At 38.9% G+C, this 72,089-nt stretch overlaps 2 protein-coding genes across 2 annotated transcripts; both read left to right on the forward strand.

The window, feature by feature from the left end:
* Positions 1-30,835: 30,835 nt before the first annotated feature.
* On the forward strand, positions 30,836-33,258 carry LOC117302498 (octopamine receptor 1-like). The gene has a single exon (XM_033786458.1). The coding sequence runs from the start codon at positions 30,884-30,886 to the stop codon at positions 31,985-31,987; it is 1,104 nt and encodes a 367-aa protein (XP_033642349.1). The 5' UTR covers positions 30,836-30,883; the 3' UTR covers positions 31,988-33,258.
* A 4,189-nt stretch (positions 33,259-37,447) lies between these two features.
* Positions 37,448-40,240, forward strand: LOC117302432 (octopamine receptor Oamb-like). The gene has a single exon (XM_033786380.1). It carries the CDS (start codon positions 38,315-38,317, stop codon positions 39,497-39,499), a length of 1,185 nt encoding a protein of 394 aa, XP_033642271.1. The 5' UTR covers positions 37,448-38,314; the 3' UTR covers positions 39,500-40,240.
* The last annotated feature ends 31,849 nt before the right edge of the window (positions 40,241-72,089 follow it).

The following is a 72,089-nucleotide window of genomic DNA, read 5'->3' on the forward strand; positions in this document are numbered from 1 at the left end:
ACAACAAAATAAATACCAAAAAACATTGATATTATACATTTTGTTTGCATAGTGCCTGGTGATGCATTTTCGTATGTTATTTTAAGAGGAATACAAATTCCTACTTCGGTTGCCCGAGTTATTTTCAATCTTAATTGTTTTGTTTTGTTGCCCAGTACAAAAAAGTGGCATTTAGCCTAGTTTGATGCAAATTTGCACAAGTCAAACACACAATAAGGAAATAACACATATGTGTTTAAACCTTCACAAAATGACATGGTAGGGAGTCGAACCCAAATTTCTATAATGCAGCTCAAACACACCACATAAAGACAACAATATTTCGCAACACTCTCTGAGCTCGAATCACGGCCCTAGCATTCTAAACAGCTCTCATCCATTACTTTCTCAACACCTTTCCCAAAATTGTTCATCTGCAAACACCTCTATTCTCAATTTGGCGATAAAACATTTGCTGCTGTTAGCAAATAGGACGTGCAACCCAAGTCCACGGCGGTATTTACAAAAGTGTTGGGTGCTTTTCAACTAGTGTTTTGAATCAAAACAAGAAGACCAATTAAGACCTCAGATTCAGCGTTGATTTTGTTCTCAGAACACGTCCATGTCAACTTCAGAAGACAATTCAAAGTAACAGCGCTGACACACGCATTAAAGTCGAGACAACCAGTTGTCGCGAATTAATACACGCAACATTAGACAGGGCGGATCCTCAACTGGCTGTGCTTAAATTACTGCCAACTCACATGACCAAGAAGGTGCGGGTTATTTTTATAGTCGGTTTTGCGTTTCACCGTTTATACCGTGTCCAGGGCCTGAGGGTCCCACGGGCGCAACGCACCGCCGAGCCCCACGGATTGATGAAGGAGATACCACGGTCTCGTCATATCGTCTTGCGAGGGGATCCGACCCGACAGAAACGCTTCCCGTTAATACCTCGCTATTAGTTATTTGGTTCAACCGGTATTCCCCGTAGGTATGACATGTTTCTGATGATGTCTCTTAAACATAATGTCTTGCCGTCCACATCTTGAGATTTTTTTTTTAAATAGTTCTCACCTTCGGTTGTTGTGGTGACAGCCATCGTTAACTGTGCACGCCTGAACCTTTTAAATCCAGTGTAACAGTATAGAGAATTGCCATTTTGAAAAAGCCTAGAAATGTAACCATTCGTAGCAGATGCAGTGACTGCATATGAAACATATTTCAAAACTTGGACTGGTTTCCATAACATTATGTTTATACTTGAAACACATACAGAAACATTATTTGGTTTTACTTCAAGTTTCGTATACTTTTTAAACTAATGACTTTTTGTATATATCATAATGTTTCAAACGTTATGGCTTTATTTTTTCAGACAGAAACGTAATAAATGGCCTGCAGGCCTGACGTTGTGACCCTTTTGCAGAGTTTTTTTTTCTCGAAGCTAAAAGACAACACAACATAAACCGGTATACAAGTGTAACAGAAGAAGTTAAAATATAATAGATGTTAAATTTGCATCGGGGATAAAGAATATTAATTTTGGTTTTTACCCATACACCGATGTGTGTTAGCACTGTATACTCAGTACTTTCCCGAGTCCTGTGAAAGAAGAAGTTAAGTGGAAATAAATGAATAAAAAGAGAGAAAGAGACAGAAAGAGGGGGGGGGGGCAGAAAGAAAACAGAAAATGCAAGGCTTTCAATTTTTAGGCATGAAAAACAAATTCTGCATTACATTGTCCGGGTTAACATGTGTGGGAAAGAATCCAACCTTCATGTTACCAGTAAAAGCAAACCAAACTCAGTATTCTAAATATTGAGCCGTCTTTGCTTCTGTATTCTAAATATGTTTCCGTACAGTGCTGCTATTGTTGGTTATGTTTTCCCGTTTTTAGGTATTGATACAACGTAAGGGCAAACACTTTCCTGACAGCTTTACACACTGTCCCTCAGGGGGAAACACTAATCTAATCACAGCGACACACTTGCACAACTCTCTACAGCGATATGGCATTATACTCTGAACATCTTCAAACGGTTTTCCTCCTGCTAATGCCCTTTTCGAAAATACAGTTTTTGATTCGGCTTCAGGCTTTGTCGTCTCGTCTGAAGCCCTGAGGACGTACGCCAAAGCACACGCAATGTTGTCAAAACAGCCAAGCAAGCCCGAGCCGAATCCAAAGTAGTCGTTGTTTCGAAAAGGGTCTTATAGATCCACCACCACAAAGTGTTTTTCAGTGGGGGTAAAATCTCTATTGGGGTAGGAGAGCAGGGAACGGTGTCTGAACCTTGTAGCTTGCTGGAAGTACACGACTTCTAAACGAAAGCTCAGCACCCGACAACTATCTGCCCGGATTACACACAAACCCGTAGGGGATGTTGAAGATGAAATTTCGTATAACTTGATTACTTCCCTGGCATCAACATTCATGAAATGTAACGTAACTGAAGTGGGAAGCTAAAAAAAAAAAATACCAGATCTCGTTTCCATTGCAGAGTTTGGACAAAAATACTTCAGCAGTATAGACGGACGCGAACATTTTTCCAATGGCAATTTCACTAACAATACTCTGCCTGGTTGAAGGATGACTTACATAAATCATATCATACGCCGAAGCGTGAATATTTTGGACATTGTATTTGAATTTGTCTTTCTTCTTTTCAAACAATTCCCTTACTTTGCTAAGGTGGTTGGTGAAAGGCGAGATTGTAAAGCGAGTCCTAAAAATAAAAATCGTTGAATCTTGTAGCATATCATTTTCCTTTGGACAGTTATAGAAAACGTGGTTCCCTTCTTGATTTGTGAAGCTATGCAATGATAGTCGCCCAAGGGAAGATGTGAGGGCGTCTGAAGAAAAGTGGTGACATTAAGAGCAGTTTAATCTAGGGTAGTAGTGTTTGTGTTTGGTGGTCGTATTCAAGTGGTATGCCTTACTTGTGGCGTCACAGGGTTAGAGTACATGTACAGCTACATGGTGGATTTGGTGGCAGCGGTGGGATGTGAGGTTTGGTTTAGTATTACTACTCTATGGTATTACCAACTTCACCATGTGTGCCTTAAGTATTGTCACAGCAGCTATGAAGACAGTCTACCTTTAAGTAACACAGTCCCAGCTCATACAGATTTGATGGTTTGAAATTACTGTACTTTGGCAAGAACGAATGGTTTACCTTTACCGAATAATAATTGATGGATAAAATATTCCCGGTGAAGCATTATTCTACCTTGGTACATACGATATGCTGAATATAAACCACTGACGTCTTGAGGTCTCCAGTAGTAAGACTTTAGACTTGGTTTTAAATGGAAATTGCAGCAGTAGATTCGTCCCTAAGCCTTGTGCAGCCCCTGTACTTGAAGTCATCAATCCATCGAAAACACTATACCGCGATTGATTAAAATTGCAGAAGAGGGTTCTTTTGAAAATTGAATCTTGGATGTTGAAGAGGATCACCGTGGGCAGAAATTGCATTTTTTTTTTTTTTTTTAAAGGTTAGATTTTACGGCAGTTTCTGTTGTGTTTGATGTTTACTGCGCCATAGCGGTGTCCCATCACTCTCGAACGGGAATAATGAGCATCAGGGTGTGGGCTTTGAGTAGTTACTAAATCAAAAACAGAGCGATTAGAGAAATACATGTTTTCATTTCTAAAGGCGGTAGCGATTCTTGAGCCATTGCCGAACATCTAGAGCAAAGTCCATGGAGGAAAATAATAACAGGCAATTTAAAATACACAATGGTGAAATTCTAAATCTGAGGTCTCGAAATCAATTTCGTTGAAAATTACTTCTTTCTCGAAAAATACATTACTTCAGAGGGAGCCATTTCTCACAATGTTTTATACTACCAACCTCTCCCCATTACTGGTTACCAAGTGAGGTTTTATGCTGATAATTATTTTAAGTATTTACCAATAGTGTCCACTACCTTTAATGTCGGTTATAAAGCCTCTATCGGATCATGCAACTACACATGAAGCCCCCTTCAACTCATAACCTCTCTCGTTTTGCCAATCATCTTGAAATCACTATAATGGTCATCCTTGGTCATTGACCGTTAGTTCATCGGGTTACAGCCCAAAGCAATGTAAAATTAATTAGGTGAACACCTTTAGCCTAGCATTCTATTTAATTTCTTGCCAAAGGTGGAAACCTGCGTCTATTTAGTTAAATCCTCTGTCAATTAATAAAATGCCTGGATTTGAAAGCCCTTTCACTGTATTTAAGAAATGAAAACATTTTGGCAGGGTAACTTTATAAAAAAAAACTACACAAATATGAAATTCAGAAATTTTATAATTAAAATCTTTAAGAAATGCCTGGATTGAAGACCCTTATTCTACTGTATTAAGAACAGAAAAAAAATGTTTCTTATGGGCTAAAAAGAAGATATTATCGCAGCTTATTTCTTTGAGGCTGATGTTTGATAAATTTAACAAATAAGTTGCATCAACTTCTCAAAAACAGCGTGGATTGGATAGCCTGTTTCCACTGTATTTTAAAGACACTTGACACTATTAGTAATTGTCAAAGGCCATTCTGCTCAACATAATTTTGCACAAAATGACAAACATGTGAAAATGTTTAGCTCAATTGGTCTTCGAACACCCTTGTCTCACGAAGTTGTGTGCTTTAAAATGGTCTGGGTATTTTTTTTTTTTTTTTTATTTTTTTTTTAAACAAAAAACCACACTGTCTATAGCTTTACATTAACTCGAACAAAGTGAACGCAGTACAGCTGGGTGTGTGCGATGAATATTTGGGGAAGTGAGGACCTTCGAACAAAATAGGTCCACACAGTTCAGATAGGTCCACACAGTTAAGATAGAAACACTATGACACGTCCATACAGTGTTTCTGGCAGTGTTGAAGAATATGATTTTTCTTAGGAGTGTACGCATTCCAGCTGAGTTTGTGCGAGATGCAATGGGTGTTCTTGCAGTCACAGAGCTGTGGTGGCTTCTTCACAGTTATTGAACAGAGGTCCACACAGCGTTTTCTGTGTTTAACTAATGGGAGACTTTTGGGACGCTTGGTGGCAGCAGATTTACCAGGTAAAATTCATTGTTCTCGGTAATGTGCGCATGCTCAGAACTACGTAAACAAAGGAAATTTACCTGGTAAGTCTGCTGCCACCTAGCGTTCCAAAAGTCTTCCATTGGCCAGAAATGGGAATAAAAGAACAGCAATACCAAAGTTCTCACAACTGTGTGCGCATATGGACAGATTGTGTGAACTGTGTATAGATTCCTCGCACATACGAGCTTCACAAGTGCTGTGAAAATAATGTTTATGGACGCGAATTTGCCGGCAAGCTTTTCACACCTTGGAAAGTAAACATTCACACACAGCTGCACTACTACTAACGAGATAGGTTTCCGCGTGTTACTCAGCGGTTCAAATTAACTCTCAAGGCTGCCTGTGATCTGATTGTGTTTTTAACTTTGGTGACTGCGTGTGTAAAGATGCGTTTAATTTGTGTAGCCTACAATTATTTCCTGACCTCGACCACATTACATTAGCAACACTATCACATGAACACCCACACACATTCTAGTTGTATTTTTACATTCCTTGTTTGTTCGTTTATCTCTTTACTAAACATCCTCCAAATAGATTGAAAGGACACTGCTCTAGAATTGCAAGAGTCGTGGGTTCGAATCCCACCCGAGTAATATGCCTGTGTGTTTATCCATAGATCTCGGGTAAGTACTGAGTGTACAATGCTTACACGCATCGGTGTAAGGTTATATAGGCCTTGTGTTTACATTAGGCAACTTTTACAGGCAATTTGGAGGCAACCAACGGTTGCAGTGCATGCTACAGGACCAGTTTGGTAGCACGTTTATCTCTTTACTAAACATCCTCCAAATAGATTGAAAGGACACTGCTCTAGAATTGCAAGAGTCGTGGGTTCGAATCCCACCCGAGTAATATGCCTGTGTGTTTATCCATAGATCTCGGGTAAGTACTGAGTGTACAATGCTTACACGCATCGGTGTAAGGTTATATAGGCCTTGTGTTTACATTAGGCAACTTTTACAGGCAATTTGGAGGCAACCAACGGTTGCAGTGCATGCTACAGGACCAGTTTGGTAGCACACAAATAATTGTCTTGTGATTCCCAGGAAAAATAGATGAATGTTCAAATGTGAATACCCTTTCTTCTTGGAGATTGCCTGGAACTAGTTGCCTGTGAATTGTCTCATGTGACAAGGCCCTACAAAAAAAATTAATATCCTTCATATAATTTTGTGCAATAAGTATTTAGTGAAGCTGCCCACAGTCCTTGGAATCTGCTCCTATTATTTCCATTTGAAGACAAATGTGAGAAGTTTAAACTGGATAAGTTTCAACATTCATGGTTCACTGAGCAAAGTGTAATGGTATTCACATTTATTGACCTGGAAACAAAGACTCCTCCCCCACAAGATGACATTTCCATCAGATAATTTGTATTAGCTGCATTGAAAAGTTAACTTCATTACCAAAGAGAGCAAAACAAGCCGTCCACACGACAGCAATTTAACTGGGGTCCCTTGCTTAATTTTAGCATGATGCTAAAATGTAGCAATATTTGAAGATTTTACAAGAGAACTTGGACAGTAGAAACAATTGTTGTCCTTTCACACGAGGTACATTTTGGAAAATGTTACAACCGAGCTACAATTTAGCAAGGGACCCTTGCTAAATTGCTCTCGTGTGAAAGGGGGCTTTAGTCAACAAGGACAAACATCTTAGATGACCACTGATGGTATTGGAAGTGCAACAAAGATCTGGAGACGGCCTGGCTGAACAAATAAAGAAGATGTCGATATTATAAGAAAGGATAGGGGACAAGGACGGATAGACCTTAAGACCAAGGATTCCGACTTTTGAAAAAGAAAATTGTTTGATTAAGGTTACACCAGGAAGACATACACAAGAAAATAGAATCAAAGGGATGGTCAGCAAGATGATTGTTTTCTCCCGTTTACCCCCAAAGGAAAACTAAAAGACGGAGATTAGAAATCTCAGAGTAACCCAAACAATTCAAAGCCTTCTCCCTCCACAAATCGTTTTGACACTAACACAACCTAATCAACTATAATGCATTCGAGGAAATTGACTTATACAAATGTTTACTTCCAAATTCACGCGACGTTTCGCCACCAACAGAACCTAATCAACTATTAACGCATTTTAGAAAATAGACTTATACAAATGTGTCTTCTCAATTTCAGACGACGTTTCGCCACCAACATAACCTAATAAACCAATTATTGCATTCGAGAAATTCATTTCTTCCCAAATACAATCAAAACGTTACGGCTCCAACTCATGCTAATCAACCATACTGCATTTTAGAAAACAAACGTACACTAAAGACCCTTCCCAATTCGTGCGACATTACGACACCACCAACATAACATAATCAACCGTTATGCATTTTAGAAAACTTACTTCTGAATATAAATGTTTTCCTCCCATTTCACAAAACCTTTCGACACTAACAGAACCTAATAAAAACCACAATGCATTTTAGAATTGAACTTATACAGACGTTGATTTCTATCCCACAAGGCGACTTCATAGTTCGAAAGCCAGTTTGGATTAGTAGCAGCCCGAGCCGACATCAACCTTGTCATTTACAAACATTCACCACAAAAGCAAAAATTTGGAACCAGAGACATCAAAAGAGGACGAATTTGTAACGTTAAAGGCAGTGGACACTATTGTTAATTACTCCAAATAATTATTAGCATAAAACCTTACTTGATTATGAGTAATGGGGAGAGGTTAATAGTATAAAACATTGTGAGAAACAGCTCCCTCTGAAGTAATGTAGTTTTCGAGAAAGCAGTAATTTTCCACGATTTGATTTCGAGACCTCAGATTTAGAATTTGAGGTCTCGAAATCAAGCATCTGAAAGCACACAGCTTCGTGCGACAAGGGTGTTTTTTTTATCTTTCATGATTATCTCGCAACTTCGACGACTAAGATCCAATTTTCACAGGTTTGTTATTTTATGCATATGTTGAGATACAGCGAGCGAGAAGACTGGCCTTTGACAATTAAATAGTGTCCAGTGTCTTTAAGGTAGTTTGCTTTACAATGCCATTTCACATATCATTATGTCCTTTACACGACCTTTTTTAAAAGGTTTTCTTCTTTCATTATTAGTGTCCTCGATTTAAGAAGAAGAAAATCACAAAAAGAAGAAATGGCTTAATGCACGGAGATAACAAAAATAATCTGAGGTCTGCTTTTGATGGCTGCTTGCCATCGAAAGAGACTATTTTTAGGAGTCCATTACTAACGTCTGCGGTGCCGAGTGATGTAAACACACGTACATCACTGACTGTACGAGGGCGTCTCTGATGTCATAGAAAGATAGAGTGATGAGATTTGATGAGAAACACTTAAAGACACTGAACAGTATTGGTAATTGTCAAAGACCAGTCTTCTCACTTGGTGTGTATTATCTCAACATATGCATAAAATAACAAACCTGTGAAAATTTGAACTCATTTGGTCGTCGAAGTTGCGAGATAGGAGTGGAAGAAAAAAAAAACACTTGTCACACGAAGCTATGTGCTTTCAGATGCTTGAATTCAAGACCTCAAAATATCTGAGATCTCGAAATTAAATTCAAATAATTATTTAGGTGGAAAATAACTTCTTCCTCGAAAACTACGTTACTTCAGAGGGAGACGTTTCTCACAATGTGTTATACTATTAACAGCTCTCAATTGCTCGTTACCAATTAAGTAGTCATGCTAACATTTATTTTGAGTGACTTCCAATAGTGTCCAGTGCCTTTAACACTAAAAAAAAAAAAAAAAAAAAAAAAATCCCCGCTAAACAGGGTCATCAAATTGATGGCGTGCACAGATCAGATTGATGTGTTGTTACGGTTACTTAACTAATCCAATCAAAGTGTGTTGATGTCTTAATGTTTAGATGTTTTAGCCGACTCTGGGCTCCAACGAACCAACCGACTCATATTAACTAACTACGGTGCGTTTTCCTGAAGACACTGGACACTACTGGTTATTGACAAAGAACAGTTCTCACTTGGTTTATACAAACATACTGCATTCTCCAGAAGACGACCAGAGCATACTGATCAAAACGTCGAGCGAGTTGAAACAAACGGTTCTTTTCAGAACCACCCCAACTCTTAGTTATTACATGTTGTTACCTCAAACCTTTCTATAAACATATATGGATTGCATGAACAAAAACTGTGAACATTTTGACTCAATTTGATCATCTAAGCTGCAAGAGACTAATGAAGGAAAACAAAACCTTTGTTGCATTACTTTGTGTGCTTCAAGAGTCCTCATATATGGCTTAGTTTGCTTGCAGATGCCTCATAAAAGTCATAGGATGGAAGTAGTTAAATTTTTAAGTGAGGAATTACCCCTTTCTCAAAAACTACGTTACTTTGGCGAGAGGCCGTTTCTCAAAATTTGTGTACTATCAATAGCTCTCTGTTGCTCGTTACCAATGAAATTTTGATGCTTACATTTATTTTTATGTTTATTATCACTAACATCTAGTCCATTTAACTCAAGCAACTACTTGATTTTTTTTTTTTTTAAGATTTTTAGCCGACTTCGTGCTCCAATAAACCGGCTCACATTAATTAACCATGCTGGTTGATGGTCTGTCTCTTTAAATGAGACCGAACGCATAAATGCTTGCTCTGCGAGGCAGGGACTGATTCAACAGAGCTGGTAAAGCAGGAAAGAATTGCTTAACAACTATCTGCTTAGCAATAATGAGCAGGATACCAGTCACGAAGTACACACTTCATGGAGGTTCGGCTGGTAACCTTATTCTGTTATATACAACATATTATTTGATGTCCTAAGGTACTTTTTGTGTTTAAACAGCTCTATAAAATTGGACCTTGATTTTTTATAATTTCATTTTTATGTTGTCTCTTTTTCATTCCCGTCATGAGTTTACACAAGGTGTTCATTTACCGTCCCTCTTTACAGTTCCGTTTATACACATCGTGCCAAATTGTCTCGGGATTTGTGGAAGTGTCGGTTAAAGTGGGTCAAACGATAACTCCAGCTCGAGTAGGAAACGGGGACTATCCTCTGGGACATTAAACATATGAAATATTAGCACTTGATCGGGAGGAACGAAGCAAAGAGAATGTTAATTCCCATCTGAAGGGTCGCACTAGTTTGTTTTTTTCTTCTTTTTTTCTTACCCTTTTATTTATAGTCAGCAGACCGGTCAAAACAAATATTAGTTTACCCTAGATGGAAAAGTCGAACACGGGACTTTTTTTATTGCAGAGTGTGACCTACTTTGGGAGTTGTCTAAATCAATAAAGCTGAAAATTACTGGTGTTTTGAGAGTGCGTGGCTCGTGTTTGGAAAGGCTGACCGGCCACTTTCGCTATGGGAGCCTCGCCGGGTGTGGAATCGACATGTCGACCCCAGTGCCGTGTGTTGTGACCTAGTGCGTGCATTTAGTTCAAATGGTGAAATCACAGTTAATTAGATAGGTGTTTAGCCGGTCAGCCTTTTGCTGCGCGAGGTATCTTTCTCCCCCCTCAAAAAAAATGTTTCACTATTTTGATTATCTGCATTGTTTCAGGTAGCTCATTTTATGTGTTATAATAATATGTGAGGCTAATCATCCTTTACTCGCATCTAAGAGATGAACTGAAGGACGCGGCTACAATAAATAGTGTCCACTGCCTTCAAGGTATGCTGGACATTACTGGTGCACTAAAATGGTATCCATGGTGAATTGTCATTCACAAGCCATCAAAACTCCCATTAACATGTTGTGATATTCACTGTATGCATTGTGGACACTGGGGCACTAACTGGCATCCATGGTGGATTTGCATTCATTTGCAATCAAAACTCTCCATTTGGTTTTTTGGGGGGATACTAATGGAAAACCAAGCGCTATCTGTGATTACGAGAGCCATTTCGCCCCCATATTCTGGCACTCATATCTGACAGCTATTGCCTTTATTGCCACAGTGTTGAGTAGCGATACGGGAAAACTGAAGTGTAAAGTCAACACTTTCAAGTTTGTCTAGTAGAGATTCTATTTTAAGTAACAGTCTAAGCAAACGAGTGTGATAAAATACTTATTCAAGAACATACTTCGGTATTTGTTATTGCGGTTTTTATTTTGTCTTTGTTTTAACAGGTTGGCTTTATTAATAACTGTAGATAACGCTCTTCAGTAATGAGGATTCTGGCGAAGCTACTATACTGGCTCTGCAAATTGTATTGCATTGCGTCGACTGGTATGCATGTATTCTTTGAATCAGAGTTTACCAGTGGTTTGCTGTAACTTTGAATCAAGATAATGTACAACAGTTACATAATGTAAACGCGGTCGTATCTTCAGTTTTACTCAATAAAGAAAACGGCTAAGTTAAAAACATCGTTTGCATCCGACAACTCACACCTGTTATCTCCATGTAATTCCTTTTCCGACTAGTGGATTAAATTGAATTATGCACAAACCAATGGGCTATTAACCGCCAGGGCACAAACCATTTTGGGCTACTGACTCCCGGGCACAAACCATTTAGGCTACTGACTGCCCGGGCAGATTATTTTTGTGCTCATCCAATGACCAGTCATACGTCACGAAAACTTGTACCGTTTGGTTTTACTTTGAATCGAGATAAATTACAGCACTGGCAATGTTAACCTAAATGATGCAACTGGTATGTTTTCTATAAGTCAAATTTAAGAAACCATTACCTTCTCTGAATCAAGATAATGTCCAGCTCCAGAATGGAGCAATATGGTTACTCCATTTTGAATAAATCGAGTTACTTATTCACCACTTCGTTGTACACTATTTTCGAGTAAAATGAGTTTCTTATTCACCACTTCGTGAACACATTTGCGAGTAAAATGGGTTACTAATAAAACAAGATACTTATTCACCACTTCGTTGTAAACTGTTTTTCAACCTGTGCCATATAAATGTCACAACCGGTTACCGGAACGTACTGAAATACTTCACCATTTTGGCAATCCCAAATCTGTGATTTTAATTGACAATTTAATTATCAATAAACAATGTGGGTTTCTAATTTCCAATACCGGCCACCCCCCCCCCCCGGAAATGTACTTAATACATGTGTTTGAACCTAATTTATTCATTGTCTGCGATCGAATTTTATTGCATCATTTTTCACACTTCACAGTTTAAGTCAACACTCATCATCGCACGCCTGGCTCTCGGGAAAAATTTAATTAAACCTCGTTTGATAATTAACAAACGTATGTGTGTGTATACAGTTTAGAAGAAAACAAAAAAGGGGGTTATGAAAAAGAAAAGAAAAAAAATCCGGGTTTACCCTTGCCACTAACGCCTCGAGTGTGTGTGTAGTTCATCGTACTGAGTGCGCGTGGAAAGCAAACAGAACAACGTGCTAAACAAGCCAGTCAGTGGGAATTAATAAAAGGGAATGTGTGTTGAGTACACATGTCGAAAAGGCACTTCTACTATAGACCCTCACAGTCGGTGTCATGCATACTTTCTAAAGATTTATTTAGGTAAGTAGATGCCCAAAACATTATTAAAGGCAGTGGACACTATTGGTATTTACTCAAAATAATTATTAGAATAAAACCTTTCTTGGTGACAAGTAATGGGGAGAGGTTGGGGGTATAAAACATTGTGAGAAACAGCTCCCTCTGAAGAGTCATAGTTTTGGAGATAGAAGTAATTTTCCACGAATTTGATTTCGAGACCTCAGATTTAGAACTTGAGGTCTCGAAATCAACCATCTAAACGCACACAACTTCGTGTGACAAGGGTGTTTTCTTGTTTCATTATTATCTCGCAACTTTGATGACCGATTGAGCTCAAATTGTCACAGGTTTGTTATTTTATGCATATGTTGAGATACACTAACTGTGAAGGCTAGTCTTTGACAATTACCAATAGTGTCCACTGACTTTAAGCTAAATATAGCATTAAACCGAGTAGTCCTGAAGATGTTGATAGTCTCATTTAATTAAAACACTGACATGTCTAGCCTTTTCTTCGTCCAAAAGGCAATTCTACGCTCCTATTTAGTTTTTTCCACCCTTTGTAATGTTTAGATGAATAGATGCACAAAACATTACAACGTAAAGATAAAGATAGCATAATCCATGTAGTCCTCTAAAGTTATTGATAGTCTAATTGAATTAAAACACTGTCTATTTTGTTCCTCCGCCTTCGTTCACTTCGTCATAATACAAGTGAAAGGTGTCTTGTGTATACACATGTCAAAATGGCACTCTTTTGGCTACATGCATACTTTGTATAATGTTTTGTTTAGGTAGCTAGGTTGATGCGCATAAGCATTACAAGCAAAGATAAACATTATAGCAGTAAACCATGCAGTCCTCGTAAGTTTATAGTAGTCTAATTTCAACTTGGATTCAAATGCAATGGAGCATGTGGTTGTATTGATGTAATAACTCAATTAAAGTTAACCATTAATTGGTGAATGTATCACTCAAATAATGTGTTGGCGATTAAAATAATATAGTCGGCGCCGACATTTCGATGTTGGCTAGCAAATCGTTTCCTTGGTATGAAAACTGCTTGCCTAATATGCTACTTGAATTTTTTTTGAATTTGATGGAACTAAAATACACTTCCATCTCAGATGAACAAATACAGGTCTCTGTATACCTCCAAGAGATGTTTAGGGGTTAATCTCATCAGCCTGTCTGGTTTAATTTATCCCCCCCCTTACCCCCCCCTTACACCCCCCCTTACACCCCCACCCCCTTACACCCCGAGCGCAGTAATGTTTAACAACTCCCCGTACATGGACTTCGTTCAGTCACAATCAATTCATTAATCAGTAGACTCATCCATCCACAAATATAGGGCGATACTACGAGACCTACTGACAAGGATGGATGGTGTTTTCCCAGCATAGCTCGATTGCCAAAGATCTTTCTCAGAGAAATGACATCTTTCCCAACAAAAAAACGTTACTTCAGAGGGAGCTGTTTCTCACAGTTGTGTATACTCCCAACAGCTTTCCGTCCCATTGCTCGTAAAGATGTAGGCTAACAATAGTTTTGTGTAGTTACCAATATTGTGTCCATCCCAGTGCATTTAAAATTACCCAGTCAGTTTCCCCTCTGGACAACACCTTTAAAATGTACATGTCTCACGGGTAGAACACTGCAACTTTAATTGCTTCAATTTAGAGTTGATCTCAGTTCTTTGCCGATAGGTTTTTGTTTTCCCCCAATACACCTGGAAGGCTATTATCCATACATGATAACTTTAACAATATCATGTCCTCCTTGGTAATTAATTACCCTTAATGAAACCCAATCTACTATCTTCTCTTGGTCATCATTGCGTATTGCCCTTGGTCCACACATAATTAACAACACGACCAAACACCGTGCAGTGTTTTTTTTTTTTTGTCCTCCTATTATTAGTTGTTGTCCAATGATCCCTGCGGTAGCTTTCCTCAGGGAATTTAGGTAAAAGAATTCCCCCGGCTGATCGGTAATTGTCTCGACGCTAAAACAAACAGTGTCAACGCTCAGCACGATATTATTGGCGTAGGGTTACTTAACGGGTCAACTCGTCCATCGGATTGCCTCTTTGAATTAGCTTCATTCCGCAAAACGAGTCTATATAGACGCTGGGATTTGCTTTCTTGTAATGTATTGTGACGTCACCATGCCGCCATCTTTAATAACTCAATTGCAGCCTGATCTTTGTTTGCAATGCGACTTTTACTAATGAACCTTTAATTAATTAATATTGATCATAGAAGCATGACGAAACAATGCCCTCTTAAAACTTATAGGTCAGAATTGACCCATATCCAGATCCGACGCATAACTCAAAATCGACAAAAACATGCAAAGCAAACTCTCTTAAAGGCACTGGGTACTACTCAAAATAATGTTAGCATAAAGACTTACTTGAAACGAGCTCTGGCGAGCTTTTGTTAGTTTAAAACATTGTGGGAACGGCTTCCTCTTAAAAACGCCGTTTTGGGAAAGAGGAAGGACTAATTTCTCACTCGAATATAAAAATACTTCATGCATGAAGCCTTTTTTCGGCATCTGCTGAAAGCACTTCAGATTGCGCAACAATGGTTTTTTGGTTTCTTTCTTCTTTCAACTAAGAGTCCAAATGTCCACAGGTTTGTTATTTCATGCATATCATGATTGGATACATCAAGTGGGAATACAGGTGTTGGACAACTAGCTATAGCCCATTAACACAACTTGTCAGCATGTACTAGAAACGTACCACAGTGACGTTGCAACCTAACAGATTCACCGCATGTATCAGTTCATCGGGCTATCATCGCTGCGTGCCGGGATCTCAATACAAACATCTTATTAAGTGATAAATGTATTTATCTGTAAACCCTCAACCAGAACTACTGGCACCGTGCCCCAACATTAACATCCGAGCCTCTCTCTACCCCCCCCCCTTCCCTTCTTCCTCTTATGTCGTAAAACCCAACACTTCGTCTCCGTTTCCCATGGTCTTCAAACCATGCAGAACATTTCGTGATATAGAATCATAATTATTGACAAATGACGCTAGAGCGGGGCCATTAAGACCGACCAAATGTGTACATTCGTATATCCTAGTTACCCATTCATTTAGATAAACCTTTCAGTCTGACTCGAGAGATGCAATTACTGGACGTACTTGGCAAACATGAAAACATAACGACACCAGAATAAATATTGAACATAACTTACACAAGTCGACTGTTTAAATGTGGCCTCCAGTAATATTGTCTGTTGGTTTTGAGGGAGTGTTTGTCTGACTAAAGAGCAAATAGAGGCATTCGATTTAAACACAAGGGTGGATTTAAGAGATGTTAAATTTGCATCGTGGATAAAGAATATTAATTTTGGTTTTTACCCAAACACCGATGTGTGTTAGCACTGTATACTCAGTACTTACCCGAGTCCTGTGAAAACATATCACAGGCATGTTACTCGGGTTGGATTCGAACCCACGACCCTTGCAATTCTAGAGCAGTGTCTTACCAACTAGACTGCCGAGGTTGCCCAGTAGCTATAGAGGCAGTTCGAATCCTATGTTTGGCAGCGGGTACCGCAACGATATAAGAGATGTTAAATTTGCATCCGGGGATAAAGAATATTACTTTTGTTTTTTTACCCATACACCGATGTGTGTTAGCACTGTGTACTCGGTACAAAGGTGGATTATTTGGATTAACTCTCTAAACATTCCCGGGTCAGAACTGACCCGGATTCAAGTTCTTTGGCTGACCCATTTTGAGGTCAGGGTGATCCGGTTTGTCGTTGTAAGGAACTTCTTTCTGGCCCTCTCTCTATTCAAAAATTCGATATACCCTTCACTTTGAAACAGAAAACAAATAATCACAACACTCTTCAAGAGACAGTTTTCTATAATAAGAACAAACGCTCCGCAATGTCGATCGTATAGAATTCACACAGTATCCCCGGCGTCATAAAGTTATTTATTTGTGACATTACATTATGTCTGTTTTTAGTTTAGTCTCTTGTCCTAAAATACAGGCTTCTCCCAACACAAGCAACTGCTTATCATCAGAGTTTGCCAAGTATTTGTTTAATGTTGCTGTGCTGTGTGTATTGTATTCCAGTGAGAAATGGAAATTGGGAATAAATGTCTTTGAAATTGAAATTGAAAATTGAAATAGAAATCAACATTTAAGATGTCGTGTATTTTTTCTCGAGATGGCGTCGGCTGAAGACAACCTCTCGCTCAACTGACTGACCAAAGATGCCGTCTTTGGGTCCGTCCATGCCCGGGAAAGTTAGACAGTAAACATCGTCAGGGAGCAATCATCATCTACAGTCATACTTTCATTCTCCCTCCCCCTGAAAAACGGAGCAATTCCACTCCAAATTGACATGACACTCCTTATAAATGACGGAATTCCATGGACGAAAGCCGAGCTAAATTACCGCAAATACCCTTTACGTCTGGATGGCGGGCGGGGGGGTGGGGGGGGGGGGTAGTAGCCAGGGAAAGAGAGTGGGTAGGGGGCATCGAAAGAAACACACACTGAGTGTTTGACTGAATTCATTCGATTATTTGTTCCGCAATTCGCAGCCATATTGACTTAAGTGGGGTTGGAAAATGACAAATTACGCTGATGTTATTGATTCTTGTATCAAGTTAGGGGTTTTCTCGCTCTAATGGGTGCAGTGCACAGCAACGCATTAATCTTTTGCTGTACACTAAAGCCCTTAAAGGGACACGTTGCCTTAGATCGGACGAGTTGGTCAATGAAAGTGTTTGTTACGAAATGCATATGGTTAGAAAGGTGTTTAAAGGTAGAATGTAATGATCCACACAAATAGGCCTCGCATGGTTTTCCTTTATACGTCGTGAGTTAACACGGCTGGCCATTTTGTGGGTTAAGCTTCTATCTGCTGACTCGCATTACGTGTCAAGTTTGACCTGGATTGTGACCCCAAATTGGTCAGACTAAAATAAACAGACCATCAAACCAAAGAAGGTGAGATGGGCAGATCACCTTAGGAATAAGGGCAACAGATGGAAGTGCAAATCAAGCAACTGGACTCCAAGAAACCGAACAAGTAAAAGAGTGAGACAAAACAGAAGATGGAGGGATGAACCAAGTATATACAGGGGCGTTGCTTGGCAACAGATAGCGCAGGATAGCAATAACTGGAGACATGATGACGAGGCTTTCCTCCTGCAGTGGTGGGCGTTGGGTATTGAGAGACAGACGGGAATCCAGAAATGAGAGCAAAAAAAGAAGTGCTCATTTCAGCTCTGTAGAGAAGCAAGTGGGAAAAATGTTTTTGAAAAAAATGTTGTCGAACAAGTCCACCTTTTAGCTATACTCTCCGACTTGAGGGTAGTACTAACTAAATAACATAATTTTTGATTCCTGGAAGCCAGGTATATTTATCGTATAGCCCAAAATACTTTTAATCACGGGACAAATTAAAATCTGTGGGTCAAAGTGATAGGTTGAAATGAAGAAGCAAACTTTATGAAAGGAGTTGAGCCCGGACATGGCCCGGAGCAAGCGGCGTGACGGCGTTCGTCACTCTAAGGTTTCATCATTTTAGATTGGACTCAGAAATGTGATCTATCGCGGGGGAAATGAGTTGATTTTCTTTTTTATCCGCGCGTCAAAAAAAAAAAAAAAAAAAAAATGAGGCCTTTTTTTTATTGAATGAAAAGATGCGGTTCTGCTTGTGTATAAAGACTTCAGGTTGAAGGGGGTGGTTGGTATGAGATTGGGTTTGAGTAAAAAAAAAAACACAGTCATCAAATCACCTTTTCGGGCTGTGAGCTCCTTTTCGGGTCGACACGGCCATAAAGATTGTCTTTCGAATAATGTGTTTTCGTTAGGCTGCTGGTTCAGATTATTGTTGAGCAGGACTTCTCGAGTTTTTGACTCTGAATGGTGAAAGGGTTTAATCTTACATACCCCAACCGATCGGGTATGTTGTGTGAAGCGCCTTTTTATTAAAGTCAGCCCCCACTCTCAATTTCCAACCGAGGAGCAGATTAAAGAAAAAGACAGATTTTTCAGCCAGAAGATCCGTTTACGGTTGGAACCAATTTATATTTAAACTGGTGGCCTTCTGGGCATTGTTGTTCATTCTCTGGAACTAGTTTCTACAGACGTCAGAATTTAGCAATCTCGTTGAAAGGAAGGTATAAACTTGTACGAGTATTTTCCACAAGCCACCAACCAAAATAGAACCTGAGACGAACTGTGTCCAAAAAGACCCCTAGTCATAGTAACACAAGTTGAGAAGTATATCCAAATATTGAGATAATTATTTACATATTGAAAAAAAACAAAAAAAACTTTAACAATCGGGGACATTAGTACCAGGAAAAGGCACCAGTTATGTTCAAACCAGAAAGTCGTTAAGCACACGGGATACCAGCAGAAATAGGATACCAGCCGAAATAGCATGTAATCATACACGACTTGTGACTGCTTCCCTGCTCATTTTCGCTTAGCAGCAAAACAAATTTAAAAGCACAAGTTTTCTGCAGACTGCTTGATGACATCGGGCACTGTGAAAGTGGCATTTGAGTTATTGGTAACATAAGCCACAGCCAGAGAGAAGACAGCTTGCAAATTATTGGGAGGTCAATGAACTTAAAGAGTATCTAAAAGTTAAAAGGTCTTGGCACTTTTTGTAAGACGCACACATCAATGTCCACAGATTTACAATGGGTCATAGGCATAAAAACTAGTTTTTTCTTTTACTTGAAAATTTCAAGTGTTTACTACCATCCATATGAATAAAAGGAAGTAAAAGCTTTTACTGGAAAGTATTTACTAAAATGCTAAAAGTATCTACTTTTAATGAAAAGTAAATCCTTTTCTTTTTAGCACTTACTTACTTTCACATGAATAAAAAGGAGAAAATACTACAAAATGCTAGTAAGTACTGGTCATTTTTCAAGGTAGCTCCAGAGCTACCTTGGACACAGAAGTAAAAGGCTTATCTGAAGAAATGACGGTGTTTATGAATATTCCTCACAGGATAAATGTTTTAGTCCAAATGAAAGACATCACTGAAATATTAAATAGACACATGCACAGTGTTTCACAACAGAAACAAGGCACACAAACTCAAACTGCTTTAAACAAGTTTGTTTATATTTTTGCTGAGGATAAAATAAAACCGTTTGTAAAAAAAAACGTGTTGTATCAGTAAAGCAAGCTTTTTTAAAGATATAAAGCAATTTTTCGGCTCAGAAATGAATGCCTCGATCATTAAGGCTCAGAAATGGTAATTTTTTTAACAATTAAATGCATTTAAATAGAATGTTGTTCGTGTTACTATTAAAACTTCTAAGTTTAAATTAAATAGCTATGCTCATATCCAGCTCTCATCTTCTCTATATAGCACTGTAAGTTTCAAAACCTTAACAAAAACGTTTTGATTCTGGGTTTCCAGAGGAGTCGTCTTCATCAAAATGTGGTCAGAATAAAAACATCATGGCTGACTTGAAGATTTCTATGTTTCTATTAAATCAGATGCTGCTTAAGCTGTGTTTGTGAGCGCGTACGTAGACGTGAATAGCAGTAGTAATACAAAGGAAACATTTTGTTAAAGGGCCATTCAGCCATGGTATAATTATCTGAAGTATTTACTCCAAAGCATTAAGTGAATACTTTGCAGTAAAAGAATAGGTTTATTCATACGGAATTCAGAAGATGCTTTTACTGAATGCTTCTACTTGGAAGTTTATGCTTTTACTTTTTGCTAGTACTTGTCAGTAAATACTACTTTTTATTCATACGACCCATTAAACTTAGACGGTTTAAAGGGTATGATGGTAGTTAGCTTTCCTTTGCCAATGTGCTTTTTTTTTTTGAGAAATAAGTAAAACCATTTCTCGAAAATAATTGTCGTCTCAGTGCGGCGAGAAATGTTTTACCATGTACTACGGATTTACGCGACTCTACTGAAACATTGCTCCGTGGCGTTCACATTTTTTTCTCGAAATACGGGGCTCAATTTCATAGAGCTGCTAAGCACAAAAAGTTGCTTAGCATGAAATTTCTGACTCGATAAAAACAGGATTAACAACCAAATCTCCATTCGGTTTTCAGGATGAGCAAAAAAAAACAGCTGAATACCAGTAACAAGCAGTATGCAACATATGGAAATTTAGTTGGTATCCTGTTTTTATCAAGGAAGAAATGTCATGCTAACTAAATTTGTTGTGCTTAGCAGCTCTATGAAATTGGGCCCTGGTTAGTAACATAGCACACATCTTCATTCACAGTGAGTAGGGACTCTTGTCTTGGCCACAAACTTGATCTACAAACAAAAGATATAAAAACCCTTGAAACGGCTTTGATGAGCATGCTCTAAATAAAATAACACATCACCAAAATGTCTACGTGCGTGTTGCATGTGTAACTGATGCGAACTAAGTTTCAGCTGGTAAAGGTGCTACCGTTTAAAGGGGAAAAATGTACTTTAATGGATAAACATAAAAACTGCAAGGCAGACAGATTCTTGACACAATATCTAAACAGGCTCTGTCACCCTAAACGGGGGAAAGGAAAATGCGACTCAGCCAAAAAAAAAAAAAATGTTGACATTTGGATCAGCTTACAGTTTGTTCGAAAAATTAATCAGATAAGGGGAATATGATTGCAAATAAAAAAAATACAATGTCTGTGAAAATTGATTTACTTGCGTACTCTTATTTTTTTCCCGTAGGAGTTTGAGAAGAAAACTGATTGCTAAAATATCAGGGGTCGATTTCACAAAGGGTTAGGACTCATCTTATCTCGAGTTAGGATTAATCTTAAAGTCTGCATGCTACAGTGCAGGGTTGGGACTCGTCCTAAGTCCTAAGATTAGTCTTAAGTTAGGAAGAGTTTTGTGAAATCGACGGCAGACGGCTTTACTGTGTTGGTGAAATTCTTAAAGCATGGTGTTATAAAATTGATCGTTCTTTATTGTTTATCTGTAACTGATATACAAATACATTGTCGCTCGAGATTAATTCTTATAATTATTAGATTTTTGAAAGGGAATTAGAGTTTGAACAAAATTATTGTTCAGTTTGACCCAATTATATTAAAGAAAAAAACAATTAAGCGAGTCTTATTACTGATACAGTTACGAGACAGGACTATAAAGGCCTTGGATGTTTTATTGTTTACTGCCCAACCTCCCCGAAAGCGAAATAGCAACAATGGTTCAAATTGGATATTAATTTGACTATTGTCTTTTTAATTGGCATTTCAGCTGTGTGACTTAATAATTAGTCCATTTACCCCCCCCCCCCCCATGGAACAAAGCAGAACAGCGACAATCGGCCAGAGGGAACGCCCATCGGCTTGTGTTTCGAAATCGATAACAATTACTCACCATTACAAGAAATTAAACTGTATTATAAGCTTAAATTATATTGTCACACCAAGGTCAACTCATTGGTTAACCAGTTTATGTATATGAAAGCTCATTGACGTTTATTTTCATATTGAATGGTTTACGCTAATAAAAATTAGGAGACATAGCCAGCTCGCGCCATACAATACTTGCAATAGGCTATGTACTACTAGTTATTAAGTAAATTATTCACACATTGTTACTCTTTCATCGGAATACAGACGTGAAGCTCAAACATTTAGGTTTGAGCCGCATTTGTCGCATTTGTTTGCTTGTTGGTGTTGTTGCTGTTGTTGTTTCCAAGAACCGTATAAACTTCGCGTAATAACATTTCCATCCAAATAATGAAGATTATGTTGTTTGCGAAAACAGTTTTCAATCCATAATAATGTCGTGCACTCTATGAAATTGCTTCTCAATTGCCATTTCGCAGCAATTGTTGACTGCTATACTTAGACTATTATCTGATAATAGTTATACAGCATGCACTTTTCCCCAATGCTATGGTAGAATGCACACGAGACAGATTGTTTAGTAACCATACGTCCCCGTGTGTGTGGTCAATTAAGAATAAATCAGGGGAGCCATCATGTTATGGATGTAGTACAGAATTGAATTGGAAAAGCGTGGGGTAAGGTTATTATGGGTGTTTTAGTGCAGTACTGGTTGCCTAGGGCATTAGTAATTACACGCGGACTGAGAGAGAGCGTGAGAGTTCGGCTGATTGTGGAACGCCCGGATGACACAAATGGAGACCGCGGGTAAAGCACTGTGCCCAATTCCATGGCTCTGCTGACGTTGTAAATATTTATCAAATCATGAATACGGGAAAAGTTCAACTTGGCATCGCAATAATTATGTTCCTTCCTTATTTTCCCCGCCCCCGTAGAAACGGGTATATTTATTCATTTTTAAGCGGTTTTTATGTGCTCCAGCAGTAAAACCAGAACTCGCCATCAGTGATGTTAGGCGACTTTTCATTAAACAACATAATTTGTTTTTCACCAGGCGTGAGAGAGACAAGCAACACCGAATCTCTGCTATAAGTCAGCGTTTCTCTATAATAATATATCGGGTCATGGGTGTCTTATATCACAAAAGCCCACCTGCAAATCGCTCAAAGTTTCCCCACCCCAAGCAACCACAACTAGCTCTCATTCCTTGCATAGTCAGCAACATTAATCATTACAGGAGTTAGCGCCATGAGATCTGGTGCGTATAAGATGCTCAAAAGAGACCGGCCCTCGCTCGCTCCAGAAAAGTGTTTTGATGTTGTTGTGTTTGCTTTTTTTAGCTGTCTGACTTTATTTTAGTCTGCAAGTGGGAATTCCGGGCGCCCTTACGTACCCGGGAAAGTCGGGTGTTTTTGATGGAATGGACTATGATATAAGTGAATTAAATGTTGTCTGAAAGACACATATACACGCGTGATTAATGTCTCTTCATAATTGATAGTGCACGATAGGTGTTGACCTGAAATATTTATTCGTGATTGTCGTCGCAAAGCTTTCAATCAAAAAGAACTATGTGTGTGACCTAAACACCGTGAAAAGTAGTTCAAACTTAAGTGCTAAGTAGTTGAAGGGGGGGGGCGAGGGGCTTCATTGGTCACCAAAAACATAGTTTAATTAAATATATTGTTATATAGTACGAAATGTTTTTAGACTCGCAATCCAAAATGAGTTTCACTGTATGCTATATTTATGTGTGTGGCAACACAACAGACTTTGAGTATTGACTATTTTTAAATAACAGTGATAGAATATTGCCTTATTGATAAAATAACTGTGCAATTCGACACACACCATAGGCAGGGTTCTGGTTTTAAGATGACAGTTTGTATACTGTTGTATAATAACATTGACAGCCCCCTGTCCACACTTCTAATCATTGCGTATATGTCTAAAGATTTAAATTATATAGAATATTAAATAATTACATGAGACAACCAGAGCAAACTGCAATGCGTTTGGGGACATGGGCGCGTTGCGGCGGCGCCCGCTTGGACGAAGCCCCTTGTCATAGGACACAATTTTAGCGATACCAGGGGTTTGATGAAAGCGAACAAGAGTTTACCACCCAAAGTAAATAATAAATTCATAACAACTGCATTTCTACAGCCACTAACACCACCAAAAGAAAGTATCTAAGCGCTCAAGAGTAGTTATGTATACTATAAATTGAACAGAAATATTTTGAGAAGGGTTGAAACTTTTAAACAGCTTGTTTGGTGTGTAGGGGGAGATTGGTTCATAATAATGAGGTACATCGACCAATGGTTTATTTATCATGTGAGGCGCCCCTGATTTTTCAAGGGGCGTCTCAGATAATAAATAAACCACGAACACAAATAATATTGCAACAGTTTAGAAAATGAATAAATATGAGCTGAGGGGAGAATAGAAATCGCACTTACATGAGACTTGAGAGAGGTGCATGGAGCTCGGGCTGGAGTCGAACCACAACTCAAACACGGGAAGGAAAAAGGCTTCGCTTCGTGTATGACAATGTGACCAACGCCCCACTCTCTGCACTGATGTGTTGTACCCATTCTCACATTCCAAACCTGGGTAAGATGGGTATTAATACAAAGCAGTCAACAAAAGAACCACCCAAAGGGAGTAGGTATGTCAAATGGGTACGGTATATGCAAATTAACCATGGTTTTGTTAAACTTATACAAGTCATTGCATGTTACAATACTGATTACTGGGTCTTGCTTGTGTCATGGCCAAGCGGGTTTGGGCATTGTATTCGTTCCATTCAATTCAATTCAATTCAATTCAATTCAAGAATACATTTATTTCCATACTCTCATAAAAGAATAATTAAAGTTACATGTATTACACAGTAAAGCAAACAGGTCTTAATATCATGTTCTGTGGTTAAGTCATCAGAGCGTGGGTTTGAATCCCGGTCGTGACACTTGCTTTACTATAATTGTTTATCTTCACCCTGTGGTATTCATTTGTATCATGCAAAAGTTATATATTGAGAATGATATTGTGTTTAAAAAAAGCCATTGGAGCGACACGGCAGCCCATGGTTGTATACTCCTCTGAGAGCTGAACAAGAGTTAGGATTCGTCTTATCTCGAGTTAAGACGAGTAACTCGTCCCAACTTAGGAACAATCTTATGGTCTGCATGCTACAATGTAGGGATGAGACTCGTCCTAAGTCTTAAGATTAGTCTTAAGTTAGGAAGAGTTTTGTGAAATCGAAGGCGGGAATGTTATCGGCCCAATTACCAAGACAGCGCAAAGATACCTCACTCTGAAATGCGCTAGAACATGATCTAGTTGTTGATATTAATATGTTGTATTGATTTAAGACGGTCATAAACAAACAGGTGCATCTAGTAAGATTTAAGGGTTACATTTAGGGGCAAGAAAGAAACATCTTCCTCCAAATGTTATTAATTTATTTTTGTCTTATGGGATTGAACAGGATATGAAGTTGCCAGGTCGAGTGAGCTACAATCGTAGATCCTTTTTTATTCTGCTATTTTCTTTGCAAGCAGAGTGTACCTCGCCCAACCGATGCCGCGGTTATATTGTCATGTTTATCCTATCTCCAATATTTCTTATTTTATTTATTTGTTATTATGATGATTTGTTCGTGGAGTTTGGTACAATTGATTTACAAGATCTTGGCTCCTTTGTATGGCCGAATTGATCCCGATAATTTGAACTTAAATTTATATTTGAATCTTAAAAAGCTAACTGCATAGGACTGCGGAAATTAGAAGCTTCCATTTAATACTTTGCACGAACAAAATTCGCAAGTTATAAGTGGTAAATAAAACCTAACAATCAATGAATGTCAAGGCCTCGGCAATACATCACATCCATTTAACGTACCAACAATTAAAAAACATACATAGTTTTGTTTATTTTAAGGATTTTCGAATCTCGTTTCTGTGGATACGTTGTTTTAAGTCAACTTGTCATTAACTGTGTGTTCTATTCTCTAATTAGATTCTTTAATGGTACGGACATAAAGGAGATTGTTTACGTTGTGGATTTGAATATTTTATAATTGATTTAAAGACCCTAGACACTATTGGTAATTGCCAAAGACTAGTCTTCACAGTTGGTGTATCTTCACAGATGGTTTACTTTAAGAATTTTAAATCTCTAATTGATTTAATGATGTCAACGTTTGCTTTGAATCTGGCCTTCAATGATGTTGTTGCAGCATACATACCACGGGCCATGCGCTCTAAATTAAACCCCATAAGAAAAAATTAACATGGGTTCCGAGTCAAAGGGGGTGGTTGGTATAAAGATATATTTAAAGGCACTGGACATTATTGGTAATTGTCATAGACTAGTCTTCTCACTTGGTGCATCTCAACATATGCATAAGATAACAAACCTGTGAAAATTTAAGCACAATTGGTCGTCGAAGTTGCGATATAATAATGAAAGAAGAAACACCCTTGTCGCATGCAGTTGTGTGCTTTCAGATGCTTGATTTCGAGACCTGAATTTCTAAATCTGAGATCTCGAAATCAAATTTGTGGAAAATTACTTTTTTTCTCGAAAACTATGTTACTTCAGAGGTGCCGACACTGACTTGAACCCAACAGCATTCTGCGCCACAGAACTTTGTACATGTAAAAAAAGGGGGTCACCCCAGTGTCCCTTGTTTGATCGGCAGCATTCTGCGCCACAGCACGTTGTAAGACTAAGTCATGTAAAAGGAGGAACTTGCAGGAAAAATACTGTTTATTGACGGGCCACGAGCGACACTGAGGGACGGGTATGAGCGCTTTATAAGAAGCCGTATTTATTTTATTAAAGTAGATCTATCCTCTACATAAGTGTTGTACGAATGAGTGTGCCTTTTAGTATGTATGCCAGGTCATCAAGTCTTCAAGGAGAAACGGCGGGGGAGGGGGGGGGTCGGATCGTACGGATCGCAGCCAGGCCAAGGTTGAAGCTTTTTACAAAGTTGAGCGTTGAAACTAACACATTTAAGATCAAGATGAACAGCGTCTCTTAAAAATTAAGTTGTTATCAAGTTCAATCTTTGAAGATAAGATAAAATAGTTGCACAACAAATGTCTTAAGGTCACTGGACACATTTCGTAATTTTCAAAGACCAGCATTCCAGATTTGTGTATATCCCAGCATATGCATAAAATTTTGACTCATTTTGGTCATCGAAGTCGCAAGAGAATAACAAAATGAGAAAATATTCGAAAGATGTTCACACATTATAAACACTTTACAAACGTGTGTTAAACTACCTTGGGATACCATGGGGAGGATAAAAGTATTTTAAAAAAAATATAACTGTCGCCAAAAGGTCTCCCAAATCCAAGAAAAGCCAGGAAAGTATTAAGGCATAAAGAGGCATAAAACGAACGCTCAAAAACTTTGCAATCGCACTTAGAAAAACATCTGGTTCAATCTGTGTGATTAAATTGTGTAATCAAGCCGCGTTGCATCTTAAATAAATATGAATACTTGCAATGATTCTGATTGAATCAGCATTTTTGTTGTTTCTGCTATGCGAGGGAGTAAATGCGAACGTGCCCAAAACACAAAGGCCCTTGGCGGAGGAAAAAAATATAGACTACAAAAACTGCAAGGATGTTGCTTTTATCAGAGACCTCTAAACGACAATGACACGATTTCACATGAAGGTTGCATGATGGATTGCGAAAACAGTTCCGAAACTGAAATGATTGGGACAGTTTCATAACGAGTAGTTGACGGCCAAGGAACGGCATTACTTTACAATGAACACAAACTACACGTGAAAATAGTTTGTTTTTATTCATATTTATGCCTTGGTCAGATGCCTTGATTTCGAGACCTCACCTGAGGTCTCGAGTTCGATTCAAATATCTTAGTGAGAGATTACTTCTTCCTCAAAAACTGTATTGCTTCAGAGGGTGCCGTTTCTCATAATGTTATACCTTTACTTAACTTAACTGAAATGAATGTATAAAGCGCTTTAACACTGTTTCAAAGTGCTGTACAGTCAAGAAAAACATTAAAATGCAAGACTAAAAAACATTGAGCAAAAATAGCAATTTTTTTTTTTTTTAAATACACAACAGTTATAATTATGCTATCAACAGCTCCCCATTACTTTTTGAGCAATAACCATAGCTGTCCAGTGCCTTTAAGAGTGAACTACCTTACGAAGTCAACGCCATCACAACCTCGGGGGCCAGCAGGTGAAGTTTTTTACTCAAACACCCAAAAGGGAAAGATGTTGTCTATTTTAGGTCTACACCTTGCTTTTTTTATTCAGCTGCTCCTATTGTGTGAGGAGTATCTTGCCATCTGACAATCGTATTTTGCACTGGCTATATAGGACTCTGTTTCGACGATGATTCCATCGGGATTTGGGTAAATTATGCCCCTGGATTATTATAAAAAAAAAATTTTTTTTTTTGGGGGGTGGGGGGGGAGTGTAGTGTTCTTGAGTTTGTTTGTTTGCTGCTTTCTGGCATGTCGTTGCCGAATGGTGTAATTCACTGGACCCATGTTTTCAAGCAGCAGTGTCTAATGGCTTTAAGCTAATTCGAACAATATTAACACACGGTGCTGGCCCTGTAAACTCTGTCTCCCTGCCCCATCCCAAAACCTGTATTAAAATTGTGCTCTGAAAACAAAACCTGTCCTGCTCATTAATAAACGTTCAATTAAAGGATGTTTGCTCTTATGACTCTAAATGTTTAAAGACACTGGACACTTTTGGTAATTGTCAAAGACCAGTCTTCTCACTTTCTCTATATCGACATATGCATAAAAAACTGTGAAAATTTGAACTCAATCGGTCATCAAAGTTGTGAGATAATAATGAAAGAAGAAAAACATCCTTGTCACTCGGAGTTGTGCGCTTTCAGATGCTTGATTTCGAGACCTCAAATTCTAAATCTGAGGTCTCGAAATCAAATTCATTGAAATAATTACTACTTTCTCTAAAACTACGTCACTTCAGAGGGAGCTGTTTCTCACAGTGTTTTATACCATCAACGTCTCCCCATTACTTGTTACCAAAAAAGGTTTTATGATAATAATTTTTTTGAGTAACTACCAATAGTGTCCACTGCTTTTAATGCATAGTTTGTTATGTATACCTAATCCACACGACTTATAGCGGGATTGGGCTCTGTGCATTAGAAGATCCATCCACGGTCATTATCGTTTAAATGAACACAGGAAATCAGTAGAATCGATCCCGTGAAGTTAGACGCCACTTCACTTAACCCCCCCCCCCCCACGCCACGCCTACCCCTTCCCCAACCTAGAATATAGAACTATGCTAACTGGGGATTCGACAGATTCACCGATTTTAATTTTCAGATTTGCAGCCTCTTCAGTATGATTAAAACGTCTTCCTCTGTTCGCTCGAGTTTGATTTTTGATTTTATAATAAAGACGCTTTCAGCGGCGGCTCAGATCGCTAGTCTGAGCTTTATGGGTTAGTTGAGACTAAATTACCGGCTGTCATTTTTGCATGATAAAAGGAACCTCGTTGTTAACAAGCTTCTGTTACACAATGCCGCTTTTAGAAGAAGACAGCGAAATAGCAAAGGGGATCTATCTGTCGTGTCGGCATGCCTTCACCTATCCATAGGCTATTATTTTAGCATTTGCAAGTTGGCTTAAAACGTAAGAGAAAAAAGACCTAGAGTGGTGACACGAGCTAAAATCAACAGTGGGATTTGAGACTTCCATTTCTCAGGTTGAAATAGAAACTTCCGATTAACATTTCAAATTTCGACCTAAAACTTCCGAGTTAACGGCATTTAAAGTGATAAGAAGAGGGCGGGACTAGGGGCAGGATTAGGGGCGGTGGCTAGGGGCTTGCATCACTGTCTTTGAGAAGTGACCCAGTTCTCTTGACAGTTCACAGACAGAATGTTATTGGGGTGTTCTTTTGCGGGAGCGACCAAACTAAGTAAACTCCCACATCAACCAAAGCTAATTATTAAATGTTTAAAATTATGAATCGAAAAGTAGTGTGTCAGCCTCTTGACGACCAGCCAAACATATTGGACAACCGAACTTCAACTATTTGCGATAAGATATGTGGAATTTATAACACCGGCACAAATAAAATATATTCAAACAATTTGTAGAGCCTACAAGTTATGATAATTTAGTCCGGTGCTCCCATGGGACAATTAGAGCCCCCTTACGTGGCTTAGACCATACTCTACCTTGTCAGCATGCGTGAATATTCGCTTTAACCAACCTCTTGTCTCGTACTAGACTCAATCATCGAGGAAGGACCCCGTGAAAATGGTCCTCCGAGGACCCATCACCAACTTCCTTATCAACACTCCCAACACCATCAATGCTGACTGAGTCATTCCATTCAATAGAAGTAAAAACTGACTTCCCTTTAAAGACACCATAAGAAAGATAGCCAAAAATCTCAGCCATTATGTTTAATATAATTATCATGATGTTGTTATCTTGTATAATATTTATGAAAATTATTGATAATAAAAAATATGCCTGAGATTTGTGACTATATTTCTGGACAGTTGTCTTCCATTAAGTATTAATAGTTGAAATATTCATCACAGAAATCGTTCCCTGTAAGGGAAAGCGGTATTAAATAAAATGCACGTTTGCATGCAGTCCTTGCTTTAATATAAACCTGAATTCATTATCGTATATAGATCGTACCATTACAACCGAATGTTTGCATTATTCGAAACCAACATGGATAACGAGAGAGATGATGGTGACTGCGCCGTGCATGCAGAAAGTCATGCCCTCATCCCAACAAGCTTATTGGTTAATAGACGCACACCGACTTCCCGCCCAGTCGTGACAAGTCCTCCGCACGCCCTCTCGCGTCCGGCAGGAAAAACCCTTCCTTCGCGCCAGAGAGAAATTGTATAAAGCAAACGGAGCGACGTGTTGCAAGGCTCACATTTGTGCCCTATCAGTCTCAACACTAATAAGCGTGTGTCTCGGTACGAGCGCCGTGTTAATAGAGCGACGATGTGCAACTCGACAATCGCAGCCGTGGGCTGCGCGTACATACTCGGAAAGAATGTTTCCGATGAGGAGGGATTCGACGAGGCGGACAGCTCCATGGAGTCCTCGTCTAGCTTTCTCACAACCTCGGACCCCGAGGTTTTCAACCCAATAAACTTCCTACTCTGGCTGTTATGGACTCTTATAGTCGGCGGTAATATCCTAGTCATGTCCGTAATCATTAGAGACAAGGAACTTCTACTAAAACCCGCCAATATATTCATCTTGAACCTTGCAGCCTCCGACCTGTTGGTGGGGATTATCTCCATGACTTTTCAGAATATCTGGCAGCTCAAAGAGGACTGGATTTTCGGGGAGCTCATGTGTAAGTGCTGGACCATCGTGGACTTCTCCGCCGCTACCCAGTCCGCCTTCGCCATCGTGCTCATTAGCTTCGACCGTCTGATGCTCGTCTCCACGGGTCTGAAATACAAGCAGTACATCACTATTCCCAAAACATGCATCCTGGTCATTGTGACATGGGTCATCTCCCTCCTCATAAACGCCATTCCTATTTTACTCTCAGATAAGCTGTTCGGCCCCTGGGTGAACTACTCTAACGAGTGCGATTTCGGGGTGTCGTACCAACTCGGATACCAATGGCCAATGTTCGTTCTGTCTTTCATTGTACCTATTGTGCTCGTGGCATTTTTCAATATAACCGTCTATAATAACATTCGGCAGAGAGCGAGACGTTTCCAGGGCAGGAGTACTTCTGACTTTAAGAAACATCGCAAGGCGGCTGTCACCTTAGCCTTAATCGTAGGGGTGTTCTTGATCTGCTGGGTGCCATATTGGATTAACAAATTCGCCCAAATCATTAACATAGACAATCTTGACAACAAAGTGTTGTCAGATGCTTTAGCGTACTTACTGTGGTCCAACAGCGCCATTAACCCCTTTCTGTACGCGGTGACGAACCCGCGGATAAGGTCCGGCATGCTGCACATTTTACGCAAACCGTTACCGAAGAGGTGGACTGCGAACAACAGACGACAGCGAGGAACACTCGATTACAACCTTGGCGAGACGAATATGACAAAGATAACCCGTCAAGATGGGGATTAATGGGGTTTGATCCTGGAGACATTTGTACAGGCGGGGAGTGTGTGTTGTGTCTACAAGGCGAGTAATACGCAACGTGGGTTGCTATCTTCTGATGAAGGCGGTTGGTATCCTCATCCGTGAACTACTTGTTGCGACGCGTCTGCTCCATCTCATCCCTGCCCGTAAATGTGTATTCATGTGTGTGAGGGTGTTTTTTACAGTGAAAGGTAACCGTTTTAGTTTTTAATCACGAACCAACGGGGTTGAAAGAATGTAAGTAGGTCAATTAATTAACGCAACACCAAGTTTATAACATGTATTACCCAGCATGTACGCACCAAGCGTGTGTTGAAGCTGTACAAATCTACAAAAGCCATACAACCTTCGGCATTTATTAATTTAATTATAAGCTTAATACAAAGTCCCACGGACATGCTTTGTTACCCGCAAGAATCCTATTAATATAATGAAATATTCATACATACGTTGAAAAGCTTAAAATATAATCGTCTATATACAATAATCTTCCCCATGGCGAGGGTTAGCTTTTGTATAAAAAAAAGTGTAAACATCTCCGTCCTTGTAATATGAAAATCCTGTCAAATTAATTAATTTCAAGAACTGATAATAGACTCCCCACTTATGCTTAATATCGTGAGTTGGTTAAAAGCATAAGATATGTAGGTTGGACAAAGCAATTTGTAATTTGAAAAGAACGACTCAATGTTCAAATCAATAATAATATTGATGAGATTGTGTACACTCAGAAAAAATTAAACTGTCAGTACGAAAGGGCACCTTTGTATAACTACTGGTACAGGTCACTTGAGTATAATTCCGTCAGATATACTGCCATCTCCGTAATGAAATTGAGTAGACACCCAATTCCAGGAGAAATAAGCTTGCAAAACAACAATTTTAAAAAAGGGCGCCTCAGCGTGTCATGCCCACATGTAATTGATGCCTTTTTTTGGAGCGTATAGGTTTGTGTTCCACCAGTTCGTGACACGCGTGTCCCTGTGCAGGGCACTTAACTATAATTGCTCTCACTTTAGAGTTGGGCAGTACTCTTTTATGCTTGTTCTGTAATGCCTGCATTACAGAAAAGATATTAAAAAAGAGAGACAGATAGAGAGATAAGGAATTGACAGTGAAATTGCTCAACAGTCCAACAGTCACCTTGCACGTGAACAGTACACTCTGAAGATACCTTGTATAAACTAAGCTGTTTCTTCTTCTTCTTTAAGGAAGTGGACACTATTGGTAATTGTCAAAGACTAGCCTTTACAGCTGGTGTATCTCAACATATGCATAACATAACAAACCTGTGAAAGTTTGAGCTCAATCGGTCTGCGAATGTGCGAGATAATAATGAAAGAAAAAAACATCCTTGTCACACGAAGTTGTGTGCGTTTTGATGGTTGATTTCGATGGTTGATCTCAAGTTTTAAATCTGAGGTCTCGAAATCAAATTCGTGGAAAATTTCTTATTTCTCGAAAACTATAGCACTTCAGAGGGAGCCGTTTCTCACAATGTTTTATATTATCAACCTCTCCCCGTTACTCGTAACCAAGAAAGGTTTTATGCTAATATTTATTTTGAGTAAAATACCAAAAGTGTCCACTGCCTTTAAAGGAATTTGTTTCGGATCCGTTCGTCGGCTTTATACCCGATTAAAGTGTATAAATACACAATAAGTCTAACCTAAAACAGTTTCATTTCAAAGGGTAGAGTTTGTTTGTAGAGCGCCGGCACATTCCTATTTGATGAATAACTGGACCGGTTACGCACATGCCTCAAGAATAATCCGTAATCGGTGTATACAATCTGAGAAACGTTTCCTGCGTGAAACATTTCTTAGGTTGAATTTATTTAAAGGGAAGGTACACGTTTGGTAATTACTCCAAAACAAATATTAACTTAAAAGCTGACTTGGTAACGAGCATTGGAGATTGATAATATAAAACATTGTGCGAAACAGCTCCCTCTAAAATAGCATAGCTTTTGAGAAAGAGGTAAATTCTCACTAAAATTGTAAAACAACTTCTAGCTAGAAGTCTTTTAGTTCTATCTCTGAAAGCACACAAATTCGTCAAACAAGGGTGTTTTTTCTATAATCATTTTCTAGAAACTCCGATGACCAATTGAGCTCAACTTTTTAAAGGTTAGTTATTTTATGCATATGTTGAAATACACCAAGTGAGAACACTGGTCTTTGACAATTACCGATAGTGTACCTTCCCTTTAAAGGTAATCGTTTCTTATAATGTTATACATTATCAACAGTTGCAGTACCTCATTATCAAGGAAGATTGTATGGTCATTGTTTTTTTGGAGTAACTATCAAAGGTAGAGCCTCTCTTTAAACAGCTACCTGAGCGGAAGGTTTTTAACGGAAATGGGATTTAGACTTGTTTATAATGCACTTGTTGACCATTTTAATGTAATTTTGATATGTTTACACTTCTGAGTTTTTCGTAATTATCGATTAAAAAATCAGGCCCCAACCTAAAGGTTTTGAAAAACTAAAAACACTTCTGCCGTTGAGAGCGCGCGCCAAAGGACAATGCCGCTGACGTCATTTGTGGGAGTTTGCTTTGTTATACCTCCACGCTGCAACAAAGCGGCTTTACAAATTGGAGCTCCCAACTATGACGTTTTAAGAGTGATTACGTAACGGGGCTTTTCGCAAATCTCTCAGAAAAGCACTGGATAAGGGTATTCAAAATGATTGTTTTTTTACACAATCAAAATCTATTTATAATCATATGACTCGATTTCCTTATTCATTGAAAACATTTTAAATGGAATTCAGCAAAGTTCACAATTTGACATTTTCGTTCAAGCAGGTCTTTAAAGTCGTTCACACTAATCTTAACGGCACTATATCCAGTAATATGGCGCGGAAACTTCAGCAAATGTGTGTGATTTAATTTGTCGACCTTATACTCGTGTAACGTGATCGTCTTCACGCTATCTACTTGTTTGCTAAGTCTGGCGACATGCATAACACAAATACAAATACTTTAAAAAAGATAAGGCAAGACGGTTTGACGAATGAAGATTTTTCACTTTGAATGTTTTACAAACCTGTTTTCTTTATAAAGAACAGATTCTGACGGTAAAAACTTATTACGATTAAGACGTAGGAATCGAATAATAATAATGGATTTGTTTTTTTACAAAACTACACCAAACTGTAGATTCGTACGAATCTACACTTAAACTGCCGATTCGTTACAAACTATTGTGAAATAAAATTGTACTTGAGAAATCCAATCCATTTAATTCATATCGTAATCAATGGGGAAATAGTTTAAGTCAGAGAATAATATACTCTAAAATGAAGAGTCGTGACCACAACGTACTTGCCTTCGGCTCGTATGGTTTATTCACGAATCTACACTTTCTCGTCCATTCTCCTTAACAGAAATCAAATTCTATTCATGACTTCATCCGCTGACTAAATCTGCAAAGACCGCTGTGTCGACGCAGGAGTAAAGTATAAATACAACTGCTTTAATAATCGTTTGCCATTTTATATGCATTGGTTGCCAACTGAAAACCTCGAGTCATTTACACAAACGCCCGTGCACACACACACGGGTGAACAGCCAGCTGCACAAATACTGCTGTCCGCAGCAAAATTCCCTCTGCATCGCACTGTTACAACCTCAAACACCTTCTTTTCGAAAAAGATTCTGTGAATATATAAGACATGGTGACATTTCATTACCACACCACGATCTAACCCCATAGGGGAAAACGTATAGAATGTCGCAAGCCGAAACTCGCTGAGAAACATGTGAAGAAATTATCACCCCAAAAAGGTGTTACTGCGTATAAATACGTTGACACGAAAATGAAATGGCAAACTCGAGCTTTTTTGCTGTTGGTCTACTGTAACTTAATCCACAGAATATTCTTCTGAAAAGATCCTTTCAAAAGGGTGAGACCCTGTTTACTAAACAGTTTGACTAGTAGTTGGACGAAGAAATACTTTGGTTTGTCTGTCATAATATTTAAAATGAACACAAGTCTCGGCGTCACCTAAACCTAATTGTTGTCCTACTTTACTTTCTGCTTGTTTATAAAGAGTCATACTTCTGTCTCATTACACTTTTTGATAAAACAAATATATACAATTAGATTTTAATTTGTTATAACCGAAGTCGTTGTATATATTCTTCAACACATGCACTTGCTTTTCTCTTAATAATTTACTCGTTAAAAACATTTTATTATCATGTTCAATCTAAGAATCAATCTAAGTCTACAACGTATGACTACGGTCGGCACCTCGCTTTCTCGAGTAGTACTTAAACAACTTTGGGTTTCTGAGAGTTCGTGGTTCTTTTTTCAAATTAAGTTTTCGAATCTAATGTCGATGTCTACAGCGCTTGACTCCGGTCGTCGCCTCAGTATTTTTTAGTAGACCTGCCGTCGATTTCACAAAGAGTTAGGACTCGTCTTATCTCGAGTTAGGACGAGTAACTCGTCCTAACTTAGGATTAATCTTAAAGGCAGTGGACACTATTGGTAATTACTCAAAATATTTATTACCATAAATCCTTTCTTGGTGACGAGTAATGGGGAGAGGTTAATGGTATAACATATTGTGAGAAACGGCTCACTCCGAATGAAGTGCCATAGTTTTCGAGAAAGAAGTAATTTCCCATGAATTTTATTTCGAGACCTCAGGTTTAGAACTTGAGGTCTCGAAATCAACCATGTAAACGCACACAACTTCGTGTGACAAGGGTGTTTTTTCTTTCATTATTATCTCGCAAGTTCGATGACCGATTGAGCTCAAATTTTCACAGGTTTGTTATTTTATGCATATGTTGAGATACACCAACTGTGAAGGCTAGTCTTTGACAATTACCAATAGTGTACACTGCCTTTAAGGTCTGCCTGCTACAGTGCAGGGTTGGGACTCGTCCTAAGTCATAAGATTTTGTGAAATCGACGGCTGCATCTTGCAAAGAGAGTTGTAACTGTGAATGTTTGACAATCAGCTATATCATACAATTTTAAGCAATTCTCGGCCTCTGATTCAAACTGAAAGGGTTGGTTTCGCAGCGCCTATAGATTTACACATATATTATTTATTGATAGTATTTTGTTATTATCATTATTATTATTATTATTATTATTATTATTATTATTATTATTATTATTATTATTATTATTGTTATTATTATTATTATTGTTATTATTATTATTATTATTATTATTATTATTATTATTATTATTATTATTATTATTATTATTATTATTATTATTATTATTATTATTATTATTATTATTATTATTATTATTATTATTATTATTATTATTATTATTATTATTATTATTATTATTATTATTATTATTATTATTATTATTATTATTATTATTATTATTATTATTATTACTGGTTTATTGTAAAAACATCTGCTTGTCGCAGTCCAGAGACTGAATTAAAATACAGAATTAAAATTTAAAAAAGCACAGGAGAAAATTTATACACAAGACATAGTTTGTGAATACTGTGCATGTTTTAGACTTAGTTTTATCAACGTATCTAAACAAATACCGGCCCCTGAGAGTCTGAAATGTTTCAATTATTCGAAGGGGTGACTTTACACCACCTGTTAAGATGAATAGACCGGCAACTATTTTTACTGATACTTTGAAAAAAAAGGGGAAAAAAATAATTTATATGCAAATTTAGATACATATGAAGAGGAGCGTAAGTGTAATTTGGTTTTTACCATTTGGCTTTTGAGGCGAAGTAGGTCCGAGCTGACAATCAATTAAGTATTATTTTGTTGGCGACGTTCCACGGAACGTGATCTCGCATCTAGACGACATATCAATCGATTGGCTTCAAAATATTATACAAGAGTGTCCAAATAACGCGTACAGTGACAAGTCCGGGTGCCACCATGCAACATTTTTCGAAACAATCGCAGACGCAACATCGATCTGCCCAATAATGAACTCCAGCCAATCACGGATCAATTTTACGAATCAAGGTAGAAATCTCACCAATGCCCCTTGAGAGTGATACGTCATCCGTTCGTTCCTAACAGCGCGTGTCTGATTGGTCAGCTCGATTCGGGGGCATTGCAAATGCAAACCGTATGTATTTGGAAACTGTACTGCGTGCAGTGATATTAAACCGCCAGTTGTTATCATCAAAAGAAACCCAGCTACTCCGGTATGACCTAAAACAGTCCGCCCTCTTCCGTTGATTGAGCTCACGCTTGAGTTCCCGCTGGACGGGGGTTTAAAAGGACAAGACAGCCAAAGGCGCGTGGCATTTCATATCGCATAAATGCGTGGAGAGAGGCAGTGAACATATGGGAAGTATGGCACTGTACGATAACTCTTTTTTTATGGCGGGGGGGAATGATTCCTGGCCCAGTGAGGAGGGTCAGGACCCACCGCCCGCGGTAGAGAACTTGATCTCCGTGGTGCTATGGCTGCTGTGTGCGGTAATCGTGATCGGGAATATTCTAGTCATATCTGCCTTCGTCAGGGATAGGGAACTGCGAGTCAAACCTGCCAATCTCTTCATTTTAAATCTCTCCATATCGGATCTGATGGTCGGCTTAATCTCTATTTCGTTTTACAATATCTGGGAGCGGCACACGGAATCATGGATATTCGGGGAGGTGGTGTGTAAACTCTGGACTATCGTTGACTACACGGCTACCACCCAATCCGCTATGGCGATCGTTCTCATCAGTTTCGATCGGGTGATGTTGGTATCGAAGGGGTTGAAGTACCGGGAGTACATCACCCTACGGTTGACTCTATTCCTCATCGTGTCATCATGGATCTGGTCCTTTAGCTTAAACTCCATCCCAATCTTATTCTCAGACACCGTGACTGTACAATGGGTGGACTACGGGCTTAGCTGTGACTTCGGTATCCTATACCAATTCGTGTATAAAATGACTGCGATCATATTCTCCTTTGTCATCCCCTTCGTATGCCTGGCCATTTTTAACATCATAGTTTATAATAACATTCGCGCTCGCTCCCGTGGTGTGTACAGTAGCCACTCTAACACCGCGAGGCGGACTGAAGGTGCACCGGTCCGTTGCAACAGTCAGGGCAGGGGGACCAGTGAGTACAAGAAACACCGTAAAGCAGCCATCACCCTTGCTCTAATCGTAGGCGTGTTCCTGACATGCTGGCTGCCCTGGTCCGTCAACAAACTGGTTTCACTCATAGCTATATACACCGAAGAGAGTTTCATAACAGATGCTTTGGCTTATCTGCTATGGTCGAACAGTGCTATCAATCCGTTCCTGTACGCCGTGACCCATCCGCGCATCCGGACCGGTCTAATCGCCTGCTTACTGTGCTGCGTTCCGGCCAAGTTCCGGCCCCGACGAGTCCGGGGAGGGTTCCAAAACACGGACTATAACCAGATGACAGGGAGGAGTCGCGCACGGTGTGGGACCGGAACAACTATCACTGCGCCCGGTAGTGACACCAGGAACAACGACTGCAGTAAACGTGGATCATCAGTCTGACGTAACATGGTCAGTTTCAGCTTGGATTATCGGCTTTTTAATTAGTGTACTTAACCCATTGTAATGAGCAGTTAATGTTTATCAAATAGTTTAGGGTTCCATGCATGCCAGGGCATCACTGTTACACCCTCCTTGATTAAGACCGAATTTCATAAAGCAGACTCAAAAAACAAAACCAATAATAATCAATATAAAAATACAAACCGAATAATATATAGTAACGAAATTAATATTAAACGGATACAGCTGTTCACCAACCAAAAGTACAGTTAGTTGACTCGACTGGTGCCCAACAAATTTCGGTACAAATTAAGTGCTATTTTGTGAGCGATATTTTTAGCTGAAGAGCTTTGCTTGAATTGGGATTCACAAGGGATGTAACAATTAATGTTGTCATTCATCTAGTCTATTCCCAGTATGCAAGTCAGATGTCACAAGAGCAAGGGTGTATTTTCAGGGTATTGTCAAACTTCCTGCGAAGAAAGATGTGCTCCCCTTCTGTATGTTCTTACAAAATCCCATTTTAAGAAAGGTTTTACACTTGTTTACACAATTCAATTCAAGTCAATTTATCTTCATCCTTTATAAAAGTACATAATAAAATGCAGAAGACTGCAGTATTTTGAAAGCACGATCCCAATATTATAGCCAAGGCTTTTAGTGTGGTAACTTGAAAAGAGAAAACAGACCAAAAACATCCTTCCATCTTGATTGTCACTTAGAAATTGGCCAACCATTACCGCCCCCCCTCAACCCCCCCCCCCCCCTCAACCCCTCAATAGTTTGGGAGCGGCTGAAAAGGCACGATCGCCAGGATGTTGTTGTTTTAGTGACCGTTAACAGGAGCTTGTTTCCAGATCGATAAGTGTAACTTTGGGTTAAGGGTGAGAGACGTTCTTGCGATGGATAATGGTATACCTGTGAGATTTATAATTAATTGATTTGGCATTTTGACAACATTCCTAAAACACGGTTACAAACGAAACATGCATAATGAATGCGCCATAAACCGAATGAATTCCCTTCGGGCTTGAAATACTATACACGCGTTAGAAACCTGAAGTGTGCTCGTTTAAATACGAGAGAAAACTATTGATTAGTTTTTCTTCTGAGTCGTTGTGGGGTTTTCTGGAGGAGTAGTGCATCCATTAGTTCGGGGTTCAGTCGAACGGACATCGCAAATAAATTCCATGGAATCAACCAGTGTTAAAGGCGTGAATCCTTAAAGGCAGTGGACACTATTGGTAATTACTCAAATTAATTATTAGTATAAAACCTTTCTTGGTGACGAGTAATGGGGAGAGATTGATGGTACAAAACATCGTGAGAAACCACTCCCTTTGAAGTAATGTGGTTTTTGAGAAAGAAGTAATTTTCTGCGAATTTGATTTCGAGACCTCAAATTTAGAATTTGAGGTCTCGAAATCAAGCATCTGTTCTTTCATTGTTATCTCGCAACTTCGACGACCAATTGAGCCCAAATTTTAACAGGCTTGTTATGTTATGCTTATGTTGGGATACACCAGGTGAGAGGACTGATCTTTGACAATTACTAAACGTGTTCCTTCCCTTTAACTTGCATTTATGGTGATACTTAGATTTGGTTAGCTGGCGTGACATTTCAGGAGTAGCCGTGAGTTCGTTGGGCACGGAAGGGGGATGGTCTGAGCTTGTGACGATCTAACACTGGGTTGGGATTACCTGCAACCTTTTAAAGGTGCAGAGTCACTAACCTCTACCCACCCACCTAAAGACCCCGCTCTCAGGGTTTTACACTGCTCTGTAATCTAAAACAAAAGCAGTTTGAGAAGCATATTTTTCTCAAAGATTCATTCATTCGTGTTTTCAATAATGGTTTATTCAAATAATTCCAAATCGCGGCGTCATCCGATTACTGTATTATTATTACAAAACTGAACGGAGCAGAATGGAATAACAACAACGATTAGTAACAAATTAATATTCACAGCCAGCAGAACTAAAAAAAAAAAAAAAAAAAAAAGGAAGTAGGTTCATTGCTTACAAAGGTACTTAACACAAAACTTATTTTTACAAATATTTCTGACGTGTTTTTTGTTTTGCTTCTTAAAAAAACTGTTTTCTTTTAAACCAATTTCTGTCTTGCAAGTCTGATAAAAGAACACTTATGTCTTCAGACTGAAAGAAATCTTACCGAACCGGTCGGATGGGGGGCAATTTATATCACTAATTTTCAGTTCGTGAACTAGTTCTCAGTTTCAAACTTTTAGAGATAAATAAGCTGTTGTCCTGTAAACTCAACTTTTCGGTTTTCTATAATTCTACAACACTTTGTATTGAATACACATTTCGTGTGTGTTTGGGTTGTCTACAATCGTAATGGGACCATTGATTGTTCTGTTATGTCTAATATTCGAATAATATACAGATTAATTGTCGATTAAAAAATAGCTGTGGTGTTAAATTAAAATTTCGAACTTGGTTTTGTTGATTGATTACCTTTCTAAGGAACTGATGTGTACCCGCCCGTAAAAGGGAAGGTACACGTTTGGTTATTACTCAAAACAAATATTAACTTAAAAACTGACTTGGTACTGAGTATTGGAGAGCTGTTGATAGTAAAACAAGAAACAGCTCCCTCTAAAGTAGCATAGATTTTGAGAAAGAGGTAATTTCTCACTAAAATAAAAAAAGACTTCTAGCCAGAAGCCTTTTATTCCTATCTGAAAGCACACAAATTCGTCCAACAAGGGTGTTTTGATCAATGACCAATTGAGCTCAAGTTGTTATAGGTTTAATATTTTATGCAGTTGTTGAGATACACCAAGTGAGAACACTGGTCTTTGACAATTACCAATAGTGTACCTTCCCGTTAAAGGGGTTAGGTACTTTTTGTTCGACACAAAACACAATGTCCACAGATTTACATTAAACTTACAGCGTTTGAAAATAATGATAGTAGAAAGCTCCCCCTAAAATATAACCCACTGAAGTGCTGTAAATTGTGAGAAATGAGTAAAACAAGTCACGAAATAGTTTTAGTCTCAGGAGACAAAATTTATCCAAGCATGTAAAACGTATTTTTTTGACAATGTTTAACTTATTTCACACAGCGGATAAAGCCCAAATGTTCACAGGTTTATAGCTGATCCAACATAAAATACGAACAGTTTCAGCAACTATTTTTGTAAGCTCTACCAATTCTGTATAATATCCTGACTCTATTTGGCCGTAAAAAAACCTCTATTGTCCTCATTTTCCCCAACTAAAGAAACCATCTCCCTTGAACATTTCCTACGGACACGGCATCACGTTAAAGATAACTACCATCGCATCTTCATGTGTACAAAATCTCAAGGCCAGAAAAGCCTGCGGAGTGACGGAGTCCGTAAAATGCGTTCAAAGACATACGGTAAATAGACCTCCATAAGAGAGCTCCTATCACACAACACGCAGTCTGCCTTGGGAGGAAAACAAGAAACACAGCGCCTACGAGATTCGCATGGCATGGCCGCTCATATCCTACAGATTATGAAAGAAATAAGTGCATTTTGATGATGCATTCTGCGTCACAGCCCCCCGCCCCCCCCCCCCCACCCCCCACCAGCCATCACCGTACTGTTGAAATGCACATACGTATTGCTTTGCAATGTCAATGCCTAAACATGTTACCAATTCCCCCATACAGTCTGAACCAGCTTGTACTATATGCCCTGCTTGTTCATGCAATTTGCACGAGCGGTAATGACGATTGGAACGGTAAATGGGGCCGGTTTTCTATTAAGTATTTGAGCACACTACAACTGCATTATTATGCATTCTAGCATCTTCATGGATAATTCTTCTACTTTATTTTGAGCTCTTCAACCAAAAACCAAGGTTATTCTTGCTGATATGTTTTCACTATACCTAAATTCCAAATAAGCGAAACAGGACAACGGATCTCTCTATTTGGTTTACACAAACACTGATGCAGTGTGGTGTGATTTCACTTAATGTGTTCGTTTCCTGAGCGGCTGTTGTCGTACGCCATGAGTAAGAAATCAAATGGCGCTGTAATAATATGGTTGTATTATAGCTAGCTGGGAACACACACACACAGAAACAAGAAAAGATCAAGCACTAGTTAGCTAGTCTTGAAAGATCTCTGGAGTGCGTAACCCGACGACGTGTGGCGACTGTTCCGCTACGGTGGTTTTAATCGCTGAATGTGTGATTCCGAAGACGCAAATTTGATATTAAATTTAATCGGGTGGACACGTGTACGCAAAGCAGCGGCGCCGACTAACTGAGCACGCACTGCCGACATATCTGCAAAAATCTCCGGCGGCAATTCCGTGACCAGCCTCCGTAGATCTATTACAATTAGCGGAGAAAATAGCAGGCGGTTTTATTTTTTCTTTCTTTTATTCTCGAAAGGTAAGGTATTGATTTGAACGGGGGAAAGGAACGGAATTTTTTTGTAAGGGCTTGTGGAGGAGACTATTATTTAGGGCTGGTCAGACGGCATGTATGGTTGCTTTCTAAGCGTCACAGGTTTATACACTTCTAGGACCTATGACTAATCATTTTGGCTTATCACACTGTAATGTGCATTGGACCACAATGCACTATTCTTGGTATTTCTGTGGTTAGAAATGTTTCTGCACAATTAGAGCATGATGCAATCACTGAATATTCTCTTGTATCTCGTCTGTTTCACATTGACTCATTCATGACTTTGTTTGTGGACACTTTAATATGTAAATAACACGTGACGTGCGCGTTACTTCTGAATACACGTTTTAAATATGCAGAGAAATTTATTGTTTGGACAACAGGACAACAACCTTTGAAGATAAACACCGTTCTCAATTCTTGTCAAATTACTGAAAACAGGTGTTCACAAAATAGAGATAGTAAATGCACGAAGATTAAGAAGAAGAAGAAGAAGAAGAAGAAGAAGAAGAAGATTGAAAACTAGACCTGTAAGCATTTTAAGTTGTTAGACTCTTTATAACATTTAGGACCAAATGGTTTCTTGTGATTCCCATGACTATATTCACGTAGCTATCCACTTTTTGAATACATAGAGAAAGACACCCCTACCCGTGTCTCTTGTACTCCTGGGCGAAGAGAAGCAATTGGTGTTACACTATTGTTATGTGTGTGATCATTTTATATACGGCGTGAGGGGGAAGCCCGCCCTGCGATCGGAATCTGTTATCCATTTGAAACGTATAAAAGTATTTCCTGTTTTGAATTCATAAACAAAATACTTGTACCCATATCGCTTGTACTCCTGGGCGAAGGGAAGCAATTAGTATTGCGCTATTTCACACATTGCAGTTCAAACCCGCCCCACGGTCGAAATCAATGTCCTTTGAATTATCTTAGCCGTATCATTTGTACAAGAGACCGGGGCATGTGTCTCTTGAACTTCCAGGCGAAGGGAAGCAATTATCATAACCATTATTGAAAACCCGCCCAATAATCTTGATTCCTGGAAACATCAATCCATTTGAAACAGTTAATAGCCCCTTTTTGCTGCATTAAACAGAGTGCTTTGATAATCCTGAACTGTTATCACTGTTTCGATTCAGACATCTGGAGTGATTTTTTTTTCTTTATTAACTCAAATACGTAATAATGTACCCGTCAAAGAGTATAATAAAAGTAATTCTAGAATAGTTATTCCCGAAAGACCCATGCATTAAGGTTTGAAGAGCTACTTCAAAGTGCAAGGTACGGTGGCCATCGTTGCTCAGAAATCATTTACGGGTTGTCGAGATGAGTAAACCAAATGTCGTTATCCAACGCGTAAGAGCAAACCTACAATAGTCGATCAAACCAAATTGCTGGGCAAGACATTGTGCATTATCTGAGGGAGAGTTTCGTCAGGCAACCTACGAGGTATAGACAGACCAGACTATGCGGCGTGGTTTGCTCAAACCACCACTATAAATAATTACCGCTAAGTGGTGTTCAACGCAGGACGAAAACCGGCGTGTGAAAAGTACCACCATCGTCGCGTCTGATTTTTTGTTTCTTCTTGAGAAAATAAAATTAGCTGTTGCAACCTGCTTACCAACCAAAAACGCCCCCTGGTATAAATGCAAACAAAATAGTTAACGGCCTGACGTTTCGACCCTAGCACAGTCTTTCTCGAAGGCTAAATCACAACACAACACACATGGACTTCTTGGCAGGAAATCTCCAGCTTCATTTCATTCACCCAAAATGCGGCCATGTGCAAAAAAGTACATTTCATTCCCAGAAAAGCAAATTTCACACGAGAGCAGTTTAGCAAGGGTCCCTTGCTTAATTGTAGCATGATCGTCACATTTAACAAAATGTACCTCGTGTGAAAGGACAATAACTGTTTTCTACTGTCCAAGTTCTCTTGCAAAATCTTGTCAAACATGGCTACTTTTACAACCTCGCTAAAATTAAGCACGGTACCCCAGTTAAATTGCTGTCGTGTGAACAGCACTTTAAAAGTGCGATTTCTGATGTACGAGGCTAATGCTTGCTCACTCTCTCTCTCTCCTGCTCACCTGTTTTTCGTCGCTATATCGCGTACCAATGTCAACGCTATAAACGGTGACAAATTGTCCCAACAAAAATCGATTGTAATGAAGTTACTCTATACTGCTTGCACGGGCCGAGCTACTACTGATCATATCATCACTGGGCGTGTATCTCACTCCCTTCGGTCTAGGGTATAGAAACTGAATCAATGCCATGCACACACAGTCTTGACCGTGTCTTACCAGGGAATCATCGCTAGACTATACGCATTTAACTGTCACCGTGTTCAAGTGGTTAGACTGCATGCAGGACTTACAATCACAAGGTTGTGGGTTCGAATCCCCCAACTATACCACTGTTTCATAATGACTAGAGTGAGTATTGTCGAGTAGTTACTGAATCACACTTTCTCGGTTTGTGTATTATAACCATAGACGATAAACCAATATTTGCATGGGAGAAATTGGATGTTGCCAGCTTGGTGGTTATATCCCTTTGTGGGAGTTTGCCGAGTTCCCTTGATGGGAAGATCATCTTTACAAAAAAAAAAAAAAAAAAAATAGGGTCCCTTGCTAAATTTTAGCATGTGTGACAAGATTTTGCAAGAGAACTTGGACAGTAAACAAAATTGTTGTCCTTTCACATAAAATACATTTTGTAAAATTGTACAAACATGCTTCAATTTAGCAAGGGATCCTTGATAAACTGGCCTCGTGTGAAAGGGGCTTTAACACACCCAATAAAGGATGACACTTTGGTTATTTACATGGAGGTATTTATGGATTATGCAGACACAGTCATACCTGAGACAGGTATAGGTCGAAGGTGGTGCATCGGTCGCTCGGGTTCGGAGACTTGCACCCTTAGCAAGTCAAACACCAAGGTCTCTGTTATGATCCAATAAAAGTATTATACTGTTAAAGTCATATACGGTGAGGACTGCAGACTTCTCAGAAATATAACACCATTCTGCAGACTTGTTATGGTGGCTATTTGTTCAGCAAGGTGTTTTTATCAACTTATAACACAATATTTTGCAAGCTTTCTATACCAAGTTGTGCAGGGGCTTGGCTTTCTATAGTAACATCTAGTAAATATATTCTGTATATACTTTCCACTGTAGCAACATTCAGCAAGGTGGTTTTACCAATTTTATAACACAATATTCTGCAGGCTTTCTATATCAAGCTCTACAGGCTTTCTTTAGTAACATCTAGTAAACACATTCTGCAGACTTGTTCTGATGACAGCAACATTCAGTAAGATGTTTCTATCAACATATAACACAACATTCTGTAGGCTTTCTCTATTACATCAAGCTCTGCAGGTTTTTTTTTAGTAATATCTAGTAAACATATTCTGCAGACTTTCTTCAGTAACATCTAGAAAACATATTATTTATTTACTTTCTATAGAAACATTCAGCAAAGTGTTTCTGTCAACATATAATTTAATATTCTGCAAGCTTTCTCTACAACATCAAGTTCTGCAGGCTTTCTTTAGTAACATCTAGTAAACATATTCTGCAGACTTTCTTCAGTAACATATAGAAAACATATTCTTTATATACTTTCTATAGAAACATTCAGCAAAGTGTTTCTATCAACATATAATTTAATATTCTGCAAGCTTTCTCTACAACATCAAGTTCTGCAGGCTTTCTTTAGTAACATCTAGTAAACATATTCTATTTACACAATCTATAAAAAACATTCAGCAAAGTGTTTCTATCAACATATAGTTTAATATTCTGCAAGCTTTCTCCACAACATCAAGTTCTGCAGGATTTCTTTGGCTACATAGAAAACATATTCTGCATGTTTTATCTTCTAGTGTTACATAGGCCTGGTGATTATGTGCAAGCTTTTTCCATCTGCGTCTCATAACAATACTGTACATGTGTATTCTATAGGAATATAGCAATATTCTGTAGGATTTCTCTCTAGTGACAATATTTCTATACAGGCTGTCTCTCTAATATATGATTGGCTGATAATCTTGAGTCAACCTCTCACCCAGCAATCCGCGAATGCTTCCAATTAATGTTGTAAAGCAACAGACCTAAATGTTTCGGACGAGCTGGTATTATTTAGGGCGTGAACAATAATCTATATGCGTACCTTATGTCTAGCTCGCCGACTCAAGGTAGTGCTTTGGGAGTCCCGATTAAAGGTGAGGGACAGACTAAAGATATCCAGCCATGGAAAATATATTACCAACTGGGGCCCCGCCCGTGAAATATGCTAATTACATTGACGCATGTTGAGTCTGACACTGTGTAGACGCAAAAGCCCGTACGCGTCGTGCCAACCTCAGTCCAATTCAAAAGGTGCGATTTGTCATCGTTTCACCATCCAGGGCTAAATGTTTTAATTTCTCTAAAGCACAACAAAATTGGTGCGGAATAGTTTTGCAAAGACGGAAGCGGTTAATAACCAAAATTACATCAAAAAGAGCTGCCTATACACGGAGTGGCTACGCACAAATTAATTATACTTACCCAAATAAGATTACCAGCACAAATACAATGTCACATGTACCTTAATGTGACCTTTATCCTGCTCAGTGTCGCTAAGCAGAAAATCGTTAGGAAAGATTTTCTGCTTATAAAGTGGCTCTTTGAAATTGGGCCTAGGCCCCCTATTTCAGAAGCTATTTACCAGAAAGTCTTGCTTTCATTTTTTTGTTTTTTTTGCTTTAAGCAAAACATAAAAGTGAACCAGTCATAATAAGTCTGGTAACACTTCCTGCTTAGCGTTGTTTTCGTTCAGTTTTTATTTAATAAGGCCATGCAGCTCTAGGGAAAATCATTGGTGATATTATGGATTATTTTTAACAACCGGGGAATACGATGTTTATGAACGTGCTGAACTGGTTCCGAATAACCCGTTGGCCATGCTGTCTAAAAGCTCCCTAGTTTATTCAGCCTGCTTAGACGACTCCGGTTCCAAGAAACATAAAGTGTTATTGGACTAGGGGTCGGAACGACCGGATAAAAGTCAGACTGACCCAAATTGGGTCAGGTAAGTCACATAGGCCCTAGGTACTCTTCTGGATGTTCATTAGAGGCAAAGCATGCCTTTAGTTTTAAAACCGGTCGATGGTTTTAATCCTTTATAAATATTAATAATAGTTAATTATTATTTATAAATGTAGATATCTACGAACAACAATGTGGACATTTCATTACAAAAATGTGGTCGTGTATTTGATACATCGCCGAAAATCTGGAGTGTATTTTTACAATTCGAAGCAGGAAGTAGAATCACACAGCACCCTAGTAGGAATACACAATGTGTTCCAGATTCGAAACTTTTACAAACTGATATATTTTACCATTACCAAGCTAACTCGAAGTAAACTGTTTCTTAAAATCATTTACACTATCGAAGCCGCTGTGGGCTTCTAAACCAAAGTTCGTATTGCCGTTAATTTTAAGAGTGACTACCAATCGTATACAGTCCCTTTATTTGATATTATTTATAGAGGGATGAGAAATTATTACAAATAAAAATAATCTTATTTTGTATTAAATTATTTGGAAACCCACAATCTTTTGTCCGAATGTAAAACACCAGTGAGTTTCAAATTACGGAAGAAACTGTCCTCCATTTTATTGATAAAATTCTCACACCGAATACTTTGATACCGAGAAAATATACAAATTGCCCATGTTTAGTTTTTGCCTCTCGACAACCCTGTAATTTTCATTTATTCCTGCCCGTAACCATTGGAGAAAAAACATTGAAATGCAAATCACTTTTCGGTAATAAATTATACACCAAAAACGTCTACCATAATCACGAGGATTAAATATTTAATGTCACTGTACCGACACGCGTTGCGTTATTAACACTCAGTTGCCTATGAACGTCTGAAATTACAGGTAGGGGAAAAATTACCATTAACGACTTGAGCAGCGAAAGGCTAATATTTGCCGATCATGCTGAAACATCAGATTTGTTGAGATTTTTACCGCGTCTATGCGATGTCACGTATAAATCGCTTGCCGGTAGTCTGAAGTAATGGCTATACAGGTCCCTTGCGCATACTTGTAAGGCCCGGTACAATGTGTGATTAAAAGAAAGTTAATTAAACAAGCTTGTAAATGCGCGAATAAGTAGTGGCAGTTATCAAATTCAAGGCGTCTGTTTGCCTAGGCCTCGCCTTAACAGAAGTTTTAATAAGTCTTGGGAGCGAGTTTCTGATGTCAGTGTGTTTAGATCAGCTTTGGATATCTGGCTTTGTTGTCAGTATTTGTATTCGCGGTATTTAAATTGCTCTATGGTAAGTGGTGAAAAGAGTGGGGAGAAAGGACAACAGAAAACAAGGAGGAAAACCTTGTCATAACAGAACTTTGCAGTCAAGCTTTCCCCCTGCTTCAATACTATAGAAAGAGTCTCAGTCAATGACCGTGGAAGAAGCGGGTCATTCTCCTCTCAGTTAATAAGAGCGTGCCACAGCTACAGGCGGGTGAACAGATCCCAATTAGGGCCAAGTCCAATTGTCCTAAAACTCTGAATTCTAAACACTAGTTATATCCTGACTCATGTTACATGTAAAGTAATTATACGATAGCCATTGACCCTGAGCCTGGGCCGGTGTCCTATCAGTTACGTTGGTAATCTATAACGAGATCTTTAAGTGCTGGAACAGGCTAGGACTATCCAAAAGCCGGTGTCAAATCACGGAACAGTGAAAGGACTTGGATGAAGTCTTATATAATAGAGGTACAAGAAACAAGACTGACTGTTTCGTGTTTAATGTCTGGAGACATTGGCCATTTTGTATGATTCATTTGCTTGCATATTTACTTAAAGACACATGGACACTATTGGTAATTGTCAAAGACTAGTCTTCTCACTTGGTGTATCTCAACATATGCATAAAATAACAAACCTGTGAAAATTTGAGCTCAATTGGTCGTCGAAGTTGCGAGATAATAATGAAAAAAAGACACCCTTGTCACACGAAGTTGTGTGCTTTCAGATGCTTGATTTCGCAAGTTCTAAATCTGAGGTCTCGAAATCAAATTCGTGGAAAATTACTTCTTTCTCGAAAACTATGGCACTTCAGAGGGAGCCGTTTCCCACAATGTTTTATACATCAACCTCTCCCCATTACTCATTACCAAGTAAGGTTTTATGCTAATAATTATTTTGAGTAATTAGATTATAAACAAGAAACTTGTAGATTTGTGTAGATACCCTCTAATACACACAGTTCAAAGAGTTGCAAATAGTAAACTTTCAGACTAAAGTTCATGGATGAAACAATTTCAACTCTAAGTACTTCTGAGTACTTAGTCGCAGTTTACCTTCGAGTAGAATGCCGAAGCTTGCTTTTCATCTCAACAAAATAATATCAAAATATTTCACACAAAAGACCTTCTAGAAGTATATCTTTTTATTGTCGCCACAATAGGTCTTCCAGATATTATAGCTTTATCTCTTTTAAGCGGATTGCAATTCCTCTGATAAGATTTTATTTTGTTGTGAAACAGAACTATAGAATAATCGAAGAATGGCCCAGAATTGCAAAACCTTTTAAAAAAATACATGTTAAAAAAGGTATTTTTATCTGTATATTCATGGTTTTCATTATACAAAAAATATAAAAATAATGCACTTTTGGGTATCAATGGATGACAAAAGGATTTATGACTGATTATCCGGTTGTGGCGTTTTTTAAGGCGACCAAAGTGGTTTTCTATCCATGGCACTATAGATATAAGTTTTCTCCAACACTTTTTGTACTGCAACGCCATTGTCCTTTGCTTTTGGAACTGTATCCGACTAGGTACACGTAGAAAGTGCATTTGGACTTGCAGAACGAAACTGTAAGGAAGCATTGACGTCAGATTAGCCACATCTTTATCACATGGGGGAATTGTAATTCATAAGTTTGTATTTAATGGAATATCTGTGGCATCCAATTCGATTTGTAAGCCAAAAAAAGAATCAGGTCTTAGATTGTTCAAACTTGATATTAAGAGAACTGCACCGTCCTTTGTTAGCCCGAGAATAAGATGCACCGTGATGACAAGCCTTCTCTCTAAGAACTGGGTCAAAACTTCCGGGTTATGACTGGGCCAAAACTCACGTGTCAGAACTGGGTCAAACACCCGGGTCAGAACTGGGTCAAAACTCACGGGTCAGCTGGGTCAAAACTCCAGGGTCAGCATTGGTGCAAAACTCCTGAGTCTGTACTGGGTCAAAACTCCCTGGTCAGAACAGGGTCAAAATTCCCGGGTTAGGACTGAATCAAAACTCCTGTACCAGAACTGGGTCAAAACTCCCTGTTCAGAACCGGGTCAAACTCCGGTTTGAACAAAGAAAAATTTACGATAGCGGACATAAACGATTTTGCACAAGATGTAAATGTCCTTCTTCTTTGTTTTCATTATGTTTAACGAAGAAAGGTCCTGAACATTTTCAGCGATGAAGTCAAAAATAATCATCAGATGTTTACATAAAAAAAATATTTTTATCTAAATTTAATCTCTTTCCGGACAACGACGAGGATAACCCATTAACACATGTTTGGATTTCCCTTTTCATAATTATTGTTAATACTGTTTTCAGTCAGAAAATCATTAATAAATAAAATTGAAACATCAGGGAAAATAGCTTTAAAATGTGCAATACTATTATTAGACAAACCAATTCATAGGAAAGGGGCAGAAATTATCCACAACCGCAGGGCTTTTACTTTGAAGGGAATCTTTCCTGAAAAGATTTTCATTAACAGCTGTAGTGCTTCTCGCCAAGTAAGGTTTTATAGCCATTAGTGTTTGAAGTGCTTACCAATCTCTGATCCTATACCAATTTACTCTCACTTATTCTATTCAATCTATTCGCGACACTTGTGTCTTTTACAACGCACCTCGGGTGAGATTCAATGCCTTTAATTGACTGTAATTACACATTGTTTAAACGGCATGATGGTATACCGTGTTTGTTTTTAATCAATGCACCAAAATGATACCTCCACAGCAAACATGTTTCTTGCGCCTCGCTGTACATCACCCGAGGGACGGCTATCAAATCCTTCAATTCAATTTAATTAAAAAGAAAATGTGGCGAGAGTAAAAAAGACGATACAGTCTGTAAACACAGTCGCTTTCACGTATCCACTTAACTTGTCCTTCACCGGGAACCCTACCCATGTAATTAGAAACCGCCTTGTGAAGAGACTAAGACGATGAGACATTAATTGCTATCCATGAACACTTTGGAGACAATGTATCATCACAGAGCAATCTCTCCCTGTCATGTTTCTCAAACAATGAATTTTAATTACAACGCTCTTTTCTGTGAATCAAACTCTCACGGGAAACGTAAAAACCTTTCCAGGGGAAAACAACCGACGAATGTTCTTTCGCTGAACAACCAGCAAAAATAGCTCTAGACTTAAAGCAGCGGACACTATTGATCATTCCTCGAACTAATTTTAAGCATAAACAAATTACTCGGTAACGAGTAATGGAGAGCTGTTGATAGTATAAAATATCGTGAGAAACGGCTCCCTCTGAAGTAACGTAGTTTTTGAGCATAAACAAATACTTGGTAACGAGTAATGGAGAGCTGTTGATAGTATAAAATATTGTGTGAAACGGCTCCCTCTTAAGTAACGTAGTTTTTGAGAGAGAGGTAATTTTCCACTCACATATTTGAATTGATTTCGAGACGTCACCTGTGAGGTCTCGAAATCAAGCATCTGAAAGCAAATTACTTCTAGTGTTACTGGTGTCTTTTCCTTCCAATATTATCTCGAAATTTCGACGACCAATTGAGCTCAAATTTTCACAGGCTGGTATGTCAGGCTGTGCCTGTTTTGAGATACACCAAGAGAGAAGACTAGTCTTTGACAATTACCAAACTGTTTCAAATGCTTTTCATAGACCAACCCGCCCGATCCAAGACAACGGGTCCCTTAAAGGCAGTGGACACTATTGGTAATTACTCAAAATAATTATTAGCATAAAACCTCATTTGGTGACGAGTAATGGGGAGAGGTTGGTAGTATAAAACATTTTGAGAAACGGCTCCCTCTGAAGTGCCATAATTTTTGAGAAAGGAGTAATTTTCCACGAATTTGATTTCGAGACCTCAGGTTTAGAACTTGAGGTCTCGAAATCAACCATCTAAACGCACACAACGTCGTGTGACATCGGTGTTTTTTCCTTAATTATTATCTCGCAAATCAATGACCGAATGAGCTCAGATTTTCACAGGTTTGTTATTTTATGCATATGTTGAGATACACCAAGTGTGAAGGCTAGTCTTCGACAATTACCAATATTGTCCACTGCCTTTAAATGGTTTATATACTGTCACAACACGTCGATTTTGCACGTTTATGTATGCCTCTGCACAGCAATTGTTGTTTATATTATTGGATGAGTGTCAAATAAATTACACTAAATTTTCCCTTAATGTCTACGTAGTCGGCAATCGCCTTGGTTACGTGGTTCGGCACAATGACATTTATCTTGTCAGCAGAGTATTAACAAGCGACAGACGGACAGACAAACAATGACTAAAAACCGGCTCTGCTTGCAAGCTTTTGTAACCATTCACATCACAGTTAAGTAGATGTTAAAATTGCATCGGTGGTAAATAATATTAGGCCTGGTTTATTTTTAACCCTTACACCGATGTGTGTAAGCAAATAAAAAATACCGAGTATGCACTTCAAAGTATCGAGTGCATGCACACTCGGTACTTGCCGAAGTTCTGTATGAGAAACAAAATCACAAGCTTATTAATACTCGGTGGGATTACTTTTGGGGTTCGGCAAGAATATCTGTTATTAACTTGTACATGTTTACCCTTCAAACTTGTTTTGAAGTAATGTTTTTATATAGCGTTGGTATCTGGGAAATTTAGACGCTTATCAAACGGCTTACTTAAAGGCGTCGGCTCGTTCTACTTCCCCTTGATAAATAAGCGCATTGAATGCATACATTTGAACGGTAGGTGGCCGAAGCCGCTGCAGCCCCCATGGGATACACGCGCTTCCACCAATGCTCTCTGTTATTCACGTAACAAGTTATTGTTGAATTCATATGGTGAAGTTTTAAAGGATTTTGGGTACTTTTTCAAAATGTCCATATATTAACATTAAATCTACAGGGTTTGAAGACAATGATAGTGGAAAGCTTCCCTAAAAATGTTACTTACCGAGATGGTGCAGTTTTTGAGAAATGAGTCAAACAATGTCATGAAAAAATGTTTGTTTATGATTAAAATAATTTTCGTGAAATTTTTTTACTCATTTCCCCAAAACTACAGCACCTCAGCACATAATATTTTCAGGGAAGCTTTCTATTATCATTATCTTCAAACTGTGTAAGTTTAGTGTCAATCTGTGGACATTGTGTTTTTTGTCCTACAAAAGTTACATAGATCCTTTAACAGAGACTCATTCTCTCAAACTTTGTTCGTCTTGAAAAGATTCAACTGTAGTCTTGAAAATGGTGAGGTTTTCACAAAGACACATTCTTTCAAACTTTGTTTGAGAGACTCAATTGAACAGAACGCACTGCTGTTAGTTTTGAAAATAGAGAGGCTTTTACCAAAACTTTGTTTGAAGAGACACAACTAAACAGACTGTTCTGCTGTTACTTGTACAAATATTGATGACTCTGCACTTTTCCCAGTAAAAAAGACCACCATATTTATTTTCAATCCCACAACACGAGATTCGATACCAAGTATCAAATATCCATCAGGGACTGGGACTTTAAGGAAATACAGAAACCCAAACATCCCAGCTCCGTTATTATGCGTCGCACTTATTTTGCGATACATTCACTTTCTCTCGCTGTGAAGTGCTCCGAGTAGGCCTTTAGTGTTGAGAAAACAATGATATTGAAAATGATTCTCTATCAGCCCTAAGCATGTATTTCTATTTGATCGAGCCCACAATCCGAATCCTCTGGAGTAAAAAACTAGAAAGGCAAGTGGATATGTTTTGACAGATCACGTTGAATAAAAAGAAAATCGGTTTTCATGTGCCACACAATGAGTCGCGAACGTCGCACTTATTTGGTTTAGAACGGGGCCTACATCACTGTATTGTATACGTATAAATTGCAACTGTAGGTTTGTTCAATTCAACATGACTTCTATTCCACTCTTTTTGGAAAATAGTACATTTTATATAACACCCAAGCAGATCCTTGCCATTTGATTGGAGGATTGTCCGTCACGTGATAGCAAATAAATGTACCATTGCACGCTGAGTCACTCACCGTGCTTTTTCGTTCCATCCGAAAAGTACCATTGCACGCTGGCAGCGTGCAATGGTACTTTTCGGATGGAACGAAAAAGCCGAGTAAAAACATCACTGCGTGCGCGTGCCTTTGGTAACGCAGCAGGTGTTACTGCAAGGCATAAAAATAAGTAAAATTTCTAGCATTCGGCTTCTACAATTAAAAATTGTAGGCCTACGCTTTGTTTGTTTTGAAAGTTGTATCTTTCAATCAAAATGACAAAGATCTACTTGGATGTTATATAAAACAAATAATGAATGTTTTTCATTCGTGCAATGGTGCGAATATGTTCATTCGTTGAAAGCTGGAATGTTCCATTCAACTCGGCTCCGCCTCGTTGAATAGAACATTCCATCTTTCAACTCATGAACATTATTCGCACCATTGCACTCATAAACATTCATTATGTGTATAATATTTGAGCTCAAGATTTACACGTTTATTGTTTTATGTATATGTTTGGATACACCAAGTGAGAATATATGTGCATTTAAGGAAACAAAAGCAGTGTATTTCCACTTTCAAGTGAGTGTTACATTAATGTACTAAACGCTGTCGGGAACTAGTGGCCTCTTTAAAGTAATAAGTGTCAAGTATGATACTTGACGATTACAACACGGCCACTTCGTTTTGAGTGAGTAGTTGAATCTAAACCAGACCCTGGGGCTGTAGGTAGACAGATGTACATACTGCGTTTTAACTGCCGACTAAACCGTTCTCGGTTCCAATTAACAAGGCGAGGATATCAGACATGTCTTAGGGCAAAATACATGCTAGGATTATTTCGTTAAGCACTTCACGTGATTACAAAATAGTTATATTTGAAGGGGAATATGATGGTATGAAAAATAAATCGTAAATCAGATTTACAATGTCAAGGGAATGCTGGATGATGAATTTGAGAAAATTATTTTCCAGATTCAGTGTACACCAAAGTTTACGGACTTTAGTAAACACCCCATTAATTCAGTATAAATGCAACCTGCTTAAAGGCAGTGGACACTATTTGTAATTACTCAAAATACTTATTAGCATAAAACCTCACTTGGTAACGAGTAATGGGGAGCTGTTGATGGTATAAAACATTGTGAGAAACGGCTCCCTCTGAAGTAGCGTAGTTTTCGAGAAAGAAGTAATTTTCCACGAATTTGATTTCGATACCTCAAGTATATAATTTGAGGTCTCGAAATCAAGTATCTGAAAGCACACAACTTTGTGAGACAAAAGTATTTTTTCTTTCATAGTTATCTCCCAACACCGACGACCAATCGAGCTCAAATTATCACAGGTTTGTTATTTTATCCATGGTATACACCAAGTGGGAAGACTGCTATTTGACAAATACCAATAGTGTCCACTGTCTTTAATAATAGTAAATACTAATAAAAAACTTGTAATGCGCAGATAATATCACCCTGGTGGATGTTCAAGGCGCATCTTCTGGTCGTAGATACCCCTTCACGTTAAGACCATCTCAACCAAACAGAAACAACACTCTTAAAGTGCCTTATACTATCAAAAGCTACTGTAATTACCAAACGTATACCACCCCTTTAAGATTATCTTAACCCACAAGAAAACAACACCCCACAATGCTTTATACTTTCGGAAGCCACTGTGATCAACAAACATAAACCTCTCCTTAAAGATGATATTAATAAACCCAAAAGCAGCAACACTCTCTAAGTGTTTTATTGAAAGCTACACTGTGATTACCAAACCTATACCACCCCGTAAGATTATCTTAACCCACAAGAAAACAACACTCCACAATGATATCGATATCGCATTATCAGATTGGCATGGTTCCCATCTCAAATATGACATATTCCTTTAAATACCAGATTCATCGTGATTAGTTGCTGAAAGTGCTGAGGGGGAATCTTTCGGAGTCGTTTTACAAAACCCCACTGTACCCAAAACCAATCTCCGAAGTCCTTAAACCGTGATGTGTTTTTGCATATCCACGAGCCATGGTGATTGAAAATAACGCTGTTCCAGTAACCATTGCCTGTATCACACACTATTCGTATCCTAGATTATACGCATGCAGTTGATGTAAAAGGCCACAGGGTGTACGGTCGCGTGTAATTGCAAGAAACTGACTGCCGTCAGCGCCACACGTTTACTCAAGTTAAATCATGGTTTTTTTTCTTATGCGCTGCGTTTCCTCTGTAGTGGAGATCACAGTTCATTAAAACACGGTAATAGAGTTCCTTGTGGCATAGGAGAATTGCCATCATTGAAATAGAAGGGAAGTGATTTGGGTTTTCGTAGTTTAATGTTGTTTCAAAGTACATGATACCTAAATTTGAGTCTTCTGCAATGTTAGGAAGTTGTTAAACACGAGGCAACTTCTAGGCAACTAACTACAGTGCTGCAAGACAACTGTTTTTTTTTTAAAGGTTTTTAGGTCCACTGTTTTTTAGGTTTTTTTATACGCGAGACAATGTTTGAAGGCAACTTGATAAACAACCAACTACGTGCAGGCTGCAGGACCACTTTTATAGCACATGTCTTGAGTAATGTTTCCATTATCGTCTTACGAACCCCAAGAACAATATGTGAGAATGGTAATGCCTTTTCCTCCTTGAGACTGTCATGGATCTGGTTGCCTGTCAATCACTTTGTTTGACATGCCAATTAGTCTCTGCACAGAGTGGATGTGAGATACGTGTGGTTGTATTGTAAGCTGATGGTCTGGTCCATTGTATTCTAATCACTTCACGCTCGCACTGTGGTATGGGGGACACGACGGGGAATTACGGCTTCGAAATGAAATTGTAGTCAAGGGTGGCTGATGCGAGACTACGTTTCTCTGGTACTCGCACGAGCTGCACTTTACGTAATTCAACGTGACTGGGAATGAGGCTAATAGTCTGGACCCTATTATGCTGCCATTTTAATCAAGTAACGGTCGTATTGCGCTAAAGGGAACAAGACGAGGAATTATGGCTTCGAAATTGTAGTAAATGAAATTGTTGTCAAGGGTGGCTGAGGCAAGACTACGCTTCTCTAGTACTCACGAGCTGAACTTTACATAATTGAAAGTGACTGAAATTAAGGCTAATAGTCTGGACCCTATTATACTGTAATTATAACCAAGTAACGGTCGTATTTTGGTAAAGGGAACAAGACGAGGAAAAATTGCCCCTAAGTTATAGTAAATGAAATTGCAGTCAATGGTGGCTGACGCCCGACTAGTTTCTCTGATCACGAGCTGCACTTGAAAGTGACTTGAAATGAGGCTTATATAGTCTGGACCTCAATGCTGTCAAATCAAATCAAATAACGGGTGTATTGTGGTAAAGGGGACCAAACGTAACGTGAACATTGCGATTACTTTGGATTCGGGCTATACTAGCTTGGCCCACGGTTGCTTTGTGACAATTGCGCATGCAGCTAAGCGTATAGGCAGGCACTCAGGTTTCAGACGAGAGGACAGAGCCTGAAGACGGACCCAAAGCCGAAGCCGTGGTTTCGAAAAGGGCCTTTGACTAAAAGTGAAGTGTATAGACTGGCCCCTTTGTCATACAACGACTGTGTCCGCTTTACATTCGCATTAGACAAATAAGGAACCCAACATCAATGGAGAGTGGTTAGAAAGGAATATATTGACTGGCCAGCTGCATCAATATTATTTTGTATGCGGACGCCTCCATACTCAATCTCAAAATGCCTCATCCTGATTTGGACGTCTCCCTTTGTTCCTCACGTACACTTCTTCTGTCATTTCTCGATACACCTTGATTTGATGCATCTCTGCAGAGACTTTAAATCACATGTTTATTTTCTTTTTTCTTTTCTACATTTCGCCTTAAGTATGGGTTGCTATTACCAAGAATCTCCTTCTTAAAGGCACTGGACACCTTTGGTTATTGTCAAAGACCAGTATTCTCACTTGGTGCATCCCCAAATATGCATAGAGTAACACAACTTTGAAAATTTGGGCTCAATTTGGTCATCAAACTTGCACGAGAATAATGAATGAAATAAACAGCCTTGTTCCACAAATGTGCGTGCTTTAAATTGCATAATACAATGCTTCAGCTGTTTTATTCTTTAATAATGGGAAATAACCTCCTTCTCAAAAACAACATTACTTCAGAGGGAGCCGTTTCTCACAGTGTTTTATACTATCAACATCTCTCCATTGCTCGTTACCAATCAGTTTTTATGCTTACAATTATTTTGAGTCAATAGTGTCCAGTGCCTTTAAGTTCCTTGGGGATGTCTTCTTCCCACGATGGGGTATAATGTTTGTACAGGTTGCTGGCTTCAAATCCTAGTGTAATTTTCCAGTGACAGTCCGGGGACAGAGAGAGTCAAGCCCCGTCTGCATTGATACCTCGTGAGTATCAACACTGACTCAAATGACAGTGAATCCATCTGCGTGAGGCTTTCACATAAAAGTCGCACCCTAACCCATTTCATTGTTCGTGATAAAGCTTTAATTCATTACCGCCAGATGTGTCCTGTGGAATTAATCATACAACCCAGAAAGAGTGTGTGCATAAAATTAATTTGTTATTTTGATTTGCAGTGTACGGATTTCGATTTCCAAGCAAATCAATCAAAGTGGAAAGAGACCTGATCATTTAATATTTATTTAATATTTTTAATCTTTAAACATCACACACAATTATTACAATTTGGACAGGGCTATCAAAGTTAATATAAAAAATATAAAAGCTGTCATCTAAAGATGTTCGTTGGAGAGGGCAGATAAATAAACAATAAACAAATAATTACAACATTTATAAAGCGCTAAATACGGGAGTTTCTAAGCGCTATAACCAGATTGGCAAAACAGATGGGTTTTAAGTAATGATTTAAAAGTGTCCAATGAAGGAGTTGCTTGAGTGGGTAGCTTGTTCCAAAGTGTTGGAGCTATGGCTGAAAAGGCCCGATCGCCATAGCGTGTCATGGTGCGGGGTCCCGGGAAAGCTGGAAATGAGCGATTGCAGATACGTTTACCGTTTTTAAAATAATGTACTTTTTAAATCCAGCACGAGACAAAAGGAGGTCAGTGACTGATTATATTAACTTGGTGTGAACGTTTGCGAAATGTTCATTCAGATATTGCGGGGAGTTGAAAAGTATACGGAAACTAATCAAATAAAGATTATTTTTATCAGACGATAGGAAAACAATTATTGAGGACGATTGAAACTGATTTTTTTCGAATCGGTCCTCTGTCAAAACAATTTTTCATTTTGATTCCAGCCCAACAAAAAGCCAGAACCACACTCCAAGCCTCTCGACTCATTTAGGAATAGTTGTAGCCTTCATCGCATCACAGCCGAGCAATCACTACGGCCTAGACATACAGAAAGTAGCCTAACTTAGGAATTAAAACCGTTCTTTACGAACCGGCAGCCTCCTTGAGGCGAGACTACGAGTGTTCCTTCTATATTTGGAGTATGTTCAGGTGTCCGCCTTGCTAGAGTAATCAAAATTGATTGGGAAGGCGGCCACTTCCAACTTTCAGCTGCGGGTATGTGCTCGACAAGAGTACTTTATTACATGGCATTGTGCGCAGCTCGGATAGGTATTTCCTTCCACTGTGGATGGGCGAATCCCCCGGTCTTTGTAGTGAGCGGGTGCTTGCGATGACCGTGTTTTCGGGAGAAATATTGAAACATGAATACGCGAAGCGAGCACATTCGGGTTTATTTATGACGGGGGAATCAATCGATATGGACGGTATAGGCGATGATAGCTCGGTCTGGTGGCACTCTCGGTCTTTTTTTTTTTTATTTATTTTTTACAGTCTGCCGTTGGTTATGAGATAGGGTAGACATTAAATCTAGATACATGCATCATGTTGCAATAACTTCCTCTCTCCCAAACATAAAAGTGCACACCAGCAAAACAAAATGAAGGGCTGTGATGAAATAACCTAGCAAACCTTTTGTATGACTCGCAACTCTTCTTGCATGAAGGAACCAATCAAAATATGCATGTGTCTCCCCCCTCCTTATTAATTTGTTTTCTCAAAACCAACGTTACTTCAAAGGGAGCCGTTTCTCACAATGTGTTATGCTATCAACAGCTTTCCATTGCTCGTAAGTAAGTAAGTTGTTATGCTAACAATTATTTTCAGTACTGCCATAGTGTCCAGTGCCTATAATCAAGAGTATAATTGCATCAACAATACAAAACCGTCAAAAGCATTGTTTTCACTAAAGATACGCAAACCACTTAATTTAATTATAAAATGCAATTTGTAATTCTTCACCAGCTAGAGTATTAAACTCACAATCGTTTTGACCTAGAAAATGCTCAGACCCCACGAGACTTAGATGTGGGTCAATTTGTAATTTGAGTTGGTTTTGTTTTTGTAGAGAAGTCCCCAACCGCTCTCACCATTAACGGTTTGTTGTACTTTTTGTGCGGCACAAAACTAATGAAGCTGAAACTTCTACAGGTAACTTATATACATCATTCACAGTGAATATGGATTCATGTCATTGCCTAAAACTTGATCTCACAAGGTCATATGAAAAACCTTTAACAACAATCTGGACAACTCCACTCCATTTCTTGATGAATTGTTCATTTTCGAAAGTGAATAGACCGTAACGCCGGGGTCTTAACGAACGAGCAGGCAAATAGTCAAGATTTTATAACAAGCTTTGCTTGAGAGAACATGGCATGGAATTAGATTGAGACATGTTCCTTCTTCAATCAGGAGATCGCTCCAAAGGGTTTTGACGAAAAATAAAAGTCATCGTTTATTCATGTACGTTGCTTTATGATGCTGTTTTCCCTGTGGGCTGATCAGTCATTTGTGTCTCACCACACAACTATATCACGCTGCAAACATACAATTTCTTGTTATAGCTGAGGTCTTGAGTTTGCTGCGGTTTCCGATCGTTCGATGACCAATTGAGCTCAAATTTCCACAGGTTTTTTATTGTATGCATATGTCGATATACAATAAGTAAGAAGACTGGTCTTTGACAATTACCAATAGTGTCCAGTGTCTTTAAGTACAGGGGCTAAGGAAAGATCAAAAGATGTCTCCAAAGTGATGCATAATGAGGGTTAGTGTTCTACCTGTAGATGGGCAAGACGCTGAGTGTCTTTGTTCTACTCTCACTGATATGAGATGGGAAACATGGCAAAATAGACATCACTTTAAAGAAAATGAGGTGCTCTTTCCAACGATATAATGTTTGCTGGGGTACGTTTGTTTGCAAAGGCAGTTAGTATGATGTTTATTGGAGTGAAATGGGCGCTACAAGCGCTACGGCGGGAGCAGAGTGTTGACGTACTTTGACAAGTAAGGCAATTATATGGGTTAACAAAACACTTTTAAATGGATGAGTTTACCCGGACGACAACCGACGGTCAAGTGGATGAGTCTCGGTTGATGATGGTTCGGTCGTGTCGTACCCTACGTGGGTACTGGATTCGACATTACTGCTTACTATAAATTGATGGGTTTGAACTGCTGACTAAAGTGACCCAGAAAAAACATCGGCTTAGGCTCAGCGTCAGATCCTTGGTCTATGGATCAGACCAACTTCTGAAGGACATTCTTAAACCGACCCCTCTGTTCTTATTAACCAGAGACTTTCAGTTGCACTAACAGTTCAATCTGAAATAACGAACAAGTATTTCTCCTGAAGACGAGCAGAGTATACTGTTCGAAACGTCGGCTCTTTTCAGAGCGTACACTCACACAAAAAGAGATTACACATGGTTGTACCCGAAAGTTTACTATTTATAGTTTCTTCATATTTATCCACACCATGCAAAGCTTCAAACAATACTTAAAAAAAAACATGTACTCCGTGGATTTCTTTTTCACAGAACTCAGAACGAGTAAAACTAAAAAATAATAATAGGCCAAGTTAAAAAGCATGTCAGTTGTGATGCTTGCCGGTTACGTTGAAGGAAATTCGTCACGAGTAAAACTTAACAAACGTCTATCTAGGGCTAAACGGTAAAACCAAATCGCAGCAAACTTTGATGCTCCCGGTGGTCAACCCAACGGGGTTGAAATAGACACGGGCTGATGTTTTACAGCCGCAGCGGTACTTTGCAATCACAGCACCCGTGCTTAGGTCTGAGTTTGCCGGTATAGACTCAATCTGCGACTCGCTCTGCTCGATAAATAATTATTGCAAAAACGCCTTGCTAATGCAACATACCGCGTAAAAGGGAGTATGGTATCCTGCCGGGGGTTTTGTTTGGCTATAAGTTCGATCCAACCAACTATCGAAACAAACTGAGCTCGCAGCGTAGGTTTTGAAGTCTGGAGATGGTTACGTTTTATATCTAAGCCAGACCTCTCCTCGAGGGACGGATATTTTGTACCAAGACTAGTGGATGTAGTTTCTATAATAACAAGAAACGCCCGAGGAAATGATAATGGTATCTTTGCTGTGTATACACTAATGAGTTTCTTAAGACTGGCTCATGAAAAACAAAGTATACACTTCTTAAAACCTAGGAGACATCAATGACATTTTCACAGCACATAATGTATCATCTTACAATATTATACTGAAACAACACAAACTGAGTGGCTCGCTGAAACCGTGCACTGGGTCTGCAATTTCAGACGTGGTTGCTGTCATGAGACTTGGAACCTACACATAAAATGATTATGTGTATTGTAACACCATATTGAGAGTAAACACTTTCGACTTGAAACTCTCTTTCGACTTTAAAGTTCACGCCCCGTGGTTGTGCGTGGGGTAGCTTGAACATCTGACGTCACACTTCGAGGCTCGTGAATAACGCCATAGAGTGGTCTCAAGCCTAGGTTAATCCCCGTCCATCTTCACCTTTCACCTACATTCATAAAGCAGATGACCGAAAGCGCAGCTGCAAAACGTCACCTCGGACCAATCAAAACGCATATGCAATGAGGTCGTTGTATGCAATGAAATCACTGGTGTCGAAAAGAAAGTACCTATCTTTATCCTTGCGGATGAAGACAGAGTACCAGTCTAGTGCCTGGGGTCATCCACTCGCATCTAATTGTACGCTGTCATACACTGCCCGCAGTGCCCTTGGATCGATTTTAAATCCACGTCCGAATATTCTTCGAAATCCAATAACGAAAGACGGGGATCTTATTGAGCTGCTACAAAACCTCATCACGTGTAATATATTTGCTTTTGTCGGGATGACACAACCAGTTTTTTTTAAAACCCCGTCTCTCTCCCTCTCTCAAAGTTGAGAGAAGGCCTCACTCGAGAAAGAGCGCTAGAGCTACCCGGGATGTCATCAGTTAAGAGTGGTACGACCTCTAAGTCGACAATACGAATAATTGCCCACAGTCAAAACTTATCAAAAAATCAGGTCGACTGATCTCCACAATGTTGATAGATGTCAGATATAAAAAAAAAAATCCGGGGTATACAACTCATTAGGGGGGGGGATGTTGAGCTTTCACCATCAGTCATCGGTGATTGGTCAAGCCTTTGTAAGGACATCTGAATTATTAGAAGGTGTGATGTGAGAGGGGATTTCCAGAGACAATGTGCCCTAGGTATGCCTGACCTCGATGTACGGTAGTGACACCATCTTTCCATCTTATATACCGCGCACCAACAAATCCACTCTTACTCATGGCTGGTAAGGCGAGCAAGCAATGCTGTAATATTTCTCACAACCCATCCTCCCGTAGCTTTCCTAGTTTCACGCGTCAGTGGAAACTGGCAAATTTTTCTGTCTGAGGGTGACTGAGCACCGTTTCGATCCTGGCTTTACAAAACGAGTAGGTTAATCTGGTCGCCCAACAAAAAGTCTTAACAGCATCATAAAGGATTGTCTGCAACGTCTTAAAAGCGGTGCACGTTTCCACTGTCGGACACCAAAGATGGTAGCCAAATGCAGGGGATGTTTGGCGTAAATAAAACGTACGTTCTAAACATGTTCACTACCTTAACAGCATTTACATCTACCATTACATCTAGTTACAATAAGAAAAACCATTCCCATTTCAGTTTTCTCATGGGGGATCTGCCCTGTTGAACTAGAGCAACCAGGTAACTGATAATGTCAGATGAGTATAGGTCAACAGTGCCTTCACTGAGGTCAGAGTTTTCAATGGTTGTGAGTTGTGAGCAGCGTGTGGTGGCACGCGGGTGCACGTTTCCAAAGATACATTTCAAATATGGCGGGCAAGACAAGGCTGGCCCACAACGTTTTGTTCTGAACATTTTCACTACCTTTACAGGTACGGTCAGTCCACAGTCTCATTCAAAATGAAGTCCCTATTGTTTTGATAGATGGTTTTCTGTTTATCACGGCACACACCTGTTTTATATCAATGTGAACACAGCTCTATACAAAATAGTAGTAAGATAGTCACAAATGTCTGTAACACAAATTTTAACAAATTTTTCACGATGTATTCTACGATGTCTCCAAATGATTCACTAAAACATGTTCTTATCTCAGCTTAACCAAGCCACCAACATTACATTGCCTTGATTGTGTGGACGGGTTGATCAAAACCACGTGAATACCCGTATTGCCTCGAGGCCTGCGCTTTAATTCCACCGCCGTTTCACAAGTTGACTCGCTCGTGTATTATACAAATACACCCGAAACAACCCTCCAACGTTGTAGCAAGCCCTAATCAGGAAAACCGCGCCTGATTCGAGCCTCATTTTTTGTTCATCCATCTATTTATTTTTAACTCCTCTTTCTTTCTTCTTCTTCCTCTCCGGCGATGAACAAAAATCCATTCCTATTTTGACATTCATTTTTTGTTCATCCATCTATTTATTTTTAACTCCTCCTTCTTTCTTCTTCTTCCTCTCCGGCTATGAACAAAAATCCATTCCTATTTTGACATTCATTTTTTGTTCATCCATCTATTTATTTTTAACTCCTCCTTCTTTCTTCTTCTTCCTCTCCGGCTATGAACAAAAAATCCATTCCTATTTTGACAAGGTGGCATTTCACGGATGAGAAAATCCTCGTTGAGTGCAGCCTTGCTCCTTCCCTTTAACAAATTGTGCCTAATATGCGTGGCTTGGGACTGTTCCTATGAAACTATTTACCATTGAGTGACGAATTAAGTCCGGCTGTATTAACACTGTGGAGGCATACGCTGAGACAAATGGGTTGTTTAATGGAGTTGAAATTTTTTGTCTTTGCTATGCCGGCTTTCACTTTGTTTACCAAAAAACATCTCAACAGTTATCAAAATATTTTGCAAGGAAGAGTCAAATTAAGAGAGAGTCAAGTTCACCACGAGAGCAATTATGCTGTAGTGGAATTTTGCTTGCGTGTTGTTTACCAGTCAACTGTCATAAGACGCCATTAAATTGGTTACGATCATTGTTGTTCATACATCAGGTGACCTGTAAGTGAGTTCTAAAAAACTCCATGTAAGTGAGTTCTGAAAACTCGACTTCTTTTACCATTGACGGACTGACAATTCCTATTATTGACTCGCATTCTTTGTCAAACTTAACACGCATGTATTTCTGGAACATTTTGTTTTCATCAAAGGCACTGGACAACATTGGTAATTACTCGAAATGATTGTAACGTACAAACATTGGTAACGAGCAATGGAGAGATGTTGGGGAGTTGGGTTTTCCCTGCAATGTTTCCTCGCAGATCTAAAACTGAAACTTGGGTTTTCCTTCTACATTTAAAATGTGCAGTCCCTTATTACTATTATTTTTTTATTAAGAAGGACATTGGCTAATAGTCATTAAGTTCGCTTTTCTGAGTATCATTGACCTCACGACCGGAATTATTAAATACAAATGAAATGAAATAAAATGGGGGTTTCTGAATATTACTTTGTCAGACAAAAAAAAATGACTCAGACAAAACCCCTTAAAGGCAGGTCATTGTTATGAACTAATGGTGGTCCATTAAGATAAAAGGTATGAACAATGCTTCACTGTTACCCAAATGCAGAATAGTGAACGAAAATCGTGACCAAAGAATATTTTTAAAAAAAATGTAACAGTACTAGATCTTTTCTAACGTTCCAATTTGTCATTATCTCTCAGAAGAATGCGATTGCAAAAAAAAGAAATATTTCTGACCGTGTTTTTTGTTTCAACGAACTTTTGAAGAACAATTGAACCATTCGTCAATCATGGCATGCCATTCAGTAGAGCGTGATCTTGGATCGAGTGGAAGAAAGCGTATTCAATTGAAGAATTTGGTACGTGCTCGGGCAAGTTTTGTTTAAGAATGCTTCGCTGGATCTCTAAGAGATTTCCAGTTGACATTGGTCGGGACTACCGGGGAAATAGAACAAAAAGGTACATAATTTCATGCTTTTGTACGATGAGCTTGAAATTTCTGTCAGACGCAATCTCTTCAATGGGGGATTGTATCTCGTCAAGTGACTTGAAGTCAATTTCAATTTCTCCGGAACCGTTTCATTCACTTGAAGACGCAGTCTTTTTAGGACTAGTCTTTGTGTTGCTATTATGACAGGAGAGACCTAATAAGTGAAAACTTCAAAATGTCTCCCCAGTTTGTATCTAAGTAACTTTTATAAACAATGACTCATTGAGAATTGAGCGGACAGTGCTTGTAAAGGAAGAAGAAGATTTGCTTTTAAGTTCATGCCGACAAAAGAGAAACTATCTTAAAAGGAATTGGAAACCATTGGTTAGTACTCAAAATAATTGTTGGAATAAAAACTTACTTGGTAACGAGTGACGGAGAGCTGTTGATAGTATAAAACATTGTGAGAAACGGCTCCCTCTGAAGTAACACATTTTTTTGAGAAAGAGGAAATTTCGCATCCAAATAATAAAAGGTTTCAGATAGGCATCTAAAAGCCCACAAAGTAATGCTGCAGGGTGTTTTTTTTCTTTCATTATTTTCTTGCAACTTCAATGACCAGTTGAGCCCAAATTTTCACAGATAGGTTATTTGATGCACATGTTGGAACACACCAAGTGAGAAGACTGGTCTTTGACAATTACAAAAGGTGTCCAGTGCCTTTTAGAATGGATTTCTGCATGCCGCCGACGAGACAAAAGACCCGCCGACAAAATGACGAACCTGGACCCACAAATTCCTCAAGGCAGACGTCTCCGAAACTAATAACGACTTCCTACTGACTAACGAACAGAATGGTAATCGAAATCTATTTGAAAATCTGCAATGACCGAGTTCTGAAGGAATTCTTACACCTGTACGTGTACCCCTTTATTCCTTGGGATATAAGCAAAGTCAACCCTTGTGACAGAGGGGGAAGCCTAGGAGATATTGACCCGTGTGACTTGCGGCCTTTGTAGCCATTCGATCCATGTTTTGTTGTGGGTTTTTAAAAAAGGGGTCATGGCATTCACACAGCTTCAAATTCACCATAGGAAGCGTTTCCGAATCTTCGGAAAACGGACAGACACAAACTCACATGACACGACGTATTGACGATGCTGTGGGACACGAAAGGAACTACGACAAGCAATTGAATTGCACTTCCGCCTGTATAAAGAGCCCGTGGAAATGAAAATCAGCTGAAACTCAACCTAGATTGAAAGGATACGGACTCGCTGATTTGATAATGATTTTATAACAAAGCTGTAGGAGATTATGTTAGGTTTACTTCAGTCGGATGTGTCTATACATAGAGCTAGGTCCTAGCTCTATGGTCTATATTACGCACTGGTGTATAGCAAATTAAAGGGGCAGTCAGGGGAATGTCACTTTAATGCTACATACCTTAACTTTACGAGCTATCCTAACTGAAAACCTGTTTCAGTGACATTAGGTGTGTTTAAATCGCATTTGTCCACTTTAAGCTTTGGTGTTTAGTAAATTAAAGGGACAATCAGGGGAATGCCACTTTTCTTCTAAAAAACTTTAGAGCCATCCTAACTAAAAACGTGTTTTGTGAATACTGGGTTTGTTTCAGTCGGAGGTATCCACGTTATGCGTTATTGTTAACAGCTTAAAGGAGCAGTTGGTAAGACACTACTAGATGTGCAAAGGTCGTGGGTTCAAATCCCACTCGAGTAATATGCCTGTGAATTTTGTTCACAGAAAGTAGTGAGTATTCAGTGTTACAAATATTGGTGTAACTGTGTATTAAAAGCCCCCCCCCCCCCAAAAAAAAAAATAATAATAAATAAAAAAAATAAAAAATATATATATATATATATAAATCTTCATCCTATTAACAACTTCAAAAGAAACATTGATAGCGCGGCATGCCGACTATGAGAAAAGAACATTAATTTAAAGCTGTGTGTGTATTGCAAATAGCATTTTCTCCACCCTTCGCCCATGCAAGTATCTGAAAGCCATTAAGGTTCACATCACACCCTCAAATCTCAAGATCCAACCACGCGATTCATGTAATTAAAAGGAACTACATAACCAATATGACCACCCCCCCCCCCTAATCTATCAGCAAGGGATGAGAAAAAACCTTAGCCCGATGGCTTCACACGATCTCATGTCATTCTGTATCATTCATCCGTTCAATCGTAAGTTGTAAAATAATTTTACAACAAAAAACACTCGTCTGGGTTAGGCTGAATTTAATGGACGAGCATGCATGTCGCAATGAGTTATTGCTAGCTCCGTGGTTATACACTTTGCGTCCGATTCGACTCGTTGCATCTGCATGTTTACAGAGGAGCCCTTCCTGCGCATGACTGAGAACTGCGTGCAGCTCAATTTATAAGTACGTGAAATCTTACATTTTTGCATAAAGTTATGAAAGTGGGAAACGGCTTTAAAACATGTTGTCGTTTTCTTTCTACCCTATAAGGCGTATCACTAGACTCTCTGATTAAGTGGCAATTGCTTTAATAGCAAGACACAGAAAAACATAAAGTATTATACTCTAAACACATGGTGTTAGCACAATGGGTGCGTTCGTTTTAGCTTCCCTGGGTCGACCCCGGTGTGTGGCGGGTTTAATTTTCCAGGAACACGTTCGTCCTGGAAAAAAAAACGCCACACACCGGGATCGACCAGGAGAAGCTAAACGAACGCACCCAAAATAAATATACATATACTTATCCGTCACAAGGCAACGCCCAAAACCCACATAAATCGCAAACAAAATGTACATTAGATTGATTCGAGGACAAAGGATGAAGACTAGCCAAGATCATTCAATCAAGTTCTTACCGAACATGGTGGTGAAGCAAGATGGCCAGTTTGACAATCGCTTCTCAAGACACAGTTCTCAAGGAGCAACACCAACACAGCAAGTTATTAATTCTACACACATGGTGTCATCGCATACCAAATTATACATTCACCCGTAACCATGAAACGCCAAAAACCCACATAAATCACACACAAAATAGGTTCATTAGATTGCTTCGAAAGCGACAGATGAAATCAACCGTTTAGAAAAGAAGTATCATTCAACAAAGTCCATGCAAACATTGTGGTGGCGCAAGTTGATAGTTTGACAACCGTCGAGTATGTATAACTTCGACGGGAATCTGAGTTAAGACAGTGGACACTATTGGTAATTGTCAAAGACTAGCCTTCACAGTTGGTGTATCTCAACATATGCATAAAATAACAACCCTGTGAAAATTTTAGCTCAATCGGTCATCGAACTTGCGAGATAGTAATGAAAGAAAAAAACCACCCTTGTCACATAAAGTTGTGTGCGTTTAGATGGTTGATTTCGATACCTCAAATTCTAAACTTGAGGTCTCGAAATCAAAGTCGTGGAAAATTACTTCTTTCTCGAAAACTACGTCACTTCAGAGGGAGCCGTTTCTCACAATGTGTTATACCATCAACCTCTCCCCATTACTTGTCACCAAGAAAGGTTTTATGCTAATAATACATTTTTTCCACTGCCTTTGAATGAAATCTGATATTTGCGGGTAGAGT

This window comes from Asterias rubens, chromosome 18 (genome assembly GCF_902459465.1).
Source record: "Asterias rubens chromosome 18, eAstRub1.3, whole genome shotgun sequence".
Lineage (NCBI taxonomy): Eukaryota > Metazoa > Echinodermata > Asteroidea > Forcipulatida > Asteriidae > Asterias > Asterias rubens.

What these genes read in the sequence shown, in the direction of transcription:
- LOC117302498 (XM_033786458.1), top strand. Translation starts at nt 30,884, where the DNA reads ATGTGCAACTCGACAATCGCAGCCGTGGGCTGCGCGTACATACTCGGA.
- LOC117302432 (XM_033786380.1), top strand. Translation starts at nt 38,315, where the DNA reads ATGGGAAGTATGGCACTGTACGATAACTCTTTTTTTATGGCGGGGGGG.